Source organism: Notolabrus celidotus, chromosome 19, assembly GCF_009762535.1.
Source record: "Notolabrus celidotus isolate fNotCel1 chromosome 19, fNotCel1.pri, whole genome shotgun sequence".
NCBI lineage: Eukaryota > Metazoa > Chordata > Actinopteri > Labriformes > Labridae > Notolabrus > Notolabrus celidotus.
Genome location: NC_048290.1, coordinates 13,301,151 through 13,364,980, shown reverse-complemented (window position 1 = coordinate 13,364,980; position 63,830 = coordinate 13,301,151). Strand labels below are relative to the sequence as shown.

General features: G+C 40.9%; 2 protein-coding genes across 4 annotated transcripts in view; both read left to right on the top strand.

Annotated features, from left to right (window-relative positions):
* bnip3lb (BCL2 interacting protein 3 like b) overlaps nt 1-15,398 on the top strand; it is a 15,424-nt gene extending 26 nt beyond the window's left edge. Inside the window, exons 1-7 of one of the 2 annotated variants that reach the window (XM_034709821.1) lie at nt 1-437; nt 527-622; nt 4,606-4,840; nt 7,310-7,388; nt 9,179-9,282; nt 10,260-10,409; nt 12,843-15,398. The exon at nt 1-437 is cut by the window's left edge and continues 26 nt beyond it. In XM_034709821.1, the coding sequence (XP_034565712.1) occupies nt 565-622; nt 4,606-4,840; nt 7,310-7,388; nt 9,179-9,282; nt 10,260-10,409; nt 12,843-12,891 (675 nt within the window). In that variant the 5' untranslated portion in view covers nt 1-437; nt 527-564 and the 3' untranslated portion in view covers nt 12,892-15,398. Of the gene's footprint in view, nt 623-4,605; nt 4,841-7,309; nt 7,389-9,178; nt 9,283-10,259; nt 10,410-12,842 lie in introns of both variants that reach the window. The other variant, XM_034709820.1, reaches the window with a different exon arrangement.
* Nucleotides 15,399-25,297: 9,899 nt separating this feature from the next.
* Nucleotides 25,298-57,457, top strand: LOC117831588 (dihydropyrimidinase-related protein 2). Of its 2 annotated transcripts, none has more exons than XM_034710345.1 (14): nt 25,298-26,302; nt 39,344-39,432; nt 39,924-40,108; nt 42,772-42,936; nt 43,046-43,107; nt 45,413-45,493; nt 46,778-46,846; nt 47,870-47,990; nt 48,355-48,511; nt 48,652-48,793; nt 49,365-49,535; nt 53,422-53,601; nt 53,707-53,872; nt 56,847-57,457. In XM_034710345.1, exons 1-14 carry the CDS (start codon nt 26,039-26,041, stop codon nt 56,936-56,938), a joined length of 1,944 nt encoding a protein of 647 aa, XP_034566236.1. In that variant the 5' UTR covers nt 25,298-26,038; the 3' UTR covers nt 56,939-57,457. The 2 variants fall into 2 exon arrangements, with proteins under 2 accessions (XP_034566236.1, XP_034566237.1); XM_034710346.1 differs by lacking the exon at nt 25,298-26,302 and adding an exon at nt 28,770-29,226.
* The last annotated feature ends 6,373 nt before the right edge of the window (nt 57,458-63,830 follow it).

Sequence of the window (63,830 nt, the reverse complement as noted above, 5' to 3'; positions counted from 1 at the left end):
TGTGTGCTGTGTACGTGGTCTCAGGCACGCTGTCTCTGACATGGAGAAAATGGGATGAACACCTAAAGTCATCCTTTATACAGTCTATGGTTATATCTCACAGTCTGAATTCATATTTCCAAATAAACAAGTCCTTCATGTTGCAGCTTGTTATTCTTCTCTCCCTCGTTATGTAATTCTCTCCTCCTCTCCCTCTTTGTTATCAACGGGACAGACTGACGTCAGCACCAGCTGCACGGAGGGGGGTCTGAGCAGATCCTGATCCCAGACCAGCTAACGGAGGCGAGTCTGAGCGGATCCTGATTCCAGACCAGCTAACGGAGGCGGGTCTGAGCGGATCCTGATTCCAGACCCAGTGTATGCTCCAGACCAGCTAACGGAGGGGAAACACACGGCTGATCCAGCCGCTCGCTGAGACCTGAGGCCCGTCAGAGTCTGTGAGTCTGTCTCACGTCTGAATGTGTGAGGAGGCAGAACGCGTTTTGCACTGACTTCAGCCTTTTATGCAACCCTTCCTGCTCACCAGGAACCACCAGGATCCACCAAGAACCACCAGGATCCACCATGTCCGACTCTGCTGAAACCTCTTCAACAGACAACCACGGAGACTCTGGGCTACACGGTGAGTTAAACGTCTCTGAAAGACTGGAGTAGAGCAGCTTTCACATTATTCTGTTTGTTAAAGGACACGTCTTTAATTATATGATACATTTAATCATTGAAAGAGTTTATTCACATATATTTATCTTGTTATTCACCGTGAAGCTACATTGGAGACGTAAGAACGCTATGTTCCGTGTTTATTGACAGTACAAGGACCAATCAGCTTCCGACATGTTTAAGTGACAGGAGAATCAGCCAATCAGCGGCCGAGGCGGAGCGTGGAGGCGGGTCTAAGAATTGTCAACAAGGCGAGATGGAAGCTGGCAGAGAACCATAGACTGAATAAAATACAGAAATCAAGACAGAGAACCATAGACTGTATAAAATACAGAAATTAAGGCAGAGGACCATAGACTGTATAAAACACAGAAATCAAGACATCAAGGCAGAACCATAGACTGTATAAAATACAGGAATCAAGGCACAACCATAGACTGTATAAAATGCAGAAATCAGGGCAGAACCATAGACTGTATAAAATGCAGAAATCAGGGCAGAACCATAGACTGTATGAAATACATTAATCAAGGGAGAACAGCACAAATGGAGCAAAACAAACTGACAGTTTACACATATCATGAACTGCTCCAATTTACTGTTAATCAAGTTTTGTTAATGAATTGTGATCCGGGTAGATATTCTATCTTTATCCTTTTATCTGCTACATGATCAGTCTCCGGTCTATAAGTATCCAATACATTCATTTTAAGAAATATCGTTTCAAATTGCTCATCTACTTCTCAATATAATATAAACATCACTTATATTTAGCAGATAGCACACTCTAACTCAACACATAAAATGAGCTGTGGGGACAATGTGTCACATTTTCAGTTGTTGAAATGGGAGAGGCTTCATAAAAAGTCCCTGGCTTGGATAAGCTGTAGGAGACGTAAACAAAGACATGTTTATTACACTGATCCAATGACTTGGGGGCCTCCTCGTTGAGCCGCTATGGTTACAGCACCATGAGGCCATGACTTTGCATGCTATTTATGGTATCAGTGATAAGGGGACAGACGTTATGGACATGAGAGAAGTGGGGACAGTGTAACAGCTCAGCCTGTGGTGTACTTGAGGGTTGGGTGGACTCTGTGCCCCCATGTCTGAATACATGCTGCTGAAGTGCCCTCTTGGATAGCCCCTATAGTGGATGAAACTTTGTTATATGCACTCTCTGCTGCTCTTTCAGTGGAAAAAAGTGGCTAAAACACGATAAAGTGCCTTCTGGATGACCTAGAGCACAAACTGTAATAAATCACCTCTAAGATGCCCTTCCAGTGGGTCAAACGTGATTTTGAACCCAGCTGTTAATTTATATATAATGTTAGGCTGTTATACAAGCTTTGAGTTAAGTTTTATACTCTAAAAATTCCTCTTTTTTTCAATTATCAGAATTCGAACACTTGATTATGTGTTTGAATTATATTAAAATACTCTTTTAAAATGACCCTGTGAAAAAGTAACAGATTAAATCTTACCAGAATGTCAGCATTGAGTAGAAATTAGCATTCTGTTTTAAAAATATGTATTAATCATTTGGTTTACCATCTTCACAATTCAATTTCCACCACAAATCTGTGAAAAAAACTCACCAGAATGCATGTTAGGGTTTAGAGGCTAACAGCATTTAAAAATTGCACATTGGCTTGTGGGTTGTAGTTAGGTTTATATCTTGTATTTGTGTATCATAAGGATCACAGTTAATTTCTCATTATCTTTCAGATCATTTTGCTTTTTTTAACAGTCCAACTATTTTTTTTTCTTACATATTATAGTTTGTGAGTTTGGTCATCATATTCCCTTAACAGGCAAAACATTCCAGAAAGACTGCAGAAGGGTCAGACATTTAATTTTGTGAAGGGCCCCATAATCCATTGCTATCACAACATTAACTCAACACCATTCTTAACATACCGTATGTTTGCACATGTCCGATATACTTGGATGTTACAAGTAGACCAGAGCCAGAGAATCTTCATGAAGTATAAACATTCAGAGCAGCTTTTATTGGTGCAGGACGTATTCCACTGTTTGCTGAGACACAGCTGAAGGGACAGTAAGACCTTGCACAAACCAGATGAAGAAGCCTGCGCTGTGGTCTGTTATCTGAGGCTGTGTTATTTTTGGCATTTCCTGGAGCTCCCACACCACTGTCATAAACATTTTTTCCTAATACCTCGGATCTTCAGGCAAGACGCATCCCCAGGGCTCCTCCCTCCAGCCTGAACCTCAGCATCAGTCGATCAAAAAGGGTCACATAATGTCTGCTTCCTCTAAACCCGTCCAACAGCTGATAACCCCTCTGTGCCCAGAATGTTCGGGAGCGTCAGAGCCGTGGTGGTTTTAGTCCATGAAGTGAAGACAATGGACTGTCCACTGTGGCTTGGCTCACAGACCGCCGTATAATCTGCAGGATGAGTGCGAGTGCTGAGTCGAGGCCCGTTTTGGAGGGGGAGGGGTCATGGTTTGGGTAGAGGGTATAACTGGCCTGATGCCTGTGAAATTCAGTCCCCTGAAAGCCCATGTGAACATGGTGTTTACTTACTGTTATGGGGTCATGTGACCTGTTTGGCATGTCTCCCTCTCTTTTATTATGATGAGGGCAGAACTAGTTTTACAAGGCTGCATAGCAAGGAAAGTGTTGCACTTTATTTTGGTCCAAAATACTTCCCAAGCAGCTCCCCTCTTTATTTTTGAACCTGGCTCTGTCATGTTGTGCCTCCTCAGCTGCCAGTCCATGCCCAGGCGCACGTACAAACAGGGCAGCATCATATATCATTGTCAAGGTCCACAAGAGACCACAGCACACACACAGGCTGGCATTTACAGCCCTTTCACCACACAGCAGTAAATAGAGCTTTACTGGGGAACTTCTTTGACTTATATGATCAGGCTGTCTGTCTCGTTGTCCCAGTCCAGCTTAGGATCGAAGAATCATTATGACAGTTCCTCATCCCCTTATCTTCCAGTGACTCTTTGACTGAGTTTGTTTTAAGGCTCAATGATTAACTTTTCAACCAAAGAGACTATTCCTGTGATGATAAACCAAGTGGACTAATACCTATTGAGAAGAACATCTGTCTTTTTCACAGAAGTAAACTTAACGGCAGAAAAATCACTGTTGTAATAAAATACTTAAAAGTATTTATGTATTACTAAGCTAAGACAGTGTCAGGGTTTAGTAAATGTGCATGTTTGCTCACTGGCCTGCTGTACCTAGACACAATAAAGTAACAAATGCATTATTTATGGTGTCCATGACAGATCAGTGAGTTTAATACGGGAAAATCTTATTGGATGATCTGCAATTACAACGCATATGTTTTTGAGACAAAGCTTCTGATGTTCCAATAAACAAAAAGGGAACTTCACTTGTGAGTCCACTGCACCAAAACACGAGAATAGATTAGCCGGGCGTTGTTACCTGCTGTCGTGGCAAAAGCAAAGTGTGAAATGTTTGTTTTATAGCAAATGGAGTCATGAACCAATCAGAGTAAACACTTGTAACAGTGATTTTATCAGTTACTGTAATCCTAAACCTGCTCTTTGATGCATATTAGACCCTGAACTAAGAGAGAAATTGACTTAAACGTATATCGACATGACTCCTCACTGGCACTGTCTTATCAGGAGATCATAAAACCTGTATCCAGATTTGCTTGAATAGAAAAAACTCTCAGAAAATGTATATAAAATTTGATTAAATCTAATATTTAAGTTGTCCTGTAGTCCTGCCATCCAGGTCTTGCAGATATGATTTTTTTAATAACTGGAATGTTAATTTTATTTGTAAGTGGACCATGGTGGACATGAGGTCTGGATTAAAATGATTTAAGCTGCTCTTAAAAACATAACTGTTTTGAAATATATGTAAATAATCAGACCAAACTCTGACAGAGGCGTGTGAATCTGAACTTGTGTGTTTGTTTCTTCTCTCAGGGTCTTGGGTGGAGTTAGAGATGAACAGAGCTGCGGCTGGTGGTCCAGCCCATTCATCCCCCACAGACGGCACAACCTCGGCCCTGTTGCCCCTCCCTCAGGTGGAGGAAGAGGAAGCCATAGTGGGGGGGCTGGAGCATGTCCCCTCTTCGTCCTCCATCCACAATGGAGACATGGAGAAGATTCTGCTGGATGCCCAGCACGAGTCGAGCCGCAGCAACTCCTCTTGCGACAGGTAAGAGGGACATGAAGCCTGCTGAAAGGTCCTAGAGAGCGTGAGAGAAAAAGTTTGGTGAATCCTGTTGTTGATGTGAAGAAGGAAGCTTACTTCGGTAGATGGCTGACCATCTTGTGGCTACATTCTCACTATGGGCTCCTAATTCGTCAGTGGTCAGGTTGCATTGCAGGTATTGTAACATCCTGCTTTTAACACAGGGGTAAAATGTGCTGAATACAAAAAGTAAGCATCTCAGGTTTTGCTGTAGTGGTTTTGATCCAAATCACCTAGTCTAACAGTCTATCATGAATCTGAGAGTGTTGAATTAAAGTGTTAAAATTGAATTAGGAACTTTCATTCAATGCATTCATGCAAGTTGCCTCATATAACTTGGAAGGCTAGCTGACCTGATCGCTGCTTATCTGCTGAAAGCTCAAAAAAGGGTTTTTGTTTTCTTTAAGAGGATTTAAAAATAGATCATTTAGCTCCTAAAATCACCCCATCCGTCAGGGGGGGGGGCTTCTTGTTCATTATTATAATCTTATCATATTGAGTCAGCAGTGACACTGACTCCACTGCTGCTCAGGACCTGAATTAGCTTCTGAAAACTGAATGATGTCATCCCGCCTCTCTTTTTATCAAGCATGTTAGAAAATCCTGACCTTGCAACTCCCGGTCACGTCACAAGCTTGTGTTTAATGTTTGTGATAAAAAAGAGCTTATCAAAGAGCCAGTCAGCTGTCAGTGAGTCACCTGAGGATGTTTAGAAATACTCAGGCCAAAAACAGTGTCAACAAGCAGCTTTGATATAAGGAGGAACACAAACATTAACACAGTGCAACTGTCTTTACACTTTTAGGACAGTCAAGGTGTCCTATTGCACTGAGGTAATAAGTGTACTTCACTTGTCCTTACGAGACACACAGTGGTCTACCTGCTGGTAATAAGAGCAAATGTCCCTCTCTACCCGGGTGAGGTATGTAACACCAAGTGAGGCAGCAAGGCAGCTTTTCATATTTACAACTGAAGCAACACTTAATAAATGCCAGAACAGAAGTATCAGAATTCACTTTATGGAGAAATATCCATAAAACTGAAACAACAAAACTATTTCCATTTAGTAATTTTTTATATCATCTGATTGAATAATTTAGAATAAATACAGCAGGGAGCATCACATCTTACTCAAACAAACACAACGCATGCAGAGAAGAATGTATTCAACTCAAGGGAAGCATTAATACGTGAGACGGAGTGCTAATACCAGAGCTGCATGTTTAAATGTGTTATTTAATTTATGAATAACTTAACTGAATTGACTGTTTTATTTAATGAGGGATAAATTGCTTTCTCTATTAAATGTCAGGAAATAGATCCTAATGCCTGTGCAGGTTCATAGAGCACATTATGCTCTTTTGAATGCATCTTTCGATTTTGTGTCTGAAACAAGCGGCGACATCTGGCCTCGAAAGTGAAGCAAATGCAGAAGCTTTAAAAACTGCAGTTCCTCGAGTGTCCACATGAGGCTGGCTCTGGAAGTAACAGAAACCACAAACACACCAATCCAAAGAGACGATCTTTACAGCAGAAATGAACATGTTTACAGCCTGGTTGATAAAACGAGTGTAGTGTAGTCTGGATAGCTCATTTCTCGATCTGTACGGCGGGTACATTTTTTCATAATGTGGCAATTTCAAAGATATTAAGATTACGAGTTTTCCATCGTGAGAGGCACAGCTGACTTGACTGACAGGCGGGAACACTGTTGCTGTTCGCGGGGAGGATCAAATCCCACCTCACACTAACTCAACAGCAGTTATGTTGAGTCAGTATTTCAAATATGGCTCCCGCCGATGATGGCTTCAAAGCAGCTTTTCAGAAACCGATGGGTGACGTTAAGGATACTATGTCCATTATTTAGAGTGTATGGTCTGAAACCTGAAGTGCTACACAAAAAATACTGTCATACTTTTTCAAATTACTAAGAACAGCTGTTTGATTTTATAGCTATGAGGTTAAGTGGCTGCCATGGCCGTTTAGCAAGTCCCTCAAGAGGAGTTTGTGTCGATACTGTAGACAAGTATTATTAAGTAAAGTACCGGTTAACATTATGTTGTTTATTTGATGTTGTGATTTTTCTGTCTTAGTTTCAGTCTGAAGATGACGTATGTTTGGCTCATCCATGTATCAGTATAGTGCTGACCGCCCCCCCACTGGTGTTCACAAAGGGCAGAAAGAGAAGCTGTGAAGGTTATTTAACTCTCTAAAGCGCATTACAGTCTCGTCCTTTGAGAAATGTTTGAGGTGCTTCATCACATGATGATGCGAACAACTTAAAGTCAGTCAGACACAATCAACTGTTGGACATTTTCCCATGATAGACAGTCAGTAAATCAAACATGTAGGATTCAGGATCATATGAGGCTCATAAGGAGTCATGAGTTCATGGAAAGGCCTCTGATTTGTCATTATTGACTTTTCCCACAGCCCTCCACGGCCTCACAGCCCCCAGGATGACGGACAGATCATCTTTGACGTGGACCTGAGCAGCAGAAGAGACAGCCAAGTAAGAGCTCCAGTTCTTCTCTCAGGTCTATACATTAATCTATCGCCATCCCAACCTCAACAGCTGCAAAATCTCACTTGGCCTGAAGAATTTGAGTCTGTTTCTGTGTTTGTATAAAGTCCTCCAGATATGCTCCAAGCACACAGAGTTTAAATCTTTGAACATTTCCACAGACGAGGAAGAAGAGTAGCTTCCTTGTTGAAACATTGAGTACAGATTTATGGAATATTAACAGAAGTATGATGTAGTTTTAGAGGAGTTATTTACATTTCTGTTAACCATTTACATTAGATGACTATAAATCTTGTATTTTTTGTCTGCTTTTGCGCATTGCAAACTGTCTCATTGATAACTTCTTGTATATGACTTTCCAAGTATTTCGTTTATCTATATGCGACCAATTTGCTGTGATATTTAGATGTGTAATATACTTAACCTTTCAGGTTTTAATGGCATGAAGCTTTTGTGCTATTATTTTTTTTAAAGTTATGTTTCTGGGCTTATTTTGCCCAAGCAGAAACCTCCAGTCTAAAAATATGAGGCCAATGTGGCAGTTCATCGAGTGTCCGCTTGAGGCTGGCTCTGGAAGTACCGGAAACCACATACACACCCATTCAAAAAAGACGAGCCTGGCTCAAAAGACGAGTGTAGTCTGGATAGCTCATTTCTCGATTGGCACGCACTGTGCGGGGGGAATATTTTCTAATGCAGCAATTTCAAAGATATTAAGATTACAAGTCTTCCAATGAGAGGCACAGCTGACTTGATTGACAGGCAGGAACACTGTAGCTGTTGGCTATGAGGCTTAAAGCCCTCCTCTTTACGTCACACTCGCTCGACAGCAGTTATGTTGAATTCAACATTTCAAATATGGGTGCCGCCCCAGATTGGCTTCAAAACAGCGCTTCAGAAACAGATGAGTGACGTCACGGATACTACGTCCATTATTTACACAGTCTATGGTTTTGCTCCTTTATTGAAAGGACAGCTGAAGAGAGACAGGAAATGTAAGGACTAGAAAGTGGGAGGAGACTTGCTGCAAAGGGTGATGGCTTGAAGATTCAACCATAATTTGGCACTTCTCACATAATTAGCTGAAAGAAAGAAAAACAGACTCTTTGTAAAGGTCTTTCATTTTTTGAAAACCCTTCTTTTTTCGGGTCTCTTACGTCTTTGTTAGTCCTCAAACAATGGTTTTACACAACCAGGGGTGTGTCCAGAACTTTTTGACTGGGGTGGCCCAACTGAGGCTCTCAGACAGGAAGGGGTGGCCAGTGCATTTACAAATAAATAACAATTATCCTTTCTGTCTTCACAACCTACTTTCATTAAAGTATTAAACAGTTGTTATATTCCCTTTGACTTAAAAAAAAAAACATGACAAAGTGGCATACACCTTCTAAGCTTAATTCTTTAAAGACTTACAAAATATGTTTTTTCCAAGTCACATTTGAGGTCACTAATAAAGAAATCTACTGTCAGCCTTTTAACTCATCCCAAATTATAGATTTTAACTTAAACCCCACCTCTGACAAGGCAAACAGCCAATCCTAGTTTAGGATTTTGGGGTGGCCCCTGGGGTGGCCAATTGGATTTCAAGGGGTGCCAGTGCCACCCTTGGCCACCCCTCTGGACATGCCACTGTACACAACAGGATGAGTCTCTGTAAACACATATTCAACAGTGGACAGAACAAGTCTTGATTGTCTTGAAAGAATGGTCATCACAGGTGTAAAGCCTGATGCCGGAGGTTGTTGACTTACTCTCTGATTTTGTTTTTGTCTCCACAGTCAGAAGAGGATGCCTTAGACAAGGAGAGGGATATGGACATCCTGATGAAGGACGCAGACTGGGTTGCTGACTGGTCTAGTCGACCGGAAAACATTCCCCCCAAGTAAGTCTGGACTCAGTAAACATCAAGCTTGCTTTCCCATGGCAACCGCACACACAGCTGCTTGTTCTTTTCTGAGTAAGTGGTTAGTCATTCTGGAAATAGGGATGGTCCAAAGCACAAATATAAAGCCAGCTGTCTGAAACTGTAAAAAAACTGTTGATACTGATGTCATTTTTTAAGTTTAGAAATTAATTTAAATAACTTTGCTGTGCAGTTCATCTCTTATTGTCAGATCTTATGTTTGACAAATTCAGATGTTTCTGTAATTAGTACAATTGTAGCTTGTACACAATCACATGTCCTCATACAGTCGTAGTGAACCTGTTGTCCTTTTGTGAGTAATGCTCCAATGAAGTGTCTTTTTCGTATCCTGACTCTGTCTTTGTTTGAAACTATTCAAAATCAAATGAAAGATCCGGCCGACCTCTCCAAACCCACAGCTCTTTGAAAATCTGCTTACCAAGAGTTACCAGCATTAACATTGATCTGACGTGTTTTCCCAATTAATGACATTATTTCCAGCTGAGATATTCACAGCATGATTCCTGGAATAAAGACAGGCTCCTTCTCTCTTTTCTTCGTACGCTGGTCTTGTAATGATCCCTGAATTATGTTCTCAAATTAAGAATGGGAATCCCATCAGAGCCTCCAAAGAAGCCCAAAGTCAATATTGGAAGCTAAGAGTTCAATCCAGCTCTTGTAGCTGGTGTATTGATGGCTGCCTTGAAAACTGCTCCAGGGTTGCAGTAAATGATTAGTTTTGAATAAACAGTAATTATCCATCACAGTTCCCCGTGGTGAGATGTCCTCAAATTGCTGCCTCAGTCAGTCAAACTGTTGCCCCAAACTCAAAGGTTTTAGATGTACAATGATTGAAAACAAAACACATGTGAGTGACTTAACCATTTGACGTTTGAGGGTAGTATTTCCCTTGGTCTAGTGTTGTGCTGTGTTTTAACATGACTTTCTTTTTGTAGGGAGTTTCATTTCCGTCACCCTCGGCGCTCAGTAACACTCAGCATGAGGAAGACCGGAGCGATGAAGAAAGGAGGCATCTTCTCTGCTGAGTTCCTCAAAGTCTTCATCCCCTCGCTGCTACTATCACACATCCTCGCCCTGGGGCTGGGGTAAGGAGAAACACCACAGATCACTCAATGAATGACCTGTGTGGACTTTTTGAAGCTTGAACTTACATCAATGCCTTCATACTGAAAATCTATTTCTCTTATCAAAACAGTACAGACAGTCTTTGTTGTCAGAACTCAATCGCTTCACTGCTGTAACTGGTCACTGAAGCCTGAACTTGTATTACCCAGTAGGGGGAGCCATACATCCGCTGTCAGCTTTTTCCTTCCCTTCTTATCAGTCTGATAAACATGTAGAGCAGCTGCTGACTGAGGGGCTGCACACCTGCTGTCTCACAGCGAGCTCAGAATCTCCCAGGAGCACTTTTGTGTTGTGATACCACAAGTTTCCTTAATCCCTGCTCCTCAATCAGATAATGTTCCCCTGATGAAACCTCCAACACCTCTTGTACGTGATGCAGTGTGCAATAAGACTCATTAACAAACCTTGAGCAAATCACAACATCTCTGTCGGCCTCTCTGGGGTTTCTTTGGCTACATAATAAGTTACTGTGGTGTTCTCACTGAACCAGAAGTGTTGTTTATGGGGAGCCTAATTAGAAAAGAGACTTTAGTATTCACTGGTGTTTTTATGTTTTATCTTTTAGAGCCCTCTTTGTGTTCAAAATGTTGTTTACCTATCAGTCTATAGTGCCTTAGGGGCTTTGTTTTTTTAGTTTATATGTTTAGAAAATCAATTTGATTTATTGTAATGGGCCAAGCCTAGACACAACCAGGGGTGTAAGAAAACTGATCCACTAAAATATGGCAATCATGATGTGATTCTGTGTCAGTTCTTTAAAGCACTGTATCGATATTTTACATAGTCTACATGCTGCCAACAAGCGGTTTCGTGTTGTGTCTAAGCCTCTGACCGCTTGTTGGCAGCAGACACTCAGCTAGTTGACTCTCCCCCTCCTTCCAGTCTGCAAGTGAAGCTTTAATATGAAATTCACCAATTTAGTGGTTTAAACATGGTGAAGGGATTCATTTTATGAAAGCATCATTTAGTAATTTAACAATAATATGTTACATACTTTTTCCAGGTGTGTTTAGGAAACTCAAACAAGCAAATATGTTAGCTTGTGTGAACGTAGACACTGTAAAAAAAAAAAAAAGAAGCTGATTAACAGCTTATCAGCCTTGCTAACATCAGTGTGTTATTGTCAAGCGTCAATCTCTGGTCTAAAAATATGAGTCCAATGTGGAAGTGCTTAAAACTGCAGTTCATCAAGGATACGCTTGAGTCTGGCTCCAGAAGTACCAGAAACCACATACACACCAATTCAAAGAAGCCGATCTTTACAGCAGAAATAAACATGTTTACAGCCTGGTACAAAAGACGAGTGTAGTCTGGATAGATCATTTCTTGATCGGCACACACTGTACGGGGGTGAATTTATTTCTAATGCAGCAATTTCAAAGATATTAAGATTACATGTTTTCTAATGAGAGGCACAGCTGACTTAAATGACAGGCGGGAACACCGTAGCTGTTGGCGAGGAGGCTCAAAGCCCGCCTCTTTACGTCACAATCACTCGACAGCAACAATATGGCTGCTGCCGCCGACTGGCCTCAAAACAGCGCTTCAGAAACAGAGGGGTGATGTCACGGATACTACGTCCATCATTTATACAGTATCTCTTACTTGTTTGCATATCAATAACTGTTTTCATAGCTGACATGTAGACGGTACATCAGCACCAACAGCACAGGTGTAAGACATGCCATTGATGATGAATACCCTCAGGTCCAGATTTGGTGTACGTACTTGTTAAATTGAGCAGCTTTCTGGTAACATATCCATCATTGAGTCCTAACTTTCATCTTTGCTTCTCCTATGTAAAGTCAAAGGGTGAAAGGTCATCACAATCCTTTTACTAATGGAATATACTCATCACATTCACATGCTGCAACTCCAGAAATATCTGCATAGAAATACAGAACCTGTAGGCAAAGATAGAAGAGAAGATTTCTGCTGTTTGATTTTGTTTTCAGAATAGTATTGCCTAATCACGTGGAGGAGAAATGTATGCAGGGAAAACTATCCATTTGAACAAATGTGAACACCCAGGTTTTATTGCCCTCATTGAACCCATCAGCAGTCATCTGAGGAGGACTTGGCTTTGTTTTTCGCCATGTAAACTTACATCCCCATACGAAAATGCCCGCTACAACAGCCTGGTTGTTGTTGTTGTCTCTCATCTTCAACTCTGTTCCCACATATCAAGTTACTTCTCTGACTGTAAACAATCATCGTTTTATTTATAAAACAAATTATTGGTATCTATCCAAATAAATACCAGGAGATATAAAGGAAGCCCCTGATATCCAACTCTCAGCTGCTAATCTGTCTTAGGATGGTATCTGTTAGCTTCTGAGATTGGATGATGGGTATTGTTTATTTCATTTCTTTCTGTCTACCTTCCTCAACAGTGTCTACATTGGAAAGAGGTTGACCACGCCCCCTGCTAGCTCTTTCTGAACCTGAAACTGAAGAAAAGTGCCTGAGAAGTGGCCAAGAGTCGTCTGAGAAAGTTTTTACTCTTACAAGAAGAACGCCGTCTCTCCTCCCTCTACCCCGCCTGCCTCCTGTTCCCCTCCTGAGATATGACATGTTCTCAGGAGAAAAGCATCTACCCACCCTCCCTCCCTCCCCTCCTTCCCCACCCTTTTCTTCTTGATCTCTGTTCTCTGACTGTCTGTAGATATTCCCCCTCTCCTCCCCTGTATCTTTCACTCATTTTTAAAAAGCTTTTCAAAGAAACAATAAGGTCATATTTCCCGTTCCCTCAGAGATTGGGTTCAAACGTTTATCAGTGGTGAGTTTTTCAGGCAAAGTCACAGCATCATACCAAACTCTTCTTCCCTTCTACACATGCTGTCCCAGTTCTCTTCTCATGATGTGACAACAAGGGGGGACTGCCCAGTTTTAGAACTGACCACAGATTGTGCCACCTTAATGAGTAGCCCAACACCCAATCTCCAAAAGGGTTTGACTGAGTTCAGAGTGGGCTACATTAACTGAAAATCATGCCTTTTTGAAAATACCCGTTTTGTTAATTTTCTTCTGCTTATATTGTTTTTTTTATTTATTTTCAAACAGTGGTGGTTTATTGAGAAGTTGTAATGATGGAAAAAGTTACCACAGTGGCCATCCAGAACCACAAGCACTCATAAGTAACTCTGGGGGGGTCTGCCCAAGCAGAGATTCCTAATCCTGTGACACGTTTTCACCTTTTGAAAACTACGATTATAAACCGATTCATGAACTGGAAACAGGAGTGTTGGTGTGAGTTGTGTACACAGGCAGTGTGTCCCTCTCAGTGTGTACACCAGCAGTATTTTGTGGTTTGGTTTTGGGTAACGGCGCTGTATGGTCTGAAAAGGTTGAGTCGTCTGTCCAGTCCAGTGTCTGTGTCATCTTTTCAGTGAGCCACCTGGTTTGACTGCAACATATCAAAGAGACTCATCAGTTCCCACTTCTCTTAACTCAAGATTGGGCTGGATATAACCTGGTTTTCTACTGAGTATTCCATTTTTTGTAAATTTAAAGAAAACTGAACCAAAAAAGCTTAAAAGAGATAGAAGACTGAAGATTTTAATTTAAAAGAACCTTCTTTGTATTGATGTTTATAATAAGAGTGGATGGGTGATTTAATTTTAAAAGTGCCATGAAGAATTCAAATCAAAATTAAATTTGAATTAAATCTTTCTTTCAGGATATTATTTGGACTGCTAGGATTGTATTGTCATGAAAAAATTGTCCAGTGTTAGCCAGCCCTTCTTTCTAACACTCCCTACTAAAGGTCTACAAAACAACCGCGTTAAGTTCACCAAGCTGCAAATGAAGGGAACTGATTTCTTGAGTGTACACAAGCAGGTGATCCTCACTCTGACTTCTGCTCAAATGACACTGCAGATGTGTAGCAACTTGTGAACGATGGACAGGAGATGTGTTTTTACCTGAAAGGTTCTACTTCACGAGGAATAGGTACTTGGCTAATGTGTTCAATAAGGTCATTAGCTGGTGGAAAGCTTGTTGTAAGATATTAGCTTCAGAGCAGTATCTCTGAGGTTGGGCTGATTAGTTTGGACTGAAATGGCGATACCAGGGTCAAATAATATTTTTTTATATTATTTTACAAGATGTTCAAATCCTATCAAATGTGTGTTCCCCAAAAGATGTGTTTTTAATTTTGCTGGACACACAAGGATGTTTTTGGGTGACTTAAGTTTCCCTAAGCAGAGGCAACTGATCACTGCATTTTAGTAATTCAGGAGAAAATGAGGTCTTGACTTCTCTGTTGACAGAAGTGCAGGTTTTTTACATCATGGGCGTATTTTAAAGGTGATATAGTCTGGAAGGCCATAGATGCTTTGAAAACATATGAAATTATTGTATGGTTTAAATGATAAAATTAATCTTCATCACAACCTAAAACATATTTCCTGCTGTTAACAGCTACATTAGTAAAATTCTAAATCCCCCTCTAGAAGTACTAAACATTTGATTCAGCGTATCCTCTCAAACTTTCTCTTTATAGGCTCAGGAGCGATGAGAAGTGATTGTAGTGTAGCCTCAGCTGCAACCACAGAGGTACTGCTCTGTTGTTTTGTGCCACATACACGTCTCTACCTGTCTTTGAACATGCAGCATTTGACAGTGATGTTTTGGACTGTTCTTTCATGTTTGGTTTGTTTTAAGTTGTCTTGTGTGTTTTTTCCTGATGTTGCAAAAAGATTGTGAACGCACAGAGTGGAAGTCGAGTTTGACACTGAGGGTGTTTCATAGTGTTAAAAGTACAACCCCCTATTGATGATGGCAGGGCCTGTGAATAGGAAAGGAAGTTAATGACAGAGATTTCCTTCAGACTGAGACAGTCCAACAGTAGTTATTGTAATTATACATTTGCTTTGATTTTTCTTTTTCCCTCTACATTGGAAAAGTCGATGAACATTTTGTCATTAAAGATTACCTGAATGAAGCTATTCACTGTGTGGACCTCTTACATTTTTACTGAGGTAATGACTGTGTTTGTTACTCACAGGAAACCTCTAGTCTGTCACCTCCAGTCAGTCACTGTTGTGAGTACTTTAACATGATTGGTAACACATTTAGAGACATGACTGTGCAATGACATACACCAGGAGTATGAAGGATCTAATGATGCCAAATGCTGATCTAACACCAAATGTAATGACCTCTTTAGTACCTCTTCCTGTAATTCTGAACATACAGTCCACAGAAGCCCAGTTTTATTGTCTCTCCACCCATGTTACTAAAAAGCCATTTTTCATGTATTTTCCTGTTTGATTAATGCTTAGTTATAAATGATGAAAGGTTTAAGAGGCTAGGAAAGTGTCCTACAACGCTTCACGCTTCAGTACTTTTTATTCACTGCCATGAAACTGACAGAGGCAATCAAACCTTAAAATCTAACCTACCACTAGTGGTGGAGAGTAACTAAGTACATTTACTTGAATTCTGTACTTAAGTACATTTTTTGAGTATCTGTACTATACTTGAGTATTATTTTTTTGGGGGAACTTATTACTTTAACTACATTTAAAGACAAATATACTTTTGACTCCACTACGTTTCTATCAGTGCTCTAGTTACTCACTACTTTAGCTTTGAAGTCAGCTGATGAATTTTCTTTTCTGAAATCAGATCCCAAAGACCGTAAACTGTTGGTGTATACTTGTGTTTGGTTTGTCTCAGTGGTGTAGCCGTGCCTCGGTTGAGCATAGATCAAACACTCTTTGGATCAGTGCGTTCATTTAGTCGTGGTGATGATGGCTATGACTGTGAAGGATGATGATTCTCTACATGAGCACCACAGCCATATTTTAAACCCACATTTGAGGTTTTGGAATAAAGAATGATTGTTTGTATTGTTGTAAATCTCTGATCTGTTTACCACACAAACTTAATCACAGCTTACAAAACATCACCATCTAACCTTAGAAAGCATGTGAAGGTCTGTAGCTAACACACTGCTTTGATTCCAGATGTACATTTGAAACTTGTCTGTGCTTGTAGTAACTTAGTTTATATTTCATGGTAGACTTTTTAGATATGAAATCATGTTTCTAGATAAACAGAACGGAGCAGAATGTACACCCATGCATTCTTGACTGCACTCATGCTTTGTGAAAATACGGATAGAGATATTTTAAAAAGTACTTTGAATACTTCAGTATTTTTAAAAGCAAGTATTCCAGGACTTTAACTCAAGTTATAATCCGACTGAACAACTTTCACTTGTATTAGAGTAATGTTTAACTAGGAGGATCTATACTTTGAGTAAGTAATGAAGCTGTGTACTTTATCCACCACTGCCTACCAATGCTGCCACAAAGGTCCTCAAAGTTAACAGAGACATGAAGACTAAACATTTAAAATACCCTAACATTGTTTAAACTTCAACTGCCCATACAGGGTGTGAATTTAAACGTACATCGGTGAATGAATTGAGAGTTTCTCTGTTTTTCTCCTCCTTGGATCTAGCTGGCCGATTCCCTACACTGCTGTCACAGACAACATATATTTTTGGACGTGATTCAAGTCCAGCATCAGCAGAAGCTTTGCGTATGCCTTGTATATTGCCACACACAGCCGAGAAGTATTCCCCGGAGCCCTTGTTGACTGCTTCAGTATGAAGATACTCTGATCTTTTTGGAGTTTAAAGGCAGCAGAGGTGAGTAGAAGCTTGGTAAAATGTGTTCATTAGTAAGCTGAGATGCTTATAACGGCTTATATGACGAGCTAAGTGGTGTAAAGGACAGCACATGTAAGGCTGAGATTGTTTACCATCTCTTTAACTCCTCCGATCCTCAGTTGCCCTGCTGTAACAAACATGTTTGTTTGTCGGCTGTTTATAGCCCTCCTGTCAAATCTAACATTTCAAAGGTGTCAAGTTCCTCTTCCAAGAACTTCTGCCAACACACATTTTACCCACAGTGACCCGGATGTCTGACCTGCTTGAAACCAGAGTGTAGGTAGACCTGAGGGTGCTGTCCTGGTGAGGTCTCTGTCACATGATACAACAATAAGTCTGATGTAAAGACCTGACCAGAGAAGCACTGCACTCCAGTGGTGGACACTCTGCAGTGCTGACATCTACTGACTTTAATGATTACCTACGATTAAAGTGAAGTGTCATTAAATACCCTGCAGCTTATAAGTGACCACAAGATGTTTCAGCCTCTTTTCTCTATATTATCTTTGTTTGTCATTTGGTTCCATTTGTTTTTATAGCACTTCGTTCAGTAATGTTTGCAACAACCAGACAAGTTTCTCCATCACAAAGCCCTACAGGATTCATTTGTTAGAGGTTCTTTACAGCACACAAGGTGCATACATGTGCATAACTATATACCTGTAGAGGTCCATGAATACAGAATCACCTGCACATTTACAATACAAATATTCAAGTCTCTGAACTAAAAGAAACCCATCCTCCCCAGCCCATCTCAGCAGCAGAAATTAACCCACACAAGTGTGGAAATACAGCAATGAGGAAAGATATTAAGACACCTGCAGATCTCTAACGTGTGATAGAAAGGGTTGTTAAAAGGTTGGGTGTTAATCATTGCCTACAGCCTGTGTGCTAAACTTGTATGTCTGGGTGAAGGTTTCAGCTACATATTTGTAATACTAGAGTGGTAGGCTAACCATTTATCCTGATGCAGGCTGGATAAAGCAAACTTCTATGTTAAACTTATCATCTGAACTTCTTAATTACGGTTTATGACTTCTCAAAGTGGCTAAATGAAACTAGAAAGATTTAGTCTTAGATATGACGCCAACCTTGATTTTCTAATTTAAAGACAGATGCATCCATGAAAATAGAAACCATGGGGTGTTATTGACAGCAGCACATTAACTTGTATATAAGAAACAGTTTAAAATACACAATAAGGGGAATCCAAAAATACATGAAGAATATGCAATGACTTTGGAGACAGCCCCACCTTATGTTCAGCTGAGGTTCATGCAGCAAGTACAATAGATGAAGACATCAAGACTTTATAGATATTAAATTAGAAGAGACAGAAAGAATAAAAAAAGGCAACAGTTGTGTCAGTGACGTATTATGTCAGTGTGTGCAGTATAGATCAGTTAACAATAACTGATCTGAGCGCCCCCCCCCTCTTTCCTCGTCAATAATGCCTCCACCAGTCCTCCTCCATCCTCCCTGTATGGAACCTCAGCACACCTGTTCCTGTCCAATCCAGACACAGTGAGACACGTAGCTCCTCCCACTGCAGCTGATGGCGTTACCATGGGTTACAGGGTGGTGGCCAGCTCAGTCTTCATTCTTCTGGTGAGGAGGCTCTCCTCATTCTCATCTCAGGACTCACTGCAGCAGATTTCTCTGCCAGATAAAGACACAGGGTGATCCAGTGTGAGGGAGGAATTTGAAATCATGACAGCTTATCAATAATTAGAAATAGTTCAGTGTAGTAAAGTGATCATGTGCAATTGCTTCTCTGGATGCAGTGTCTGCAAATACAGACAGCTGTTGTGTGTTTGACTGTGGAACATCAGCCGTGTTCATTCTTTATTTATTAGGTAAACACAACTGATCAAACAGCTTACAGTCTTCAGACACACAAAACAAAAAATACATAAACATGTCTGGTAATTCATATTTATCTGTATAAGACAAAGACAGGGGCATACAGTGTTAGATGCTTTCTTGTTGTCAGCCATGTTTTCCTCTCTCATTGCAATCATTAGTAGAAATGGCACTTTAAAACTATAATGCTTAGCTTGTTGGCTGGTGTAAATGATTGTCAGCAGAGCTAACTGGTGCATCCGGAAACCATGTAAAGAAACCTTCAGTAATAAATATTAATATTCAGATGTATTTCTAAGAGGAGGAAGCACTCTTCAATTAATAATCTATAACCCCCCACATGGGTTTTGCACTTGCCCCGCCCCTTTTTGAGCAAGGAAGTAGTGATAGGGAGATCTTAAAGTGGCCCATTGCACTCAGTTTTATGTGTTGGAAAACTAGAGGCTGCAGTTTCAGGAGCACAATCATGGGACAGCATGACTAGGACTCTTGTGTTGTTGCAACAGTTATGGGTAGGTTGGGGTTTGACCAAGCAGCAACCTCCGGCCTCAAAATATGAAGCCCATGCAGAAGTGTTATAAACTGCAATTCATTAAGAATCTGCTTGAGGCTGGCTGCAGAAACACAGGAAACCACATAAACACCCATTCAAAGAAGACGATCTTTGCAGCATTAATAAACATGTTTACAGCCTGGTTCAATGTGGCTTGGGGCCACAAAGCTAATTTCTCCATCGGCACACACTGTACAGGGGGGTGAATTTTTTTCTAACGCAATGGTTCAGAAGATATTAAGATTACGAGTTTTGCCCAAATAAGGACATGACTGACTTGTCTGACAGGCGGGAACACATAGCTGTTTGCTATGAGGCTCAAGCTCCGCCCCTTTACCTCACACTAAGTTTGGTTGAGTTCAGCATTCCCAATATGGCTGCCACCGACGATTGGCTTCAAGACAGCACTCAGGAACAGATGGGTGACGTCACAGATACTACATCCATTATTTATACAGTCTATGGGTTTGACACAAAAAAATTATTACATTCAAACTAAAAATGAATGGTGAACATCAAGCGTCTTGGAATTGTGGTCCCAGGAGTACAGTCCCAGAAGTACAGTCCTGCAGATACATGTTACTCCCATACACTGGTAGTACAGTGGATTACAATGTGGCCAATGGTTTTTCACAGGGTAGCATGGGGCAGTCCTTATACTGGTGTGCTGCTGCCCCCAATGGTATGCTACCAGCTTGCCAACCATCTTCCAGCAGAATAAATCATTTTCTAAGAGCAGGTGCTGCTTTAAAGTTTCAGGCCTCCAGGTATTAACACCCACATGTTCCACTCCCATGATACATAATGAAAATGAATACCAGTGGTCTTGCTTAATGACATTCACTGCTGTAAATTAATGTGTCCTGTCTTTATTGATGAGGCAATTGCAACCTGGTGAGATAATGCAATCCCACATTACAACCCAACATCTATACCAGTCATAAATATTCCAGTGTAAAAATAACTAACTCCACACTGTTAGCAACAGCTCAGCCATTCAAGGTAACTTCCTCAAACTGAAGGTTTCTAAGATGTGGGATCATTTTCTCTGCAAACTGTTTCTCTGACTGTCTACTTAGGCTACCAGCACAACCGTCCAGCGGCCGCCTCAAACTACTGAACCCCCGGTGGCAAACCGTCGATCACACAATATGCTACTGGTCTAGTGGCATATGCTGCTGATCTGCCTTTTGTAGCCACTTTTCAGTGTTGGCACTGCTGAGAGTGGAAGGCAGAAAAAGGAGACCACGCCCACTTAGGAGACTTAGGCTGTGTGTGTGTGTGTGTGTGTGTGTGTGTGTGTGTGTGTGTGTGTGTGTGTGTGTGTGTGTGTGTGTGTTGACATGTGCAGGTAAGTTCTTCAGTTGTTTTGGGTGTTACTTAACAAGCTAGTTAGCTACTTAGCATTGCACTTCTCCTTTGGTGGGTGTTAGTTTGGTCCCTTATTTGGCATAACAAGGTGCTAAGCAATGCATGTGCTAATGCTCTTCAACAAGAAGCAGACACTACCTTTCTGTTTAGGTTTAAAGACTTAAGATGTTTGTAAAGTGTCTCGGGCTGTTGTCTGGCTCATTCTCACAATTTGGCAGTGGCCCAGCTAGCCAAGATGTTGCTGCTTCACACACAATGAAATAATTCCACCTCGTATATAAAGAAAGTTTTTGTTTCAGTGTGGGAATTTCCTGAGCAGACAGCAAGAATTATCTTGTATGCAGAACAGACTAAAGGCCTACAGCAGTGCTTGCTGCTCTGTGAAGCAGACTCTGTAGGAGCAGGCTACAGACAAATGCTAATGTCAGCAAACTACAGTGCTGTGCACTGCTGCAATGACAGTGCAAACCTGCTGATGTTGACTGTTTAGATGGTAATGTTTGCCATATTCAACATTGTTACGTATTGTGTCGCATGCCAACATTTGTGAAACATATAAAGCCCAGCCCAGGCTGATGGGAATGTCATTAGTTTTGCATGTATTTGTAATATAAGCATAATGTTGAGCATAAGTCAAACTCAGCCCACAGTACATAAGCTGATCTTAAAGCCAGCACATATAAACTGACAGCCCAGCCCAGGCCAACTTCTGCTTCCTCTGCAAACCTCCTGCAACTTTCCTCCACCTCAGCTCCTCCTTTTTCTGCTGTGTCTGATTTTACCCGTGTCATATCTATTAGCAGTAACGCCTGCTCCCTTTTTTACTCTGTGGGTCTTTGCTGTTGCTCTCCCTGCCTCGGCTTTTCATGTCACCTCAGGCTTTGGCATTCCTCGTACACACGTGACAGGGCAGGGAGCTCTTAGAACAGAGCCATACTGCCAAATGTAACCATTACTTTTACTAAGTGGTCCTGACTGAATTAAGAGTTAGAGCATCATGTGGAATAAATAAAGATAAAGGATACCAAAGTCAGCAGGATTTTTAGCTTTGAAAGAAGGAATTTCATTGCAAGATTTGATGGTAACAGCAGTACATCTTAGTGTAACTGTCAATGATATGGCTCACTTGAAACCAGCATCTCTTAGAATAATAAACTAATTCATCTTGAGTACCCCATATAATGCCTCTTCAGAAAATCTGACCTATCTCTTTAAACAGATGAGTTTGGATAATCCACCATGCAAAATTAGCAGCTGCCGAGGGCATCAGACAACAATGAGACCCCAGACTCCCAGCTTCTCTGTGCATTTTTTGGTTATAGTCGTTTTCTTTACTAGTTTTAAACTGAACATCAGAACTACGTGGTGGTGTAGTGGTTGCAGTGTCACTCACAGCACAACAGTTCTAAGTTCTCCCCATGCATGCTTTGGTTCCCCCTGGGTACTCTGTCTTCCTGCCACAGTCCAAAAACAAGCTTGTTAGGTTTTTCAGGGACTCTGAATAGCCCTTAGTTGTGAGTGGGATGGGTTGTTTGTCTTGATATGTCAGCCTTGTGATAGACTGGAGGACTTGTCCAGAGGGAACCCTGCCTATCGAGCTTGGCTAGGCTCTTATATTGGTTAGGTCTGGCCAGGGCCTAAGCTCTAGCCTCATCATGCATATTGTCACATTCCAGTTAATTTTCCATTTAGACCTGATGTCTTTTAAAGTTCATGATATATTTAACTGATTTTAACTGCAGTGTGAAGTAAATTAAACAGAACTAATTGCATAATCTCAAAATTAGCTCCAGTACAGTTTCTCAGGGTGCAGCAGATTAGAGAGTCCTGTCATTCTGCTGATCTCACTACTTGTCCTACATCTGTTCCTGGATGCCGGGACCATGCCCTTCCGCACAGAGACCCGACTCACCCTCCTCCTCCTGCAACTGTTTACCAGGCATGATGCCAACTTTCCCTCCTATTATCTAACACCCCCTTTCACCCCCCCCCCCCCCCCCCCCCCCCATCCCTTCCATCTCTGTCCTCAGCATGGACGTTTTTTTGGACAACAGATCAACTGGGGGGAGTAAGTGCAGTGTCTGGGCCCTCTGGGCGTGGTGGCACCTCTAACATTTTTACCTCTGACATTCAGACTTTAGACTTTGTAAGCCCTGCCTACAGAGATGACCACCCACACACTCTTACACACACCAATCACACACACACATCAGCCCTCTGGGAGAGGAAACAGAGGCAGCAAAGCCATTTGCTGCCCACCACGTTGTTATGGAAACTGGGCCGACATGGAGTCAGTGTTAAAATGTTTTCCATGGCCACTCGTTCAGGAGGGTTTAGTCTGGTAAAATGTGAGTCAGGAATTAACAGTGTGTGTTAAAGTAAGCTGCTCCATCTCTTTATTGATCACCATGAATACATCACTGATGTATTTATACCTAACAGCCTGCCCCTCTCTGATAGACTATAAGTGATACAAAGTCCTTTATAAACCATTGTTAACGTAGACACATATCACTCTCAAAGAAAATATCATAAAGACTAATAAAGTTACATGTATTACTTAATATAAGGTACTTCAGTAAGATTTTAAAAATATAGAAATGCCTGTTGTCATGTTATGTTATGTTACGTAATGTTACATTACGTTACGTTACACTACGTTACGTAACGTTACGTTACGTCACGTTAGATCTTGTGCATTTCCTTGAACCACTCAGCAGCATATGACTCAGTTTTGAAGATGTCTGATAAACTTGATTACGCAACACTCAGAGCCATCATACAGCACTAAAACATTTAATAGGTAATACTTAATGCATAAAATCATTGAGCATTGACCATTCTCTTAAATACATTTTTTGGAAAGCCCCAACATGAGTCCACCAAGTGGTTGGCAACAACCAGCAACAGTGGTTAGAAAAAGCTTCCTTTAACAGAAACCTCGAGCAGAACCAGAATCATTGACTTCCATCAACTCTAGCTGAGTGAATGGGATGTGGTAGATTCAGAATGAGAGTGATAGACACCAACAGACAGACAGGGAAACATATATATCCAGCAACGACAATAACAACAACAGGACAAATGGATTTATAGCTACTGTTCCAATAATAATATTGATAATGTGTTTATAATCACAGCTCTAAAAATGGTAACCCGGGGGGCAATTAAAAGGCCAGAGAGCAGTGAAGAACACGGTTAGGTCAATAACTGCACAGCAGCAATAAATACATTATCACGTTCACACAATATACATACATACATATATCCCAAAATATAAATCTAAAATTAATTTTTTTTAAAAACAATTCTGAGCCTGAGACCACAGAAAGATGATTTTATAATCCTCTCTGGATTCAGAATCCAAATCTGTGTGATCTGATCTCCTTTCCTCCTCTCCTCCCCTGTTAATAATATTTAGACGTCTACAGGTGCTTTATTTTACTCTTTGAGATCTGTCAAGTTACTGCAGCTGACAACATGCTCCTTCCTGTTATAGCCGTTTCAAAGTAAAGCTTTTTGGACTACTTAACATGAGGTGTGAAAGTTTTTTTCGGAAATGAAATGTTAATCATTGAAGTAACTTAACTATGATTAGCAGCGGCCGTCAGGAGTTATACTATTTATAGCATTTCGTTTGGCCTCAAGTTACAGCTACAGTCATCAATCCTACACATTTTGGACATTAAGACAACAGAGTGATAACACTTTGAAGCAGGTAGAGCCATAGTAACAGATGAAAATACCTGCATCTCGAGCTGCAACTGCTTGATGAGTGTGGCTCTGCTCTGAGGTTTCTCAGGGTAACACAGAGAAGAGGAAGGTCTGATCTATGCTGTTTCTGCCACATATTACTCTGCTAGACTGCTATGTTTACCTGCCACTTCCTTTCTATCACATATATACATAGCTGGCCTGGTTAGCAATGCAGAACTTGGTGTATTGTTTTTATTGATCCGTGCTGCGAACCCCTGCTTAACTCAAGACATAACTGCTGTCCTGTCCCACTGTGTGTAGTAAAGAGCTGCAGCTTGTGATTAGTCCGGTCTGGTGTGTGGTTGAAAGTGTAAGTGAAAGTTTGTATGTGTACAGTGAAGTTGCCAGTGAGTGAAACAGCTGAGACTCCATAAGATATTGAGAATATGTGGATGTGTGTCTGTATGTATTTTATACAGTCTATGATGTGTGTGCAGGGTGTATTTTATATAGTCTATGGTGTTTGTGCAGGGTGTGTTTTATACAGTCTATGATGTGTGTGCAGGGTGTATTTTATACAGTCTCTAGTGTGTGTGCAGGGTGTATTTTATACAGTCTATGATGTGTGTGCAGGGTGTATTTTATACAGTGTGTTATGTGTGTGCAGGGTGCATTTTATACAGTCTATGATGTGTATGCAGGGTGTGGTGCTGAAGGGAAAGCGCCCTTCATTGTTGAACAGGGTGTGACTGTTAAGGGAGCTCTCCAGGGTTCTGATCCCCTTCAACTTTAATCAGACACGCCCCTCAGAGCCACAGCTGTGTGACATCTTGTCAAATTACTAAACTTACAGACTCACTGTGGGCAGCTCACTGTAATGCACGATCTTTTTGCCGGACAGGAGCGATCATTTCCGGATTGATCCCAGCTGATGCGCTCGAGCCAGCTCCGGTCTGTCTCTGCGCGGGTTCACACAGACTTCAGGTGATCCCTCATCGTGGAACATCCTCCTGCTTTAGCCTATTGGATCTGTATTGTGACAAAGCTGTGGCTCTCTCCCTCTTATGCTGACTTTTAACTCAGGATTGGCTGCAGGCTAGAAGCTAATGTTGACTCATGAGTAAGCAAATCCAAACTGTTTGCTGATCAGTAGGAGGATCATAGACAAGGAAAACAGAGGATTTTCTCACAGCTGATATCATCACGCAGATTTAACGTGCATTTTCCCCTAAAGTGGGAGTATTTTCATGCACCATTAATCTTCTAGATTTTGGTGCGTTTTTGTCACAGTGCGACCACCTGCGCTGAAAGCAGAAAAGGCGGTGGCTGTCCAGGAGGAAGAAATACATAAATAGAAGAAGCTGAGTCTGAGCATCTGTGCATCTTCTCCCCGGGAAACCCACAGCCTCTCCCCCCAGCCAGGCATGTCGACCGCCGGGGAAGTACCAGCCTTTTTCAGGAGCATGGGCTCTGACAGCCCTTCCAGGCCGAGGCAGCAGTTCTGTGGCATGTTCTGCCCGGTGGAAGGCTCCTCGGACAGCAAGACGCTGGACCTGGATCTCTCTATGTGCAGGGGGAAGAGTGACGGCCGAGTCATAGACCGGCAGACTGATATCTCCCAACCCAAGAAGGTGGAGATCCGGGTGAGCTCGGGGAAGGAAGCTTTGCAGAATCTAGACGATAAAAAGGTAATTTTCTCTTTATTTTGTGCGCGTGCTCGTTCATTTTTTTAATATATTTATCAAATGTAGCCTTTTTTCATGGTTCCACCTTCTGTCATCAAACATTCAGTTTTTCACAAACCTGAGCCATTTTTAATTAAAGTTGTTGTAATTAGAACCCATGCCACCCACTCGCTTGAGTTTATTTTGTGCACAGCCAATGCACATGAGACCAGACAACTTACCCTGACTACATTTCCCAGAAAGCCCTGTGATGTAATAGAGTTGATAGAGGGCCCACCATGCAGAGCTGCAAGAGGGAGTGGCTCCTGTTAGTTGATTTGATTTGATCATCTCTTTCAACAAAACACAGTGTGTTTCTATGAACTGCCTGTGCACTGCTGATGTGTCCTTGAGCCAAACACCTGCAGTGCCAACAGGTCTGAAGTGGACAAAATGAACAAAAAGGTTATCCTGTTTTTTAAATGGACCCAAGCGTGCATGTGCATGGTTGCAGCATCATAGTGCTCATGCATTTAGACCCGGTAACAGGGTGTGGACCTGATGAAGACATGGCAGCTCTGACTTACATGACTTGCAAGAAATCTCTTCAAGTGAACTTTTCTGCTGCTGGTTCAAACTTATTATCCGGTCTTTACAGCTGGTGTGTGGTAAACTGTGGCATTATAAGTACCAGTACTTCCTTTACTCAATATTTCAGCACTCAGGAAGATGTTAAAAGCTTTGTGTAGTGTGTTGAACCCTGGTGTCACGTTACGTTATTGATCAGAAACACTAGCCACACAATCCACCCTTTACCTGCTCTCCTTTATCTCTCTTGTATATATTTAAGTTTAACCCGTATAGTTTGAACTACTCTTCACTGATGGAAGGATGCACGTTTGATATGATTTGATTAGAGATGCAACTAAATAACGGGACATTTCAAAGTGTGATTAGAACCATGTTTTAAAAAGGTGACGCAAGAAGACTGCAGTGGTGAAGAGTGATCACACTCAATTGTGCAATATTGTGATTCACAACTACTGTACGTTGCTAGGTGTTTCCATTATCTGATCTACTTCATAGAACTTCACTGCTCTTCCGGGGCTTGTATGGCACATTTACTGCTTGATCAGCTTAGTTTAATTATTTAGTTTTTTAGTTTATTAGTTTAGCAGATTCAGATAAATGATACAAAACATAATTATCAAACAATTTGAAAGCATCATCACTGGTTATATTAGACATGATTCTAAAACAACCCATGATTGTATTAATTAGGATTAGCCTCACTCTTAAACATGAATACATCAGCAGTTCCAACCTTCGGATTTCATGTTAAAATAGTCTGCTCTGCATAATAAGTACTTTTACTTTTAGTACCTCAGGTATATTTTTCTTCTTGTGCTGTAACATTTCTGAATGCATGATTATATCCTGTCAATAATTCATTACTGTACTTTTGTTTATTAGATCTTTTTTCACTTTTTGCAGACTGCATAGCTCTCTGTTTTAGATAGAGGTTGAAGTTGTTTCACACAGAACTCAACAGCCTCCAAGAGAGGATGTAAAGGCAGATAACACAGGTCCTTTGAAATAATAATAAAAAAACATTCTTAGTTTTACCCTGAACATGCACAATCGGGATTTATTTATTGTGCTTCAAACATGGGGAATTACTTACAGCAGAATCTGAAGATGGACACTCTTGTTTCTCCTGGACAATTTAAGTTGATAATCTCAGATTATTTCATCTCAGTGTGCAATAGTTTTCACTGAGCATTGCTCATTTTGTTAATTTGGGTTTGTTTTGAATGTACTTTGACATCATTGTAAATAAGGGAAACCTCAATTATTATTTTTAGGCTTAAATAAAGGTTAATTAGCATTCATCTCAATCCACTTACAACACTTTGTCTGCCTGACTTGTTTGGCATGTAACTAAGTTTGCTGCTTATATTAGTTTTAAAGTATTCAAAGCTCCTGTAAGAAATAATGTCATTGTGTCAATTTTTTGGCGCCCCGTCTTACATCATTGCTGATTTTGACCAGTACATGAGTTAGTAGTGTTTTCTGACAAAATCCTCATCATACTGTCCTTTATCAAATGTATCTCTCACTGTGGAAAGGCTTTTTCGTCAGCATGTTGTAAATCATCTCGTTCAACACCTACCCCCTCACAGGGCAGGAAAAACTGCTATGTGGTCTCGTCATACATAGTCTCTTTGCTTTTGCAGGGCAGGTTTTGTGGTGCAAGGAATATAATTACCATCAATGCAATAAAGTTTTGTTCATACTCTGCCGACAAGTTTTTATTTTTGTTTCAGGTCACATCTTAAAACTATGTTGGGACTCTTTAAAGCACAGTGTGGGTGAAAGACAATTGCTTGAAAAACTTCATTAAAGCTGGAAAAACTGAGCTTGACCTGGCCACACCCTCTATAGATCCTGATACTTTATTCCTTTAATAAAATTAAGATTTGTATAGATCAAACTAAAGGAGTGAGAGGAGTTAAGATGGCTGCTGGCTGTTCCTCTGTTCACTTGCTGCTCTCACTAATCCAGGGAGAGCAATTGATGGCATTAGTGGCTTTCTCCTGTCAATGGAGCAGGGCGAGGCTCTGCGCATGCTCCGTTGGGTTCTTTCTGGGGCTCTGAGTGGTCTCTCCCTCCCCTCTTGTCTGGGAAGGAAAGCTTTTGGTGCATCGGCGGGGACCGGGAGGCTGCCAGGACGCGATCCGGACCTGAGACAGAGTTTGATTCCTTACGTTTGTGGATCAGCTGCGATCTTCCCAGCTTCTTTCCTTCTTCATCTTCATCTTCTTCTTCTTCTTCTTTGACCGAGCGGCAGGAATCCGCAGACCCGTTTCATCCAGGGCGCAGCGCAGGACGATCCACCGGAGAAGATGTCTGGCTATCAGGGCAAGAAGAACATCCCCCGCATTACAGTGAGTGTTGTGGAGCTTCTGATTCTGGAGGAGCTGAGATTTACTCAGTCTGGTGTCCGGGTCTGGAGTCCGGGTCCGGTGTCCGGGTCTGGACGCGTGGGCCTGCGGGTGCAGGATGTCACGGCATGGTTAATGCGCCGCTGCGCTCCTGCACTTACCTTAGCGCGAGGAAAGGTTTTCAGATGTCTGCAGAGGGGACGTGCTTTTATTTTGAAATCTAGTCCCCGGAGACACCCCACGCTAGGATCCATAAATCAGAGGCTATAAAATAGGATTTTGCAGCATCGTTGTGTCAAGTGCTCCAATGCTGTTAATACTGAGCTAACACTTGACCTAAATCTGTTCCTTTCAGGCTCCCTCAGGTCTCTGGTCTTGGTCTTTGTCTTGGTATGCTTGCATGACAGATTTCACGCCGGTGGTCTTTGTGTGTCTGGTGGGATCTCTGCACAGCGACAGCTGGGGCAAATGCTTTCCTGCTCTAACGCTCACTTCCCGGCTGGATTTCGTTCACGCAGCTCTCCTTTCTCTTTACAGAAGCCAGGCTGTGATTTTGATTTAGATTCAGTTTTATGAGGTAAGGACGCATTTTAGGACACAGTTACGGTGTCATTGGGCTAGGGTTGATTATTTCCCTGGATTCATAGCGGAACTGCAGGGATGGTGTTGGTGGTTGTAGTTCAATGGAAAGTAGAGAATAGGGAGGGGAAAGGAGGGGGCCAGGGAAGGGAGGGGACAGTGGGTCCTATTTCCTTCCATGCTGCTCTCTCAGCAGTGGAGGGAGGATGTAGCTACAGAGTGGATCAGGAAGGAGTCACTGTCTGATTTCTAGGAAATTACAGGGTTAAATGTTTGCAATTGATTCATAACAAAGGCCAGATTAAGTTATGTGTCATGACTCTGGGCTTTCTGTAAAGTTAGAAGTAAAATGAGGCATGACTGAGAAACTAATTTGACCCTTATTCACTTACAGATTAGGGGCCAAGAGGTCCAGAGAGGTACAGATTGGGCTGAAAAAGTAACATTTCATTTGGAGTCTTATTTTTTCTGTACTGTACCTGCTGCATGTCATGCAGACTGTTGGCCACCAGTTCATGGAAAAGAAAGAGAAAGTAAGACATTTTGCACCAGATAGACCATGCATGGACTTAAAGACTTTCTCAATCTGCAGATATATATGTGAGTGCCCCAGTGGATCATGCAGAGAGAGGTGTTCTGGGTAACTGTGGGTGGCTGACACTCTCAGAGGAACTGATGTCCACGCCTCCCATATCTGAACAATGTGTCCTGCAGCCCTGCAGCCCTGCACATCAAACAGGCAGAAAACACTCTCACTTAATATTCAGATGTCTCAGAACAACAGTGGTGAAGGTTTGCTTGTAAGTGCATCATGTGGGATGTGTCAGCTTGGGATTGGTTGATTGATTGAAAAATATCTCACAGCAGTTTTGATGGTTTGTAAGATGTTTACTGCTCAATTGATTTGCTTGATGATTGCAAATTGATTTCCTATAGTGTATATACATATTTTATTGTAAGATGAACTCTTAGTTTGAAAACATCAATCAATATTGATGAAATTTAAAAAATGACACTGATAGATTGAAGACAATATGAAAAAAAATCTTCAGTGATTTGTCTTAATCATGTTTGTGGTGTTTTGCATGAAGAGAAATTATAAAGAAAAAGAAAAAGTCCCATCTTTCTGTTTCAAAAGCTTCTATTCAGAGCTCTCTGGCACTATTGCATATTTAGATGACTTCATGGCTGCTGTGGTTTGGACCGAGGTGATGGTTTGATTGGTTTTTGGTGAAAACAGCAATCCTCTCAGGTGAATCACTCTCCTCTCAGCTCTCTGGAGAGTGCGGGAGGAGTGATCAGAGGATTAGGACGAGGGTTGTAGTCCCTGCAGTGATTAAGTAAGACCTAAATAGATGGATGATTCTCAAACAGCGCATGGAAGAAAAAGGGGTCAGAGCCAGGATTGGCTCCTGATGAAGATGATTTTGTTTTAAAGAATTTGAGACCTGCTGAACAGAAGAGTCTTGGTTACATCATTGATATCATAATTCCAGTTAGTTCCACTTCTGCACTTCATCACTGTATAGACTGCAGTGTGAGGAGTGGATGAGCTTGTTAACCAAACAGAGGCTGCAGAGGAAATGAGGATAAATTGAATAAAATCTAAACAGGAAAGGCATCAGCAGTGACAAAGAAACTCTGTGTTCTCATCTCTTCTGAGTAAGCCAATCAAATTAAGAGTTTAGATCCTCATAATGTTGAATTTGAAGACTTCATCCATCCATCTTCATCATCATGGGTGGGGTTCTAGTGGCGCAGACTGGTTTGTCTGAACCAGATGGAGTCAGGTCAGCTGCACAGGCAGGGACTTACTCACAGCTTTCATCAAATATGAATGAACCTCCACAAGATCACCACCTGGTTAGAAGCTTCTGTGACTCATCACTTTCTTTAAATACAATTCTGATACACAAACATTCAGTGAAACAAGTGCAGAGAGAGAGTCCGAGGTGACTTCTTTACTCTCTCGCTGGACAAAAGCAGTCCAAAACTCAAAGATGATCAATTTACAGTTACAGCTGCTCAGTTATTAAGCTTAACACTATTTCACAGTTGGTGTTTTTTCAGTTGTGGTGTTTCACTGTAACTCAGTCTGTTGGGGGTTTAGACTGTCAAACAAATCAAGTAAAGATGTTAGACAAGACAAAAACTTGCGAGGATCAATTTTTTCAGAAATTTTCTGACATTTGCAAGATTGGAAAACTTAAATCATATCACTTATTAATCAGAAGTATTACGAAATCATAAGTTGCAGCTCTAAATGATATTAAGAAGAGAACAACAACCAAAATTTGTGAAGTTGTTATAATGCCTTTAAGGGCGCTGACATACACACTGTGCTGGTGCAGCAAAGGCATGGCTGGTGGGGCCTGGGACCGACATCCCCGCCCCTCTGCTCACCAAAACACACATTTAACTTACAGATAAAGAGTCAGAGATCCCTCAGGTCGGTACAGTCCAGGCAGAACAGATTCTTGTATTGGTTAGAGAAGGCTCAGTGACTCTTGTGTCACTGTTTCTTACATTTTTCTCGCTCTATTCCTCCTCTATAATGCTACTCCAGTAAAGAACGATGCAAGAGCCTGCAGAGCTGTCGGTCAATCATCTTTTAAACATCAAATATATATAATTAGAAATCCAGTTTTTCAAAAATGAGCACATAAATGCACATAAATCAGCATGAAAAGAACTAACGGTTATGACAGTAAGCATGTTTGAGAGAAAACATTTGTCGCCTAATTTGATTTTGTAGTTTGATCCATGTTCCATCCGTCATAATGGAGAAGGCAGGCTTTAAGACATATATCAGCAAGTCACGAGGGGGAGCTCTCAAAGTTTTAGCTATACTTATCATAGCTATAGTTCTGTCCATTGATTTGCAGAGTCTGTGTACCTCAATTAAAGATTATGTTATTGATTATAAAAGATCTCAGGTAAATGGGCGATAGATTCAGACCGAGAATCGATTGAAAGGTCTTTCAGCTCCAAGTGAGAGCTTGAATTATTTTGTAGTACAGTGACAGATATAAATAAGTCTTATAAATAGCTGAATACAGAAGAAAACACAGAAATAAGAAAACATTTTATCTTTTAATGTCCACTTTAAGTGAAGGTAAAAATAGACCGTAGCTATAAAAAGACGGTCCTGGATTAAAGTCTGTGTGACTACAATCCCCAGAGGATGAGGGATCATTAGGTGCTTTGCTAGTAAACCTGTAGTACAGTAGTTTTCCCCCGGGGGCTGCTCAGTGTGTTTGTACTTACTGTCAAAGATGCCTCAGTATGCTCCTGCTGTTATCTCACAGTGCACAGCACCCTGGGGCGATGTCTGCTCAAATATCACACACAACCGTGCCACTCTCCAAATCACCCACCCAGTGGCTCTGCCTCATTTTTTTCCACGCTCAATATCTTCCCAAATTGCTCCATTTAGAACAAATAATCTGTGTGTATTTTGTCCCAGTGTGTATACAGTAAGGGAACTTTTTTATCAATCAGCACTTGAACAAAGAGGAACACTGTTGAGTAAAATCTGTAACAGGATCGCCATGCCTCCAGCTGCAGCAGACACACAGCGAGGTCACTGAGTGTTTATTCATCGTAAAAAGAGAGAATTTAAGAGGGATTCTCTGTCGAAGAGACAATTGAAGAGTTTAATATACAAGATCTGGAGATTTCTAGCAGATTTAAGGGATAATAATATTCATATGTTTAATTATAGTAGAATACGTTCCCTTAAAAAATCCTCCCTTCCCAACAATGCCTCCAGGCTTTTTTTTTAGCAAATTTAGGCCCCCATAGATTCCCCAACAAAACAGAAATGGGAGGTTAATCTCTTTCTTTTTTCAATCTGCAACCTTCCAGCTATATCTCCACAAATCCTGCACACAGCTCCCTTAAGAATGTACTTGTCATTGGCAAAGATTTTTGCTGTATTTCTTTCTTTTTTGAAAAAAATGAACCTCTATTTTAATATTCCCATTGATAAAGTGTCTTACCAAGGAAGTCCTGGCCAAGACAGCAGCATAAAAACTTTTACACAAAGAACAAGACGAACTACAGACAATAATGTGTAACCATTACATCAATCAATAGATTATCAGCATTCAGATGTAAAATATATGCAAACAGTGGTCAAACACTCCTTAAGCCTAGTTTTAATGTCCTCCAAACTAATATAATAATCCACTTTTAGCTGACCTTGTAGCTCAGACTAGGATGAAGGAGGAAAAACATTACATCACTTTTACCAAAAAAGAGTGAGCTCGAGGAACGACAAACGCAATGTGTCCATGAGACTGAAGGTTACAGACAATGACAGTTATAGAGATCAGTAAGGAGGAACATGACTAAAAGCAAGTTTATGTAATATGGTCATGCACAGGACCTGCTTTCTCATACAAGACACAGTAATGTGAGCAAAAACCTCAACCAGAGAACAATCACAGTGCAGCATGGGGTAACATGCATTTGAAGAATATCACTATGATTGGTCAAAAACAATTAAAGTTTATTAGGTGCTAATCTTACTTTTCCAATGGGACATTTTTTATTGAATTATCTGAATATTATAGACGATTCACAGCCTAAATGGAAAAAGTGGAGTTGTTATTTCCATCCATATCCATCACCTGCTCAATGCACATGCTCAAAACATACATTTCCATTTTTTTTATTTGAAGTTGTCCAGATTTTATCATTTTCCGAGCTAAACTTCACATTTACGCCCAAGAGAAATAGTTTCATTCATGTTTGGCCACATTAGTCAGTCAGCAAGTGTTCAGTGTTAATGGTGAAAACACAATGAATGTGGTGTTACAGCTCTTGTCTGAACATGTACTTAAGTGATTTTGGTTGATGTCTGGTTTTTCAATCATCCAGGAGGCACATAAATCCTAGTGCTGAAAGTCTGACCTGGCAGCGTTCTCCACCTGACTTCATGATTTTTTCCCAGGATATTTTCCATTTAGACAACAACAACATGACGTTGCCGGGTTACGTCCAACACTAGCTGAAGTTTTCATTTCACCCACCCAAAGTTTGTCCTGAATTTTTGAAGTTTGTTTTTTCAGTGTCTCTTTTCCTCTGCTGAGAGTTTCAGTTTTCACCTTAGAGGTGCTGCAGCTTCATGCTTAGGCCTTATATACTAGTGCAGGGGTTCCCCAAGTGTGGGTAAGGACCCCCTGGGGGGTCGCGAGACACAAATGGAGGTTGTGAAATGTCTTCCAGAATTTCTTTTTTGAAGTTATTTAAAATTAGTACATTTTACCCATGTAAGTACAAAATATCAACAAAAATAGTAGCGCAAAACTTGAAATAAAACCTTGAAAATAGAAAATGTAATGAGTTATCTGCCTTTCTTTTTGCCAGATGACTCCTAAGTTTAGGGTTAGCGGACAGTTGATTATCAAAAGCATCAGTAGCAGTAGGTTAATTCATAGCAGCACAGGAAACACAGCCACATGCTCATATAGGTAGGCTAATGTTCTGCAGACCAGCTAAATGAAGCCTCATTAAATAACTTTGAGGGACTGTGGCGGTCACTAGTCTTTGACACCTATATTTTGGGGGTCGCGGGCTGAAAAGTTTGGGAACCCCTGATTTAATTTAAGGTATCAGAGTCTTTGGGTCTATTATTATGTTGATGATAGCAGAACCATTGTTGTTAACCAGTTAGGACTCCGTCCTGGTTGTAGTTCTGCAAGGCAGAATTTTGATAGCCTAGTTAGCATCATGTTTTTTATTGTGAGCCTGTTAACATCATCCATTAGGATTCAGTCCACCTCCACTTTGTCCTTGTAATCAAGCAGACTGACCCTCAACAAGGCTCTGTCCTTCAAAGTGTGGCCCTGACTCCAGGTTTAACAGAACAAGAATGTTCTCCTCTTAAAGGAGACAAACAGAAAGTTAAAGAAATGTATTGCCTTCAGCAAACGTATTGATTTACAGTTAAGCATTGTTAGTGTACTGGTAGTTTGAAAACACTGTTTTGAATCTGCATTACAAATATTGCATTTAACTGGTGTGACATTACATCAGCAGGTTCATCTACTTCAGTCTGGTATAAAAACATGTCAGTTTAGCAACAGTGAACCCATTGAGATTTGTCCACATCCTGTTTGAGAGGCTATAGAGGTTCCCATGAAGGAAAGGTCACTATCATGTTTGGCTGTGCTCCAGAACAACCAGACCCTCTTTGCAAACCCGGCAAGCCCCAAAACAATTACATGATTATACAGCATGAGGGGATTCAGGGCAAGTAATTGCTCTGCTAATTTCCTGCAGCTGACACTGAAAAACAGAAACAGTGAGGACCAAAACACCTCAGAAACATTAGCTCAAACAGTAACCCAAAGCGTATTCCTTCTTAAAGGATCAAAATGAATGATGGATCCTGAAAAGTTCTTTTGGACTCTCAGTCTTGGCTCATGCAGGTTTTAGTGTGTAAAAAGAGTTGACTTATGAACTGAAGTGTCCCGGTGGACTGCAGACAGAAATGTGATAATGACAGTCATGATGAGGCTCATGATGTAACAACATATTTCACAGCAGTTGTTGGGTTGAGAGGAGGCCAACGATGGGCTGGAGCGCAGCCAGCGGCTCCACAGAGCAGTCTGCTGCTCACAGATCGAAGATTACCACATTATCTATTTGTATGAGATCCATCAGCGCTGCAGATCTGCCCAGATCTGCTGCAGTCAGCTGAAGTTTCTCTGTAGATCTGTGTGTGTGTGTGTGTGTGTGTGTGTGTGTGTGTGTGTGTGTGTGTGCGTGTGCGTGTGCGTGTGTGTGTGCATGCATGCTTGTGTTTGTACCTTCCTCCCTTCAATAAAAAACCAGAGTGCGTGGTTTAAATTTAACATCTCTGTCTCTCTAAAATCAGAGAGGATATGACTCGGTGAAATATCATCTATGTGTTTGTTTGGTTGCTGCTGTAGGAAAACTAAAAGATGAGATGGAGCGCACTTTGTTGCAGCACTCCACACATATACTCACATAACCAACCCATAGTTTAAAGCTTACATGTCTGAAGTTTGTGTAGAATACTACAGCATGTGGGCTATAAGTTGTATGAATCATTTTCTAGCTTTAGAGGAACTGTAGATCAGACAGGTTGGATTTAAGATGAAAATGTAAAAATTCAGATCCTAATCTCTGCTGTCAAAAAGAGACTGAGCATTACATGAGCCGCCACCTGTAGAACACATCCAAGTTCAAATTAAAAGTTAAACTTCCAGTTATAAGGTTGATTAGTAAGGTTGACGTTTTTTATTTTTGAACAAAGTAAAGAATATGTGGGACTTGCTTTTGAGATCAATTATGTTGTAATATACTTAAAAGTACTCTTTCAGGATTAAGACAGTAGTGTGCATTTTTATTTATATTATTTTCTTTTATTCTGTTATAATTTTCCCCCTCAGTTTCTTTACAAGGAATGATCGTGCTGTGCGCTCAGACCCTAGACTGTATGAATTGATGGTGTCTTGTAAGCCCATGCAGGCTGGGCATACGATTGTATGCATGACACAAGAAAAAAATAACAACTTCAAAACTTCAAACTTCAATCTATGCAGAAAGGACAATGTATCTTCATTACTGATTGAGCCGTCTATTGTTTTTCTGAGTTACGCCTTGATTTCACATATGTATATGACTGGTGTCAGTACATCTGTTAATATACCGCTTGCTCCGGACACGTACGTGAGTGGAAACGAAGCGCTCCAAGTCAATATTAGTCAAATTTGACTGATTCAATAAAATCAGTCACATTTTCCCAGAGCTCATGTGGACATCTTCTGTCTGAACGCTGGTGCAAAACTCAATGCTCATTGTATAGGAATTTCAATATAGAAAAGCAGCACATCCTCACATACCAAACTCAGTCAGAAAGTTTTCCATTTCTATTTTATGATGACTGATAACCAGGGACTCTATCACAGAGTGCATTCAACCAACAATACAGAACTGATACCTAAAACAGAATTTGAAGTGTTTACATGTTTCACTGGCTGCTGTATTGTGCATACAAACTGTACATAATTATGTGCAGCAGTGTTTGCAGGATGTAGCAAACACTGAATTCCACCTGCTCCAGGTTGTGAGTGCACATTTCTTTTCTCCTGCATCTGAGTCTGATGGCCGCAAACAGGAGGAAGCCCGGAGGATAAAGAACCTGCTATAAAGGTGATGATATAAGAGGTCAGAGTTGTGCAGTGCAGTTCAGACTCAGGGCGGGGCCGTGACTGGAAGCGTTTGCAGTGCTGCAGTTGTGTTCTGGCCCAGAGCTGCTGGCCCCGGCAGCAGCTAGCAGCAGCAGCAGCTCAAACAGAGCAGCCTTTGTTAGCCGGGATGCTGGAGTCCTTGTGACCAGAGCTGCCACTCCCTTTTTGGACAGAGAGCCGAGCCGCTGGGGTGAGAGACAGGGGGTGAGGGCCTCATGGTGGGAGACTGTGGAGGTGGCAGATGCCCCCCCCCTGCTCGCTCCTTTCCTTTTCACGGAGACAAGTGTCCCAGCAGCAGGCGTGGATGATTGATTACACTGCCTGTGCTCTGATTGGCTCTCTCTGATGTCGTTACTGTGACAGCACAAACACATGAGGAGGTAGGAGTGGTGTGTCTGGAGGCGGGCTTCTGTTTTCATTGTTGCAACTGTGAATACGACCCCAAATGCTTTTAGTTAAGCAGTGCTGGAATTCAGCCGCAGAGAGAGGAGGAGAGATGAATATTAAGATCCTTTTCTGCTGTGAAATATGAAAAACCCTGCTGTTTAATGATTTAAAATGAATGCCAAAATATCCATACTGAGCCTTTTTATAGTTAAGAATTCAATTTTGGCCTGACTAGTTTTATTTGTTGTATCTGTACATTAGTTTTTTCCAGCCATGAGCAACTATGGAGGAATATAAAGGAGAAAACTGAGAATTGTAACTGATGCAATTGACGACTAATTCACACTTTTTGGACCATCCATCCATTGATGGTCGAGTGGCAGGATGTCAGCCTATCACAGGGCTAAATAAAGACAGACACTCTCACACCTACGGGCCATTCAGATTGATCGATGGTCCAAATGGAATATAGCCTCTGTACATAGGGCGCATGATGTAACCACTGAGCTGCACAGATGTCACTGTATTAGAGCGTTAAGATTGTGTTAGGAGTGTGTACTGTTTGTTTATGTTTTTTATCTGATTGTGTTTGGAGATGAAGAAACACAGAATGAGTTGAAGGACATTGCTCAGTCATGTGTTTCTTATCAGAATGCATCTTAAATTGGCCAAGCAGAGGCCGCATGCTTGAAATGTTTACTTTTAGCCGCGCGTGCCAATTTTCTCTTTTTATAAGACATTTCCCAAAATGTTTTTCATCAAACAGACTTAATCCTGCATCTAATTGAGCTGAACCGAATACTCACCCTCGTATAAAGTGTTTTTACAGACTCTAAAAGCCGGTCCTCACCTGATCAGATGTCTGGTTCTCACAGTTTCTCCTGATGAAATATTTCACGTTTTAAACTGATTCTCCTTTTGCTCCTCAGAGCGACCGTCTCCTGATCAAAGGGGGGAAGATCGTGAACGATGACCAGTCCTTCTGTGCTGACATCTATATGGAGGATGGAGTCATCAAGTGAGTTTACAGCTTTTCCTTCAGCCACTTCGAGAAAAAAACAAGAACTCCTTTTGTAAACAGAGCTATCATCAGTCCACCCCATGGATAACATGAGCCAATATACATGCATATTCAGATACATTGCCTGTACATGGGAAATATTGGAATCAAGTATGGTCTGTAAGTTAGTTACACATATAATAAGAGAAAGACATAGAAAGAGATGTTTTTGAGCTGTTAGTTGTATTTCTCTCTTAAAAGCCACCAGACTCCACTGAGAGTTATTTTGCACAACATCAAGCCGCTGGTCTAATGCTGCATAATAGATCAGTCTAAAACAAAGTGGAGAATTAATTCCAATTATACACAACACAGCTTATGAGCACACAGCAGCCTCAGTTATTTAAACAGATGTAAAACTAACTTTTAGGCTGTCTTCGTTTAATCGTTTTAGATTTATATATCTTAGTATTTCTTCCTCTGTTTAAATTGAATATTATTTTCTTCAGACAAATCGGGGAGAATCTCATTGTTCCCGGCGGGGTAAAAACCATTGATGCCCACGGCCGCATGCTGTTGCCGGGTGGCATCGACGTGCACACACGTTTCCAGATGCCTGATCGAGGCATGATCTCTGCAGACGACTTCTACCAGGGCACCAAGGCAGCGCTGGCCGGAGGAACCACCATGATCAGTAAGTCATGAGCAGAAGGATACGGCTGTTTGTTTCTCCATGTACCACATTCATTTCGAGGCTTTCCTGATATTTAAGTTTTTGCACTTTGTCTTATCCTGTAGCAGTTGTTTACTCACTGATTGGTTTTAAATGAAAATATTCAAATATGAACAGGCAGGGTGCTAGACTTCTTCATAACCCAGCCAAAATATGAAACCGTCCATCTGCTGTGAGGACTTAAAAGCCACAATTGTCAGACTGAGCCAGAAAGTCAATTAACTTTCCCTTTGGACACACAGATACTGCAGAAATGACTTTGTTCTGTTATTTAACTCTGTAAAGAGACTTCTTTAAGCTCCGTTTTTAGAATGTTTCATAAACTCTGTATTAGAGGTATTTCATTCCTCCTGTAGCTGACTCCTTCTCCCAAGCTTGGTTTAGATTACAGTCCAAAGTTAAGTTTCTCAGCCTTGCTAAACTTTAACTGTCCAAACACTGGAGTTTCAGTCTTGGTGCACAGCTAGAAACCTGCTAGCATAGAAACTAGTCAACCAGTCTCTTTTTAATGTCCCTCCTTTTTGTAATCTCTCTATTACTCTCTACCAACAGTTGGTAAATTCAAGATCTGCAATGGGCTTCATTCAATAAGCAGGATTCGTTACTACCCTCTACATACTCTAAATCCCCAAGCCCAATCATGTCATCAACATTTCTATGACTATCTCAAACAGACAGAAGACTGTTAGAAAGGTCTTTAAGCTAAATGAAGCTCCCTCCCTCTGCTGATTCAGCAGCTGAGCTCTCCTCTCCCTCACAGCAGAACAAACACTCCCAGAAGACTCATGTGATGTTGTCACCTCCAGTATATCGTTGACTGCTGCAGGGTCAGACACATCTGCAACTCTGTCGTTATGTGTTGCAGACCGATGACTGGAATGTTATTAGACACATTTGCACCAAAGTTGGAAAGTGACGAAGACGCAGTTTGAAATGGTTTTGGAGGTCCCAGCTAAACGAGTACTTCAAAGGCCAATGTGTTTAACCCTCCTGTTATGTTACGGGTCAAACTGACCCTTTTTAAAGTCTATTTTAGGCAATATATGCCCTCCAAACCAGCTAAATGCAGCATAAAAATCTGGGCAGCATGTGACAGAAGAGGTGCCGTGTTAATTCATCAACATCACTTCATAAAAATAAAAAAAATAAAAATGGAAAATAAAATAAACAAAAATCCATGGCATTTAAAACTATTGTATTTATATTTAAGGCTTTCCAATGTACATTAAAGAAAAAGTTTTAACATGGATTTGAATGAAAAATGAGTGAGTTATCCTCATTGAACCATGATCCGTGAGAATTAAAGAACACCAATGGACTAAATATTGATTTAAACGGTTAGTAATGGAGTAAAAAAATTGATTAAAACAAATGTGTATTGGGATTTTTTGGGGTTCGGACTCTTGGATAATTGAATATGCCCCGGGTCAAATTTACCCAGGAACATTATTGCTGTTCCAGAGAAACAAACATAACAGGAGGGTTAAAACCAGCAGTGCTGATCCAGGTTTAAACCTTATGTTCCATATTGTCCAGGTTTAATGAAAATAGATCTGAGTTCACATGTGCCGATGAATCACATAAAGGCTGCCAGTCTGATCCTAAAGACCTGAAGACACAGAGGCAGTGAGAAACACCTGTCAAAAAATATTGTTAGTTAATTATTGAATAATATGCTTGTTAATTAAAATGCATCACAGAAGCAATCAGCAGGCATGGTTTATCATTGTCTGACATTGCTGTGGAATATATGTCTATTGGAAAGGATGCTAACTTTTCTGTTATTCCAGTGTAGCTGGTGCTACCGTCCAAAATGGCCGATTTCATCCAATCTGTGTAGCCCTTGTTCATCTCTTAAGTAGGATTCAGTTCAACAGTGTAGAGTATGTTACACACAGGCTTCAATTTGGCTGACTTAAAAAGAAGACACATCTTTTCTCAGGTCTTCAGTTTGCAGAAATTACCGTGATTTAGAGGTGTAAAATTAAAAATGCAGGCTTTGTTGTCAGGTCTCTCTTCAACAGGAGAAGACAAGAAAAAGTCAAGCAAAACTGTTTCAGGTTTCAGCTTCTAAAATATAAGAATTTTGGCTTGCAAGTTGTTTTTCTTTAGTTTTTGACAGCTGATGAATTTAATATTGCCACCTTTGCTCCATGAAATTCTTCAGTAAATATTTTTAGATTTTCTGACATATTACTGAATTAATAATCAATTCATTATTCGAAATAACTGTTGATGTAATAACTCCCAAAAATAAACCTATTATGCCACCTGTCTGTCCTGAAGTTCAGCATCACTTATTCTGCTGTGTCCTCAGTATCAGTACCTGTGAGTAGAATATCCTTTTAAAAATGTCTGAAGAGTTTGATAGAGTTATGCTGAGCACACGTACTGTATATTGACTCTGTGAGGTGGAAACCATGAGCTGAGGATAGATAGTAAAGAGTCAGGAGTCATGTTTCCACTGGCTGTGAAAGATCAATAGGTGGCTTCCAGGTATGAACTACAATCTGTCTCCGTTAGGTTGAGAAACAACATTAGCCTGTGTTACATTTATAGTTTCACAACATGATATCAGTCAATTTGGTGTTTGATGGTTTGTGTGTGTGTGTCTGTGCTTCCAGTTGATCATGTCATCCCTGAGCTGGGTGTCAGCCTCATCACGGCCTTCGAGCAGTGGCGCGAATGGGCCGACAGCAAGTCCTGCTGTGACTACTCTCTGCATGTCGACATCCCCGAGTGGCACAAAGGCATCCAGGAGGAGATGGAGGCACTGGTGAAGGATCATGGTGCGACCACACACATAAAAAAAAAGTTACATTAGCCATTACAAATCTGTTTTAGATGTATTTTTACCTTCATGTATTCTAACACGTTCCCCCTCTCTTCTGTTGTTAGGTGTAAACTCTTTCCTGGTCTACCTCGCTTACAAGGATGTTTTCCAGCTTACTGATGCCCAGGTGGGATTCTTCTCCTCTCTTGCTTTCTTATATCCTTTATTCTTTTTTATCCCATGTGACATTAAAAAACAAACAACTCTGGATTTTGATGAGTAATGCTTTTTCAATTTTTTTATTAATTTAGTTTTAATTCAAAGGTTTTAAAGGCATGAACGTTCCAGGAACAATTTTGCTTATGTCACGGCAACACAACCTTGGCACAAGCGTTGTCTAGGGCATCCAAGCGTTGGCTGCCCATGCCATATTAAAGGAAGGAAACAGGGGGCAGTCGAGCAAAAGGCAAAAGAAAAGGCGGACCGTACCTGTAGCAACTTCTCTTTCATGGCCACAATGCACGGTTCCGGGCAGCTGAAGCTGCTTCCTTCTTACGACCCCTCAGGGTTTCAGATGAAAGTTAATTTGTGATGACATATATAACACATGACAAATAACTCAATGCAGCGGGAAAAGGGGGAGAACTTTTCCAAATGTCTACAGCGTCTCTTTCTCTTCTCGCCTCCTGCACAGGTGTCTGCCTGAGCTAATAAAGACCACAGTGTACCTGTCTCATTGGCCAATTGGTCACGTGACTAGGAAGGCCCGCCCACCTGTAGCTCGACAGCTATAACACCCATGCTCAGGACAGTGCTGCCGTAACACTTAACAGTACAAAGTGATCAAATATATGTACGAAAACAGAGTTTTTCAAACTTCAAGTCTTTGAATCCTCACTGAGTTTAGATGAAACTGAATTGGACATATTGTGGTGCTTTATTCAAATAAAATAAAATAAAATTTGAAATGAACAGAAATGACCAAACACTGTACAATAAAAACAGATCAAACTTTAGAAACCAATATGAAGAGGACAAAAACATCATAAAAGTAAAGAGGTAACTTTAATGCTGAGCTAAAATCCAAGGAATTAAAATTTCTCAAGGCAGGATCTATAAAACATGAAGTCTGGTACGCAGCGCAGCTTGCAGAGGAATCACCCTCCAGAGTTTAGAGCTGTCCCTAGAGTGTCGTTACGGTTAGTGTAACACATTACAAACTGTCTGATCGGCCTCATTGAGGTGCAGCCTCAGCTACAGGAAATCTAATTAAACTGAGATTATCCTTTAACACAACACTTTCTGCTTTGAATGAATACAAATCAGATCTGTATTAATTGTTGTTAGCCAGCTGATCATTGGTGAGAAATGAGACATGACAGCAAATAAAGTCATCAGTACACAATGATGAAGCTGTGTGCCGTGGAAGCAATAGTTGCATTTGTCAAATTTCAATTGAAGAGATAACTTTAAACTGTTGTTCTCATGTGAAAATACTGAGAGCTTCATCAAGAATGTAAAATAAAAGTATCCACATTACATTATGTTTGTTTAATCTGGCAATCTATTGTAAAGGGAGGGAGGGAGAGAGAGAGAGAGAGAGAGAGAGGGAGAGAGGGAGAGAGAGAGAGGGAGAGAGGGAGAGAGGGAGAGAGGGAGAGAGAGAGAGAGAGAGAGAGAGAGAGAGAGAGAGAGAGAGAGAGAGACTACAAAGAAGCTGATTTGGTAGATGTGATATCACAGCTGTGATTTTGACTCCTGCCCTCAGTGAACGTTTGTCTTGGCGAGACTTCATGTCACATTGATTGTCTGTGTGTTACTGTTGGGAAAGTGACTGAATAATGGAGCCATATCTCCATCAAAGCCTCAGTGTGACTCATGGCTAAAATTATTTAATCCCACATGAAAGCTGTGTTAAACACACCCGTGTTGGTCTTCGCACCTGTGTGAGGAATGCTTGCCTACAGAGTGTGGCTCAGGGTTCATTTTCCCTTGTCTCAGACTTTGACAGGTCTTTGTTGTTACTTCTTGGAGGGGATGACTCATTTGATTCATCGGTTTTCCTTCTGAGTATGAGGTTATCTTCCAGCCTGACAAATGGTCAGAGGGTGGGAGAGTCACACGAACTGGAAAATCAGGGTCAGTGTTTCATTTTAAGTCTCCAAAAAAGACAATATCATGTGTCGCTGGCAATGTAACACTTCTAACATCGTCTTTCATGTTCGACCAAGAGAACAAATCAAAGTTTGTCCGACAGGTGATTTCATCTGCCCAATACAAACCCTCTTATCTTAATCAGCAGTCTGGAATACCAGCCTGGAAGAATTCAATTAATGTGAACCAACAAATTCACATCGGCTCATGTTGTTGGTTTATAGCACATTAGTTTCGGATGAACAGTGCTAATATCTGCAGACATTGGTGCTGAGAGATGTTGAACCGATACAGAAGTGCATCCCTAATTCTTAATGTATCTTTCTTTTTTTCTGCAGGTGTATGAGGTGTTCAGTGTTATCCGGGATCTTGGAGCCATCGCCCAGGTGCACGCTGAGAATGGAGACATTGTAGCCGAGGTATGACATTTTACCTCTTACATCTATAGAGCATGGCTTTTAGCTGGATGTTGGCCTTTAAGTTCAGTCCAAGCTTTGAGTCACAAAGGGCGCTTCTTCTTATCCGAGACTTTCTGCTGCAAAGTGTTATGCCTGGTCTAGGGGTAGCCGAGGCACAAGATAAGATAAGATAAGATAAGATAAGATAAGATAAGATACTCCTTTATTCATCCCACAATGGGGAAATTCACAGAGTTACAGCAGCAATCAAGAAGGTGTACAGTGCAAGAATTCCGACAAGAATATATATAGAAAAAAAAATCCATCAGAGACGACAGTTTGGCCATAATTCTCCTGTCAGCCACCACCTCCACAGGGTCCAGGACTGACCTGGCCTTCTTCACCAGTTAGTTTAGTCTTGCTCTCCTGTATCCTGTCCGGCCACAGCAGGTGAAATCCTTCCAATGTGGCGTTAGTGAGTGTCCGGTGTTAGCTCTGTTAACAAGCATGATGCTATGCTGCCAGTGTTCCCTCTGGTGCTGGGTTAGCTCGTCCACCTTATCGTAGATAGATCTTACAGTCCCCATAACGGTGGGTGGAAGGACAGGTTAATGTCGTCTTGTCTTAGCTTGCACCTCAGTACCAGCACGTCGTCCTTGCCTCCTTCTCCTCAGCTCACAGGGAACATCAGGCCTGGCATCGACATGCTACAGCAAGTTGTGCAATTAAACAATTAAATTATTTATTTACGTAAATTACATTGAACTATAACAACTTAAGAGGAAACTAGAATTACATTCAGGGTGAACCAAGGCCAAAGTAACAAACAAACATTTGAAGTAAAGCAACTGACCTGAGAAATCAAAGAAACCAAAACACATTAACTAACCGCCCTATACCTAACAAAAACAGGAGAAACAAGATTACATAAAATGGGGGTTCACACCTAGACAACTTAACAGAAACACACTAACATATGGGAGAACAAAAGGCTAACGTGGCTGGTTGGAAGCAGAGGGAGCTGGGATTCCCGTGTCCTGTGGTGACGTCATCGCTCAGTATATATAGCGGCAAGACCTCCGATCCAGCCAATCAGCTGCCGAGCTGAAGTCCAATGAAATCACGTCCCAAATCATGAGCGCACTTGTAAAGGCAAGAGAGACAGCAACATGCAACGTCCACATAGACACACTCTCAATAAACATAGAAATACACAAATTACGACGTGTTGGATATCTACACATGACTCCAAGTCTTGTATTTCAACTGTGATTATATTTGTTTGTGTCTGCTGTGTGTCTTTAGGAGCAGCGCAAAATCCTGGAGCAAGGGATCAATGGGCCCGAGGGACACGTGTTGAGCCATCCTGAGGAGGTAAGAGAGACTTATAGCTCCGTGCAGACTCACTAAGTATTTGGATTTTTTTGGGTGAAAGTATATTAAAACTTTAGGAAGACATCACTGATGCCTAAATAACTTTCTAGCCGTAGTAGCTGTGGGTGTTGTGTTGTCTGACAGCTCCTCAGTGAAGCGGTTTGTGACTCAGCATTATATGTTTATTTGGAAACAACAGATCCATTACAAACTAGAGCACATCCCCTTGATAAATCACTGCTGTTACTCACCAGCGCCAGATCTGGCAACAAAGTAGTGAATGAAATTTGAAGAGTTATGGCAGTGTTGTTTGTGACTGAAACTTTTTCACAGAGAAGTGTTTTTTTTTAAAATAAAAACAAGGTTACTCTGTCCAAAAGGATTTGTAGACAAGACGACAGTGTTCTTTTTTTCTAGGAGGATTTTATTAGTGTTTGTCTTTGAAATGTCACAACCTGTCAGTCTCATTTTTCAAAAGAATGTTCCAAAGAGCACTTCAGCACTTTGCCTTCTGATTTTGTTGCTATGGATTGAAAACAAAAAGGAAAATAAAGCACGCTTTTATATTGTTGGATTAATTCTTTGCTGATTTCTTGAAAAGATTTAAAATAACAGGATGGATCGTTGTTTCTGTAACAGAAATGGCAAGCTTCAGCCAGCAGCTGGTTAGCTTGGCTTAGCACACAGATTTGTGAAGTGGGAAAACAGCAAGCTTAGCCACATCCAAAGTGACAGTCACACCTACTAGTACCTCTTAAGCTCATTAGATAATATATGAAGTTATCTTTTTCAAATCAGTGCCAAAACCTAAGGGGAGGTTTGTTTGATCAGAAAAAATTTTCAGTCACTTTGATTGTTTTTAACTTGATTAATGCTGCATAATTATCTTCATCTTTGACTTCAATTCTAAAGTGATGAGATAAATCAGACATAGAGTATTTCAATTAATGCAGAAGAAGAAAATAATGTAGTTCCTGCAGCCCTGTTGTCACATCTTGTTTAATGATGAAAACCTCTCCACAGGTGGAGGCGGAGGCTGTAAACCGCTCTGTGACTGTGGCCAATCAGACCAACTGCCCCCTCTACATCACCAAGGTGATGAGCAAGAGTGCTGCTGATGTCATCGCTCAGGCCAGGAAGAAAGGTGAGACTCGGATACTGAAGATTTTCAGAACCTGCTTTAATGAAATCAACATTTTCTGCTCAATTTGCCACAAATGTACTGTCACTTTCCCAAAACCAGAGACCACAGAAACCAGACTTTAAAGAAAACCTCAGACTACTCCACTAACAATGACTTCATTGGCTAATTTGTGGTTTTCCACACTTATGTTTAGGGTTTGGACAAAAAAAAAAAAACCCTGCCTCAAACTACTTTAAAAGCTCAGTTTCCAACAGACACAATAGATCTGACAGAGAACAGATGGAAGCATATTCAACACTGACAACAAGCATCCACTTGATGTACATGAAACAACTTTAGTTTTATAAATGAATTTGATTTTCAGGAACTGTGGTCTATGGAGAGCCAATCACTGCAAGCCTGGGAACAGACGGTTCTCACTATTGGAGCAAGAACTGGGCTAAGGCAGCTGCTTACGTCACATCCCCTCCCCTGAGCCCCGACCCGACCACGCCAGACTATCTCAACTCTCTGCTCTCCTGGTGAGAACATTCAAACTGGACATCCAGTGAATATTCTGATACAAGTGTTAGACTGTCTGTTACAACCAACGTAATATCACTGCAGTTTAAAACACAATATCCATTCTTTTTCTCTTTCTGCACTTTGAATCTCTGTGTAGTGGTGACCTGCAGGTGACAGGGAGCGCGCACTGTCCCTTTAATACGGCTCAGCGCGCTGTAGGCAAAGATGACTTCAGCTTGATCCCTGAAGGTGTCAACGGCACTGAGGAGAGGATGTCTATCATCTGGGACAAGTGTGTGGTACGTGTGGTCATACTTTTATTTTTCTCCTAGGAAATTAGGCAACCAATAAGGCAACCAATAGAAACACTACTTAAACTTGTTTTATATAATTTATTTCTATCATAATAAAGCGAGATCTCTAAAAATTCAATTTAGACTCAGTTTAAAACTTGCTATAGAAAGAGACGTGGTTGTTTTACACAAGAGATTTGTATTAATCAATGTTTTTGGTTGTAAAAACTTAAGATCATACTTGTCATGCAATCACAGCAGCTTCTTGTCCTTGAAGGCCACAGTTGCTTTACCTTTGCATCAAGATGGGAGAGTTTTAATCCAGAATCATTCTCATTTCTACACAGTCTGCCTTAAACATCAGCAGATCACCGTGGTCATGGTCGCTGCAGTAACATGTTGACAGTAGCACAAAGCATTATTATGTAGAAGTCCAGCCTCACAGTTCTGGTAGCATAGCTGCAGATTTTTAGTCTCTTTGATTTCTGAGATGAATATCAGGTTCTCCTAAACAAAGAAATCTAACTAAGACAGCAACCTCTGTAATGTTCTCACTCTCTGCTCTGACTCATTTCAGGTGACGGGAAAGATGGATGAAAACCAGTTTGTGGCAGTGACCAGCACTAACGCTGCAAAAATCTTCAACCTCTACCCTCGCAAGGGTCGTATCGCTGTAGGTTCGGATGCTGACCTGGTGCTGTGGGACCCGGACATTACAAAGATTATCTCTGCCAAGAGCCACAACTCGGTAGGAACTTAACTTGATAATATGTGTGACTGCTATTTGCTTTAATGTCTTCATGAAAAGTGGAACCCAAAGACAGAACATTCTTCAAACACTACACATGGTGACTCCAAGGGTTTAGGTTATCTATACTGTTGTTGTATCGTAAATGCAGACACTCTAACAGCAGATGAATCTCTGGAATTAAAGTGATAACTTATTTCTTGCAGAAGTGGTGCTCATAGTGCTTATCAAAAGAGCTTTTGAAGGCAAATAATAAACATTAAAATCTATCTTGCTTCAAAAATGTTTTATGGATAACTGCCCAGGTTTGAAGAGGGAAGAAATAGTCTGGATGTTGAACAAAATTCTCCATAGAAGGACCCAACTTCAGCTTTGATTTGTGTTGTGTATGGAGCCCTCCAGGTGCCCCAGTATCAAATTTGTTTGCAAATCTGCATGCATGCATTACAAATCTGTACCCACAGATTACAAATCCATGCACATGGACATCAAACTGTGCACAGTACCCACAGATTTGCAAACCATGTGCACATAGATTTGAGCTGGCACCAGGGGATCCTAAGTTATGGGCCGGACTTTTATAGAATGAATTGTTTTAATAGAAAAGGAAAGGGTCTTCTTCAAACTTCTTCAAGCATGAAGCAATATTACAATTCAGTTAAAACAAGCAAGCATGTGATTCCAAGTGAACGTCATTTTAGATTCAAATACAACATAAAGTATTCTTCAAAATGATAATTACAGATAAGATTGCAGTTGATGTGAAAGATCATCAGGTTCATTAGTCCACTTTTTGTTCCATGGTCGTCTGAATGCTGAACAGGGCGTCGGCCTCATACAGCATCAAGGGAATGATGTCATCCTTAAAATCTGCAATGGCAACTTGAACACATAGTTTCTGATTGTTAGCAGGCAGATCACTGTGCATCTGCATCTGTGTGTGTGCACGTGTGCATGTGTGTGTGACTGCGTGAGAGAGAGAGTTTTGCCTGTGTGTAAGTTCCTGGCATGTGTGTGCTTAAGCCCGTCATGTTCTCTGGTTTCCTTTTATTCCGCTTAGTCAGAAAATGACGGATTTATGTTCATGGGGGAAACTGCTCATTTGGAGTGTGTATGCATGAATGGTTGTGTGTTTGTGTGTATATGTATGTGTCTGTGTATTACAGGGTAGTCCAGCCCACTGGTGATCTCATTTCAGGCATTTTGAGTCCACCAGATTGCCATGACCTCAGCTTTAGCTCCAGTAGCTCTTAAGAGAGGGTAGTCATCCAGCTTGCAAATTTGTCACATGGCAACTGCCCCACACTAACTGTCCACACACTCGCACAAACCCAAAACACAAACACACACACAAACACCCAGACCACTCATACAACCTCTCTATCTTTTTACCTTCCCTGGTAGGCGAGCTGACGACTCCATTCTCACTTGTTTTACTATTTCACCGAGTGATTAGCTTTTCTTTCTTCATTATTTCTCAGCTTAAATTAGAGCCACAGCTCAGAGTGTTGGTTCAAAAGATGTCCAGATACCAGTTTTTCCTTAGCAATGCATATTTGATAAATACACTTAAGTATTGACCAATGCCAAGTACCTCCAATATTAAAGTAATCAGAAACAAACTTAACGTTGGTGTAAAACTCTGATTGCTAATGTTTGCAAGCTTTGTTATGGTCTTTACTAGATCTTGAATGTTGTTTTTTGTTATTGTCTGATGAAAATGTACCTCATACACGTCGACTTTTTTGGAAATTTCATTAGTTGTGATAATAGTTTGGTGCCAAATTGGCATCTAGCCGATTACCCATACATATTTGTGGTATTGCAGGGCAATATCAGTACTGTTATTGCGACTGTAACTGCTGTGGTTTGTGCTGTTCATGCATAAAAATATCTCAAGAGCACTTTGACATTTTTTTTTTCAAATTAGGCACAACCATTTGGTTTGAATGGAGGTTCAGGTTCAGGGCCAGGTTCAGGTTACTTTATTTGTACCCGTAGGTAAACTTGTTTTGCAGCCAGTGAGATGTTAGGTCAATACAGAATAACAAGATAGATGTCAGACAGAACAAACTACTTAATGTGCAAAACATACAAAAATATCCTAAAACTAATCTAACAGTGAAAATGGTGAAATTAATAGACATGATAAAATGATAAAAGTGCTAAAGGTTCCATTTAAAACGCATATCAGAAAACAGTCAACCAATAAAAATGATAGAAACACATGAATAAATGGAGGCAATAAGGATTTAAATTTGGTAGTGAAAGGTCAAAGTTGTTGTGATCTTTTGAGAATGTTCTTGGTCACAGCTTTTTGGTTTATCCACGAGTTGTGACATAATTTCTTATGAATGTCTGAGTGGAGAAAATTGATGACAGAAGTGATGACATATTTGACCCAAAAAGAAAAGGTCAACTTTAACTTCAAATCATTGCATCATGGAAAAATACTTCACTGGCACCTGTTTCTACGGCATTCCTGTGAACCTCTGGATGTAATATCCTCAATTTGAAATGTACTTGGACTGAAATCTGAACTGTTTAAATTATGGTGGTACAAGGTCCAGCTCACTGTGACCTCATATCCACCCATTTCTCTTGCATGGGATGTCTCAGAGAATTTAATCATACCCAGGTTATTTTTTATTTTTGCATCACTCCGAAAGACCAACACCATCTGTAACTGGTTATTTGACAATCTCCTCTCTACCTCTTCTGTACTTGTTATTCTGTTGTCACAGGAATGTCAGCTGACAATCACATGCTCTGCTCAGACATGGACATTGTTCTGTTTTCAGGGTGATGTCTTCTTCCTGTGGGAAACACGTAAATACGTACACTGAAACGTATGTGTTTGCAGAGACATACGACCATGAAGCTGTAACTCTGGTTTGATATTTGAAACCAAAGGCAGCTCTTTAAACTCTCTGAATCAGTTAAGCTCCTTTCACAAGCGCACTTTAATCCGTGAACGTTCTGGCAATTTTACACAGTGGCATCATTTGTGAACACAACTGAAAGTCCATCTACATGGCTGTAGCAGTTAATCAGATAAATACAGAGTGAGACTTTCATAAATCTGTGACCTAAAGCAGCAAACAGCACGTGGTACTCAGAGATTACATCATCTTTAGGAAAGGAAAAACACAGCTCGAAAAGATGAATCGTTGTATCTCTACTCTGAAGGCTTCTCTGTGATGGTTTCATGTATTGGTGTTAGTGTTACGAAATAAAAGCAACTGTTCATCACAGCTGGCTGTCAGAGAAAAACTACAACATTTCTCACATCCACAAAATGAAAATCTGTAACGATTCTATCTAGTTCATATCTAGAATCATGGATTATACTGAAAATGTAAAATGATTGCATAACAATTACGTCATTATACAAGAAAAGTAGATGCTTCAGACCCTAAACTAGATTTTAGTGTTCAATTATGAATATACTCAGGGAGAACAGGGTTGGTTGTCACACTTTTTACTGTTTTGATGATTGCTCATCATCAAAACATCTTTTAATGGTCATTCCTACATTAAATTGAAGCTTAAGGTGTTGGCTTCAAATGTGTATCCCTCTCATTTTCCAACTCATTGTAACAAAGAGGCAATAAACTATCAAAGACACTCTGACACATTGTGACAACTAACCCCATCACGGGGATGGTTGTCACACACTATGGGGATGGTTGTCACAATGGTATTTTAATGGGAAAAATCTTTTAAAAAAGCCAAGCAAAAAGGTCAAGTTAACATCTGGCCACAGCACAGAACACAGTATGTTGAGTTTGGATAGTATGTGCTTTATGTGATGTTGTACTTCAAACCCTTAAACGTTTATCTTCCTTCTTGTTATTTAATTGAATCTTACCGTTCTCTTCTACAGACTGTGGAGTACAACATCTTTGAAGGCACAGAGGTGCGCGGTGGGCCTCTGGTGGTGATCAGCCAGGGCAAGATCGTCTTGGAGGAAGGGACCCTCCACGCCACTGAGGGCTCGGGACGCTACGTGGCCCGAAAACCTTTCCCTGACTACGTGTACAAGAGAATAAAGGCTCGCAGCAGGGTACAGTTCTGCTCTTTTTCAGGCAAAATCGTGTGAAATGTTCAGCAGATATGTCCATGTTTCTAATAACCGTCCTGACTGTTGCATCTTGTTCCTCAAATGTAGCTGGCTGAGCTGAGGGGTGTACCCAGAGGACTGTACGATGGTCCAGTCTGTGAGGTGTCAGTTACCCCCAAAACAATGACTCCTGCCTCCTCTGCCAAGACCTCACCTGCCAAGCAGCCCAACCAGCCCGTCCGTAATCTGCACCAGTCTGGATTCAGCCTATCTGGTCAGTCCAATCATTAGTTTTCTGTCATCATTTTTTTATGTTTGCACTATTTTATAACCTAACATACCTTATGTTTTGCACATGCTTACTCTGGTAACAATCAGCAATCCTCCAGTTGTGAGGATGTGTCTGAAAAACTGCTAAAATGGTTTAAAACAAGGCTCACATGTAAGAGGCATGAAATCTTCTGCACTGGTGTATTCCTCTACTCCTAAGTATGACTGCTAGATTCCACAGACATCCATAAATTGAGCTAAGGTATGCTCAGGTCACCATTATCTCCCCTCTGCACGCAGCTGCATAAAGAGGAGCATTCATGACATTTTTTCAGAACATTAGAAACACACCAGCATCGGATCTGTCAGTGCCAATTTTGACCAAATAAATCCCTTTGAATGAACTTCCTGTAAATAAATAAATAAATCATCTTATGGCACACTTTTGTAAAATCAATGCAAAGTTCAACTTGGGTTATACTTGGGATGTGATTTTACATTAACTTGCAGCGTACAGGCAGTGGTTTAGCTATGTTTTTATGAGTCGTATATGTTATTAGGATTGTACAAATTCAAACAAAAAATGTATTATAAGGCTTTTTACATGTATGATTCTCAGCTTCACACTCTAAGGTGAATTTCTATCGAAGGGAAATGGTGATAGCTGGTTGACTCAGCATAATTTAAGAACTTAAGGTAAAATCTTGTGATAATGAAGCTGTAATAGAGACTCTGGGAATAAACTTTATACTCAAATGAGTATAAAATGTGTTTTTTAAATCAGACAAGAAGATATGTTTTCTTTAATATTGATGAGGTGTATTGTGTTGTGTTTTAGGTTCATTGTTAGCTTGCTTTAAAGCTGGGGTTGGTAGTCAGGTTTAGATACACTTTTTGTTATACTGGTTAAAATGATCTTTATGTCTCGATGGCAATCAATACATAATGTGTTCTTAAAAAAGAGAAAAAAAGCTGCTATCTACAGCCGGAGTAAACCTGGGAAAACACCAACCAATCACCGTCATTAGGGTCCAATTTATAAAACCAATGAAATCCTGTCCTGCCGTTCAGCCCGCCTTCTGCGCGTACATTTCCCCGGCGTGTACCCCGGCAGTCCATTCTTGCATAATCAATGCTTGGAGTTTGTCAGAATTTGTGGGTTTTTGATTGTCCACCCGCCTCTTGAGGATTGACCACAAGTTCTCAATGGGATTAAGATCTGGGGAGTTTCCTGGCCAAGGGCCCAAAATCTTAATGTTTTGTTCCCTGAGCCATTTTGTTATGACTTTTGCTTTATGGCAAGGTGCTCCATCATGCTGGAAAAGGCATTCTTTATCACCAAACTGCCCTTGGATGGTTGGGAGAAGTTGCTCTCGGAGGACGTTCTGGTACCATGGCTGTGTTTTTAGGCAAGATTGTGAGAGAGCCCACTCCCTTGACCGTAAAGCAACCCCACACATGAATGGTCTCAGGATGCTTCACTGTTGGCAAGAGACAGGACTGATGGTAGCGCTCACCTCGTCTTCTCCGAACAAGCCTTCCTCCTGATGCCCCAAACAATCGGAAAGTGGATTCATCAGAGAAAATGACTTTACCCCAGTGCTCAGCAGTCCAGTCCCTGTACCTTCTGCAGAATATCAGTCTGTCCCTGATGTTTTTACTGGAGAGAAGTGGCTTCTTTGCTGCCCTCCTTGACACCAGGCCTTCCTCCAAAAGTCTTCGCCTCACTGTGCGTGCAGATGCACTCACACCTGCCTGCTGCCATTCCTGAGCAAGCTCTGCACTGGTGGTGGCCCGATCCCGCAGCTGTAACACCTTCAGGAGACGGTCCTGGCGCTTGCTGGACTTTCTTGGGCGCCCTGGAGCCTGTTTGGCAACAATTGAACCTCTCTCCTTGAAGTTCTTGATAATTCGATAGACGGTTGACTGAGGTGCAATCTTACTCGCTGCTATAAACTCTCCTGTTAGGCCCTTTTTGTGCAATGCAATGATGGCTGCACGTGTTTCCTTGCAGGTAACCATGGCTAACAGATGAGGAACAATGGTGTCATGCACCATCTTCCTTTTAAAGTGTCCAGTCACTCAATCATGACAGATTGATCGCCAGCCTTGTCCTCATCAACACCCACACCTGTGTTAATGTGTGTGACACCTGTGTGTCATTGAAATGATGTTAGCTGGTCCTTTTGTGGCAGGGCGGAAATGCAGTGGAAATGTGTTTTTGGTGATAAAGTTTGTTTTCAAGGCAAAGAGGGACTTTGCAATTAATTGCAGTTGAGCTGATCACTCCTCATAACATTCTGGAGTATATGCAAATTGCCATTATAAAAACTGAAACAGCAGACTTTGTGAAAATTGATAGTTGTGTCATTCTCAAAACTTTTGGCCATGACTGTAGAGTGATCTGCGCAACTTTGCAACTAGCTTGTCTAGCAAGTCGGCTATCTAGTATCTGTCACTACTTTAAACAACATTTCTGTTCTTTTCTGAGATAAAAAGGTCCAACAGCTTAAATAATAAGTCACTTCAATATACTGATTTATTTATCCTTTTATCAGGGGTGAAAAGTAACTGATTAAATTTACTGACATTACTCTAAAGACCGTACTTTTATTTTTACTGAAGTATTTTCTGTGGGAAGTCTTGTTCTTGGCTACATTTTAAATAGCATCTGTTACTTATAAAAATGCTGAAATCATTACAAGGAAGACTTTGGTAAAATTGAAAGTATATTCAAAGATTAATCCTCCTCAGGACAGGAACTTATTGGTAGAATATTGCTTTTACAAAACTGACTTACTTTTATTTTGGCTAATTCAAGTAACTCATAGTTTTACATCTATGTCTGTAAAATCTCATCAAAGTAAGTAACTACTTTTAATTGAGTAGAATATTCTTCCCAACCCTGCCTGTTATTTTGTAATATTTCATGTTTAAGATACAAACTCCTGTGGTTATCTTTCCATGTAATGCCACAGGTGCTCAGGTTGATGACAACATTCCCCGCCGGAACACCCAGCGCATCGTGGCCCCACCAGGTGGCCGGGCGAACATCACCAGCCTGGGTTAGAGATCCACCGTCAGCCGCTGAGGAGGAAACAAGGATTTGAGGGAGGACGTCCACAAGGAGCTGAGAGGTCGAGAAGCCGCTCATCGAGACCTGAGCCGAAACCTTCTGAGCACCCGGTTCTGGACATCCATCAGCCTCGAACTTTCACCTCCTCCTTTGCAGCTTTTCCACGCACCCACTCTCCTCCTCCCTGAAACCTACTCCCAGAGGACACAGTCAGAAACAAAAAACAAAAAAGGTCTGCCTCATATGATGGAAAAAGAGAAAAAAAAAAAGGAAACACTTCTTATTTGAGCACTTTTGATTGCATTATTTACAATAGTTTTTTTATACTGTATTTTTCCCTGCCATGTATACTTTGATGTTTGTTTTACTGTTGTTTAATAGAGGGGTTGAGTGAGACTGAACTGAATTACTTACAGTTAAGAAAAGCGGATAATTGTCATGCAGGAAGTCCATTGTTTCCATTTTTTCTTTTCACTTTGAGAGTAATTTAAATGAAGCGTGGGTACAAAACCAGTTTTTGTTTTTCTGTCTTTCTTAAATAGGCCAAACAGTAGGTTGCTTGAAGCTGAACAGTCTTACAGCTTATTCATTTATCAAATAACTCTTCAAGCTGTTTACTAGCCATGATTTAGACTAAGTTGCACTGCAATAGCTTCACTTTCCAGTGCATTGTTATCCGTCACACACTGTTATAATTGATAACCAAATGATTATTTAAAAGAAGAAAAGCTTTCGGATATTAAAAGCATTAAATAACAGTAATCTTTTATAAGGGTATTAAATTATCTTTGCACTGGCTCTTTCCCACCTGTGGCTGGCCAAAGGTACATAAGTAAAAATCCATCCTCCATATTTGGCAGCTGCCTTAGAGTTTGTGAGTCTTTTAGAGCAGAAGGAGCTTTGGCAGGAAGTAGATTGAGCTTTATACCTCATTTCTAAACGTCAGGATGAAGTTAAGTGGGAGAACTAGATGAAAGATTCAAGGAGGAAAGAGAAAGTAGTATTTGGTGTCATTTCAAACTCGACCTTTCCTTGCCTTTATGGTGTTTTAAAGAAAACTTTGCAGAGTTTGTGAATGATGCTGTTCCTTCTCATCATTTCCAGCTTGTTTGCATTCCTGTAAATCATAAAAGTCCAAATTTCTGATTGATAGCTGCTGAAGCACCTGATAACCGTCCATCACCTAGCAGTGCATTTACATCCAGAATGTCTCTCCTCCTTCTAAATGCGACTGTTTTCTACTCATCTGAGTCCCTCTTTCCTTTCTACTCTTTATGTGCCTGAAACCCACAGAAGTTGTACTGATAGTTTGATTGTTTTTTTGTTATGTTATTCTTTTTGAGGTAAGTGAAGGATGTAAGATAAAAAGATGTAAATTAGCCAGGATTAACCGATTCAAAGGTGCCAGATTTTGCGATTTCATAGGGCCTACTCTGTCGGTAGAGCCCCTGGAAAGACGAAATACGCTCGATATCTTGAAATGTTTTAATGTGTTAGAGTTTTTAACTTGTTGTCAAACTGCTTTTTAGTGTCATTCTGTAACTAGGTGCCTAAGGGCTGAGCACTATTGATTTACGCTTGAAAGTAGACATGAGCTAATGTACTTTTGACTAGTGTGCAGTGTTGATGTGTGAGGGATGGGACACACTCAGCCGGCTCCTGTACAGCACTCCTTTGGACGTGATGTGACTCTGCGCCGTGCTGAGCTCTCATAAGCTCTGGTTCCTTTTTTGAATGTTCTGGTTTTCATTAAGCCGAGCAACTGATTTCCTCTGTTAGCTCTTATGTCAACAACTTCTTGGCCACCATTCACTATATTTCTGCAGCCCCCCTTTTCTCCCCATGACTCAACACGGCACAACAAGCTCACGCTAACACACAGACATAGCCAGGGGTCAGTTACATAAATGTACATTAAGAATAGGGTAACTTTTAGACTGGCCTTGCATTCTTTAGTCTTGTATGATGAGAAACAGTTCCTGCATAAATATTAGCACGTTTTTAGTTGAAGAATTGACAAAAACCTGCTTGTTGCTGTAGCATCACAAGAAAGATAGCTTTAGCTAGCTTCAAGACACACAAGTCATTGCCACAAGTGAAGTTGTGGCATTTATGAAGCCATTAGAGGTCTGGCTCCAGATTAGACTTGAGCTCAAACTTTAAGAGACAAAGTCCAGTCCTTTTTTCTGTATCTGCCCCCTGACTGACACATACATGGTGTCTGTAGACATGTAATTACACCCCCTTGTTGTGCTATGATCAAACTGGAAGCCTCTAGAAGATGAAGTCTGTCAGTGAAGGAAACTGTACATATATCTGAAGAATTCAAAGCAGGGGAATGTGTTTCTGCACCTCTGAAGCTTTTCACAGATGAAACATGATAGGAATGAGAAACTGAAACTTGATCTCCTTTGCAAATGACACATCGCATAAGAAGCTCTTTGAAAACCAGAGGAGAGGGCTCTCACCCCCTGTGTGAATGTTTCATTATTAACATTTCATGCTCTTTCACATTTTACTCCTCACCACACATTACTACGACTGTAACCTTAGGCGGGATTGTAAGTATGTTAGGTCCTGTAACACTAATACACTTTGGCAGTATGCGGGGCCCTCCTGAGAGTAATAGCATGCTTGTATTTTTGAATTTTCCGCGTCACTCCTTCCTTTCACTTTCCTTCTGTCTCTCCCTCCCTTTGCCCCTTCTGTCTCATTTTCATTCATCCCCTCCCTCCCTGGCGCTTTTGGTTGTTTCTGCCTGTTCCCAAGGAGACAGACTCCACCACTCACAGGGTTTTTTTGCTTTTGTTTGTCATGGTAACGCTTGTCAGATTGGAGGTTGCCATTAGCAACTCATTCTGACCTGGTGCTATTAGTACAGCTTAGCGCACGTATACACACACTCTCACACACACTCTCACACACACACACTCTCTCGCACACACACATCTTTATAATTATTCAGTGTCAGTGCTGCACTGTTCCTGTTTAAACCTGAGCTGAGTTCCTTGAATTCAGAATCCACTGCAGCTGGAAAAGATTCACACACACACACATACACACACACACACACACACACACACACACACACACACACTTTTTCAAATGCACACTCTATATCCGCACCACTAAAGCAGCCCAAGAATCGACCAAAATCACAAAGTAGCCATATCTCTCTGACTTCCTGCTCAGGGTGGAAAGCTTAAACGTTGTTATGAAGTAGAACTTCTGTGCTTCAGGTTTTAGTTGTTTAACTTTAGGGTTTCTTACAATCTTTATCAGGTAATCACTCCCTGATTTATAAGCAAATTGAACAGAAATTAAACTCTAAAAAGTCTTAAGGACGTAAACCTAACGATCATATCTCTGTTTTGTAGTTTAACCAAATATTTCAAGAAAGCCTTAATTCTTTGCTAATGTAACGTTAGCTTGTTACAAATTACTATTAATGTACATACTAGCTTTTAGCTTTCGTAATGTTAGCTAGCAAGTGACTGGAAGCTGATAACGCAGCTCAGTAGCTTTGTAAAATACAGCTAATGTAACGTTAGCTTGTGACATACGAGCTATCATAATTCTAGCTTTCATATTAGTAGCTAGCAAGTGGATGGAAGCTAAAACCAAAGTTTAATAGTTTTACAAAATATATGGGAGATGGCCTGAATTAGTACGGTTGACAATGGACACTAGCTAACGTAATTTTAGCTCTTTGGTTAGCTTGAATGCTATCATTAGCTGTTGTCTAATGATAGTATTTGGTTGTAAAATATAATGTTTTACTTAAAAATGTGTCCTGATTTCCCCCGAGATGTAGACTATTGTTTGCCTTCTTAGTTCCTCATTAATCAAGAAGTGGGGGAACAGTGAATACCCTTTGTGTAGATCACTTAAAACCTGTTATACAGTAGTAGTGTATCTAAACAGTATTTAACTTTCAAACCCTGAGCAATAGGTTAAAGGCAAATTGCTGCTTAGTGAACATTTGGGTATTTAAAAAAAACAACAACTTCTGGATCCCTTGCTGTGTCCCATGCCTCCCTGATCCCACACACTCAAACACACACTTATACTCCTTTAACGCTCTGTCAGCTTGGATGCTTTTCTATGCCATATTATGCTAATGATATATGAGTGATATGTATGTACGCAACGTGCTGCAGACTGAGAGGAGCTTCCTTCTGTTTTGAGGCTGCTGATGCTAATGTTGAACTCCTTTCTTACCCCCCTGAACCCTCTCGTCCCCCTCTGTAAGCCTCTCTGTCCCCTCCTTTGTGAAAGTGAAACTGTGTGATGGTATTTGTCTTGGTGGCTGTGGGGTTTCTGGGATGCTTACTCACTGTGGAAAAAGTGTCAAATCCCACGGAAGGTGATGTAAAAAAAAAAAAACAACAACAAGAACTTCAAAGAATAAAAAAAGAGAAAAAAGGGAACACTGCTGTGTTTCTTTTGTTGCTGACCTTTATGTTTCATGTGAGAAGCTGTCAGTAAGTCATTAAATATGAAGGTGAAATGAAACAAACAGAGAAACAGAAAAACATGACAGCTTTACTAGCAAGAGGATTTGTAGTTAGATAACAAAACTACATTTCTTTCAATATTTAAGATGACTATTGGTTCAGTGTGGCCTGTAGAGGACCTTTTACTCATTAGAAACAATGTGATGTAGTTTCTGAGTGTTTAGCACGTGTTACAAGAATTTATTCAACTTCAAAAGTTCAAACTGGGGTTGAAAAATGTAACAATTTCACAGCTGAAATCAATTATTTTGCACAAATGCTCCTCTGTTATCACTTAAAACACAATTTTGTGTTCCGCTTTGATACTTTACTTCACAGAGTAAAGCCTGAGAATAAAGACAGAGAGCCAAATGAATATCATGAAATAAACAGCTCAGGGGCAGATAGGTGGTTTTAAAAGTTACCTCATGATCAGTGCTTGAATCACCTTAAAGTGTCAGAATGCTTTTAAAGTGGGATTTTATTCCCTTCTATCTCAGCCAGCTCTCACTTATGACAGAGGTCTCTGATCTAAATGTAGGGGTGGATTCATGGGGAGGAAGGGGGTCATAGTCCATGCTATGTACTTAGTTGGGATAAAATCTTATGTAACTTTAGAGTTTTCTTCAATTTTCCCAAAAGGTTTTGGTGCTTTGAAGCTTCAAACTCTGCACAGTGACATCTAATAGTGCATGTACTCATGGCAGCCTTCTTATTAACAGTCTGAAGCAGCAAATACATGATACTTATCGTTTTAGTCTCATATTTGACAAATACAAGTCAAAGAAGTCTGTGGGTCATGAAATTAAAACTATCAGGACAAAACTCTCTGTATCTCAGTAACTCTTCGACATATGCCATTCCCTGCTCTTGCTTCCCACTTTCCAACTCTATCCACTGTCCTATCTCAATAAAGACACTTTCAGTCATGTTGTAGCCTACTGCACGGAAATTTAGTTTGCGTATGTTGAATACACACATGCATTATCATGAAAACCTTATTAGTTTTATTTTGGAGATGCAGATGCAAAACATTAGTAGACCTCTTTGGTACATTGGTATGAGTACTTTCTTGGGTTAATGTCTGAAAGGTTCATAACAGTGCATATGACAGTTCTTAAATGCAACCTGATGCATTCATATTTATGCTAAAGACATTTAATCAGGGAAATTTGCTGATTCCTAAAAGCTTCTTTGAGGAGTTTTTAGCTAGCCGACGAAAATGCATACTGGAGCTACAGGTTTATAAGAAAACCAGATCACCAGCAACGAGACACATTTATTTTTAATGCGTGTAAATACTGTGAGGGGTGTGGGGTGTTAAAAACACTACTTGCACAGGAGTCAAAGAGGCAAAAGGTATGATTCTGTCCAGTGTTCTCCAAAATTAACAGAAACCAAAAGTTTCTCTTAGGATCTTTGAGGATATGAAATACTTATGTTTTTGTAATGTCCTTCCATCTATTTGTTTATCTATTATCTTCTGATCTTCTTCTCTCACAAATACTGATCACTCATTTTACGTTTGAAACTTTCAAAACCATCAAGCTAAATATAGCATTTGTTGAAGTGCTGCTGACATTTAAAGCTTCAAACTTTGACAGTCCAACAAAATCTTTGATACAAGCTCTGACACTTGGTACCAAAGTAGACCTAACCCTAACCCTAACCCTAACCCTAAACCCTAATGCAAACCCCTAACCCTAACCCTAACCCTAGACCTAACCCTAACCCTAGCCCTAACCCTAACCCTAACCCCAACCCTAGCCCTAACCCTAGCCCTAACCCTAGCCCTAACCCTAACCCTAGCCCTAACCCTAACCCTAACCCTAACCCCTAACCCTAACCCTAACCCCAACCCTAGCCCTAACCCTAACCCTAAACCCTAACCCTAACCCTAGCCCTAACTCTAACCCTAAACCCTAATGCAAACCCCTAACCCTAACCCTAACCCTAGACCTAACCCTAACCCTAGCCCTAACCCTATCCCTAGCCCTAACCCTAACCCCAACCCTAGCCCTAACCCTAACCCCAACCCTAGCCCTAACCCTATCCCTAACCCTAACCCTAGCCCTAACCCTAACCCCAACCCTAGCCCTAACCCTAACCCTAACCCTAACCCCAACCCTAGCCCTAACCCTAACCCTAAACCCTAATGCAAACCCCTAACCCTAACCCTAACCCTAGACCTAACCCTAACCCTAGCCCTAACCCTAAACCTAACCCTAACCCTAGCCCTAACCCTAACCCTAACCCTAACCCCAACCCTAGCCCTAACCCTAGCCCTAACCCTAACCCCCTAACCCTAACCCTAACCCTAACCCTAGCCCTAACCCTAGCCCTAACCCTACCCCTAACCCTAGCCCTAACCCTAACCCTAGCCCTGACCC

What these genes read in the sequence shown, in the direction of transcription:
- LOC117831588 (XM_034710345.1), top strand. Translation starts at nt 26,039, where the DNA reads ATGTCGACCGCCGGGGAAGTACCAGCCTTTTTCAGGAGCATGGGCTCT. An exon ending in TGTTGAGCCATCCTGAGGAG is followed by an intron (nt 46,847 to 47,869) that starts GTAAGAGAGACT and finishes ACCTCTCCACAG; the next exon opens with GTGGAGGCGGAGGCTGTAAA. An exon ending in GTCTGGATTCAGCCTATCTG is followed by an intron (nt 53,873 to 56,846) that starts GTCAGTCCAATC and finishes GTAATGCCACAG; the next exon opens with GTGCTCAGGTTGATGACAAC.